This window comes from Pelophylax lessonae, assembly GCF_965119305.1.
Source record: "Pelophylax lessonae genome assembly, chromosome: 9".
NCBI lineage: Eukaryota > Metazoa > Chordata > Amphibia > Anura > Ranidae > Pelophylax > Pelophylax lessonae.
The window spans coordinates 103133179-103205267 of NC_138776.1; the positions used below are offsets into that span (position 1 = coordinate 103133179).

A 72089-nucleotide genomic window follows, 5' to 3' on the forward strand; every position below is an offset into this window, starting at 1 on the left:
GCGAGGTTCCCGTGGTTAATGGCCGCCCTCTGCTCTGTGTACCCTGCGCAGACTCTGCCCTAACCAGTGCTGGAAATAAGAGAGGTGGTCCCCTTAAGAATACCATAGAAATAGGTCCCCTACAGGCTCAGGACAGTAATGCAGGGAGAGGTATGGGGAAACCTGGAAATTTAAAGTGTGGAGGCAGAAGGTTCGAAGTAACGGCCAGGGGTACCCCATTAAAATTTCAAAAGGAGAAATGCTTATGGAAGTGCACACGGAAGAAGAGTTGGGAAGGTCTCATTAAAACCCGTAGCAGAGTGACAGTTGGGCATAGAGGGAGAAACCAGAGGAGGCATTGGGTAGAGTTCCCCTTTAGAACAAAAGGCATAGTAAGACAGGGTTTGGTCCTTGTGGGTGAGAGCTGGCACAGAGGTGCCAAGTGGAAGGTAGGCTGGTGTGTTACGTCCACTCTGGGGTCGAAACAAGGGGGGGGGATATGTGGCAGTTCAACAGGTATTTCTCCCAGGATTATCAACAAGGCAGGTTGAGAGGCTCCAGGAGGACTGTTTTACTGGGAGAGGACTGGGTTTTCAGTTTCCCCTATGGTGGATAAAGTCCAGTTGGGGACCTGGAGTCTGGAGATTTCCAAGCGATCTGGGTGGGGGGAAATCTCCAATCCTGGGACCAGGTCTTACGAACAGCCAGCACACTGATTGTGCAGGTGGATCTGGGCCTTTTAAGACAGACAGGACCAGGATTCTGGGCTCCACCCTCCCGAGGAGTCCTGGTGTGCAAGGGAGAAGTGTGCATGTCTGCACGGTACGAGTAGATGGTGAGCCTTTGGGCTGGAACAGCAAGGAAGCTGGAGAAAGTGTGCTGAGGTACAGTGTTTGTACAGGAACTCTGTTAGATGGCCAAGAGGGTCGAGGCTTAAAGCCTGAGCAGCGGTGCTTCTAGAGAGCCAGGTGGTTTTGGATTTTTATTTACATTATTGCTGTGGAAAGCTGAAACCCCTGCATGGGCAACTGTTATTGGACTTGTGTTTCTTTATATTTTCATTTAATAAAAGTGGGCCAACAAGCCCTTAAATGGCACAACTGCGTGGACTAAGCTCACTGGTAGGCTCTGCACTCAGTCTAAACACCCCCAAATATCGCAGTATATACACACACACACACACACGTAGGTGTGTGTGTATTTCTAAGGGGATCTACTATTGTATAACTATGTTATAACTTTTTGACTGACAAATAAAATCATTACCTACAGTCTTTTAGTTGTTTTTTTAGTTGATGAACATTTTTAGGGCTCTGCCCATTTGCTGGCAAATGTGGGAGGTGTCCCATGATTTGGGACTATTCAAAAGGCCCTTCACTGTTAGCTTGGTTTAGAGCTGAAGAAATGGGCATGACCCCCGAAACACATCAGCCAACCAACCATTTGGTCCTAGGATGAGTTTTACTGTGTTCAAGCTGGAGTAGATCAGTCTTGTGACTTATATCAGTGTCCAGCCCAGCACTGGTTAAAGCTTGTAGGAGGAGTTTTCAGACTGCCCTATGAGACTGCAAGACCCCCTGACCCTCTGTCTGGACAGTGCTATTTGGCCCTGTGCTGATCACATGTACCCTCCTGAGAAAAACCTATCTGGCAATACACACCAAACTCAGCATGTGCAGCCTGACTCCAAAGACTCTGTGTTATCAGAAAATTATCAGGGGGGCAGTGGAAGAAGGGAAGGATCAGAGAAGACAGGATCAAACAGCCTTTTTACACAATGCAGAGGATTAACCCCTTAGGTTCCACAGTGAGTATAACAAGCATGCTTTACTGTATATACAGACTGATTTTACTTTTGTGAGTTTATTAACACTTTAACAGCCTGACACATTTGCAAAACTGCAGATATTTAAGTTCAAACAGCTATTAGAGATATAAGCTAAAGAAGACCATTGTTGAAAACATACTCACTTAATATCAATGCAAAATTCACAATTTTCCCAAACCCACTTCTCTGTGTTCATTTCAAAATGATGGCCGATCCAGTAATTCTTTGTTTTATCTGTTTGATTTTGTATAAATATCTGTCAATTCAAATTATAATAAAATGCATTACAGAAATATCTTTAAAGTTGACCTATACCATAAAAGTAAAGATTTGTTATCTTATAGGGAATATAAAGATATAATAAAGTGGTATTAAACCCAAAACCTAAAAAAAGGAAAATTTATATCAATACTTACCGTAATTTTCCTTTCCTGATGGACTCTATGGCTCCGCCTCCTCTCCTACCCTATAGGACCCCACTCCCATAAATCTTTGCTCCATACCAGGAGCCGTGTTCCATAACTAGAACTACTCCAGCAGATGGGAGGGGACTCCTGCTGCCATGGAGTCCATCAGGAAAGGAAAATTACGGTAAGTATTGATATAAATTTTCCGTTTTCCTGACAGACTCCATGGCAGCACACATATGGGAAATAACTAGCCATACACACCCGGGCGGGTAACTGCTGGTTTAACAGAAAAAGGTTTAATTTGCACCGTCAACAGACAAGACTTTTAAACCAAAGTTGACCGAAGATAAAGAAGCCGGTTCAACACAGTAATGTGACATAAAGGTATGAATTGATGACCAAGTAGCCGCTCTGCAAATCACGTCAGGAGCTACATGAAGAGAAGCTGCCCACGACGTAGAGATCCCTCTAGTGGAATGAGCTGTCACCACCTCTAGAGGAGCCAGTCCCTTGGCTTTATATGCCCACTGGAGGGTCTGAACTATCCAACTTGCTATAGATCTTGAGGCAGTGTTAATTTCGTCGACTAAAACCGACTAAAACGTTTTCGTCGACTAACACAATTCAGATGACTAAAATACGACTAAAACTAAAATGGCATTTTAGTCTTAAGACTAAAATACGACTAAAACTAAAATGGCATTTTAGTCAAAAGACTATAACTAAAACTAAATCGAAATTTGCTGCCAAAAATTAACACTGGTGCATGTTCAAAGCCTAAATAATAACATATTAGATTTTTCACTCCAGGACCAGCAGTAGTATATAATGAGTTTGGAAATTGTAGAGAAATGCTTAAATAATGCATTACAAATTACAATTGAACTACACCCATTTGATTATAGATGACTAAAATGAGTTTTAGTCTACTAAAATGTAGGGCGTTTTAGTCGACTAAAATATACTGGAGTTTTAGTCGACTAAATACGACTAAAACTAAAACACTTGCAGAAGACTAAAATAGGACTAAAACTAAAATGCCATTTTAGTCCTAAGACTAAGACTAAAACTGAATTGAAATTTGCTGCCAAAATTAACACTGTCTTGAGGAAGCTTGTTTGCCCTTGATTTTTCCACAGATGAGGACAAAAAGATGGTCTGACTGGCGGAAAGGAGTTGTAGTCTCCAGATATAGCCGAAGAATTTCCCCCACGTCCAAAGGATGGATAGAATTTTCATCTTGAGATTTGAACGTGGGTAGGACAATTTCCTGGTTGACATGGAATACCGACATTACTTTCGGATTGGAGCCAAGCATCGGAACCAATACTACCCGATCAGGGAAACGTAAGGAATGGTTCCTTGTAACCCAAGGCATTGAGTTCAGAAACCCGTTTGGCCGAAGTAATAGCCACCAGAAAGGCTGTTTTCATGGAGATGTTTTTAAGGAAGAATGGATCCTTCTGATTCAAGACCGTAGGAAGATCCCACTTAGGGAACCTGGGCTTTCTAGGAGGTCTTAACCTAGTAGCGCCTCTGAAGAACTGGCAAACCAGGGAGTGTTTCGCACATGCAGTCCCAGTGAAGGCCGAAATGGCTGAAATTTGGACCCGAAGGGAGCTTACTGCCAATGACAGGTCCAGACCGGACTGGAGGAAGCCCAAAATATCCTGGATTCCTGGGTCAGAGACAGAGCTAGATCTGCTATCCACATAATCCTTGAACTTGGACCAGATTTTTTCGTAGACCTTGTTCGTGCCGGGTCTTCTGGCACTCATCATTGTAGCGATTGCCTCGTTTGGACAACCGAGCACTTTCAATCTTTCCCTCTCAACAGCCATGCCATGAGATGAAGCTGTGCTGGGCAGGGGTGAAGAATAGGCCCTTGGGACAGAAGGTCCAGCCTGACTGGCAGAGGTATCGGGTCCCGACACCTCAGCTGGAGCAACAGAGGAAACCACGGTCTCTTTGGCCAGAAGGGAAGAATCGCTATGATCTGCACTCTCTCTGTCCTGAGTCTGTGAAGAAACTTGAAGATGACTGGCACTGGAGGAAACGTATAAGCCGTTTGAAAATTCCAATGATCCGTCAGGGCATCTACCCCTTAGGCCTGGGGATAACGCCACCTCGTGTAGAATCTCTCCAGTTTGGCATTGCTTGGAGATGCGAACAGATCTACCTCTGGACGGTAACCTAGAGACATGACCCATATGAAGGTCTCTGGATGGAGTGACCACTCGTTGTTGTCCAGAGCAGACCTCGAGAGGAAGTCTGCCTGGACGTTCTGGGCACCTGGAAGATAGGCGGCTGACAAGTTGGACAGATGTCTTTGAGCCCAATCCATAATTGGTTTCACTTCTTTCAGAAGAGAAGGACTGCAGGTGCCCCCTTGTCTCTTGATGTAGGCGACGGCTGTCGTATTGTCCTGTCTTAGGAGGACCGAGGCATCGGTCGCCAGATGCTGAAAGGCCTGGAGAGCACAGAACGCTGCCCGAAGCTCCAGCACATTCGAGACCACCCCGCATGTAGGGAAGTCCCATCTGCCCTGGGCCACCTCCGACAGGCAGTGCACTCCCCATCCCGTCCTGCTGGCATCCGAGGTCACGACCAACCAGGACGCTGGAATGATTGAATGGCAGTTTAAAAGATTCTTTCGCTGAAGCCACCAGGTTAAGCTGTCCCTCATGGATGTAGTTATCCGAATGAGGACTTCTGGATTCTCGAAATTCCATTGTTGGAGGAATCCCATCTGAAAGGGCCTCATCTTCCACTGTGCCCACTTCACCATGGGAGCCGTGGAAACCATGGTCCCAATTATCTTCATGCACTGGGATGCCCGGAGATGAGAGGCTGATAATGCCGGACGAATCCTGTTGTGAATTGTCGGAATCTTCTCTAATGGAAGGGAGATAGTGCCTCTGGAAGTGTTGAAGAGGGCCCCTAGGAAGACCAATGACTTTGTGGGTTCCAGATGGCTTTTTTCCAAATTCAGGAGCCACCCGAACTCTTGAAGGGTGGAAATTACTTGAGATCTGTGAAGCAGAATTTGATCCTGATGTTTTGACAGGAGCAAGTCGTCCAAGTAATGGTAAAGACGAATCCCTTTTGTTCTGATCAGGGCTACTACAGCCAGTAAGATCTTGGAAAAGATTTGAGGTGATGTGGTAAGCCCGAAAGGGAGACAGGTAAATTGAAGATGCACCTGACCCACTGCGAATCTGAGAAATTTTTACATTTCTGCTGCGACTGGGACGTGAAAGTAGGCATCTTTCAAGTCTATGGATATCATCCAATCCTCTGGCTGTACCATTTGCCGAATTGTAAAAATCTATAACCGGCCTCCAAGAGCCGCTTTTCTTCAAGACCATGAAGAGCGGAGAGTAGATGCCTTGGAACCGTTCCTCGGTTGGGATAGGCACTGCCGCACCCTGGGCAACCAGGGATTCTACATATGTAAGAAGAGTTGACTTCTTCTCTTCTGAACGGGGTAAGGCCGTAGGAATGAAGCGAAGAATGGGGCTTCTGTCAAAAATCCACACATGTCCGTGTGATACGGTTCTGACGGCCCATTGATCTTCGATCGAGGCTGCCCAGACGTGCGCAAATTGAAGCAAGCGTGCGCCTACCTGCACCGTCTGGACAGGCTCGATATCAAAAAGACTTCGTCGCCTCTCGGCTTGCTGAAGATTTTCCTTTGGAGAACTTCTGCCCTGTAGACTGAGGGCGCTTCCAGTTCTTCCTGAACTCACGACCGGGCCTGTAAAAACGGGCCTCTCTGGCACGATCAGGATTTTGTCTGTTTTGAGGTCTTCTCTGATCTGTCAACCGGCGATCCTGGGGAAGGAAACCCGATTTACCACCAGTGGCACGGGTAATAGCACTGTCCAGTTTATTACCAAAGAGGGAGGAACCCTCAAAGGGAATTTTGCACCAGGCCTGCTTAGAGGCAGGGTCGGCCAACCAGGGGCGCAACCACAAGGCGCGTTTGGCCGTGACAGAGGACAGCATGACCCGTGCCACCAAGCGGATTATATCAATGGATGCCTCACCCAAGAAAGCCGTTGCCAGTCTCAACTCCTGAATGGCTGAACTCCTGGCCACCTCTTCGGAGACACTCTGAAGTGTAGCCTCCACGCTGTCTACCCAGGCTTCCATTGCCTTGGATGTGGCTGCCAAAGCCAGAGGCGGCTTACACTCCATACCTGCGATAAATCTTCTTAAGATCTGTGTCAATCCGCCTGTCAAGAGCGTCTTTGAATGAGACTGAGTCTTCCAATGGCAAGGTCACGTGTTTCACCAACCTCATCAAGGCCACATCCACCGTGGGAGCGGAATCTAGATGTTTCACCTTATCATCCTTAAAGGGATACATTCTGGAGACCTTAGATGACAAAGAGTTTCTCTTTTTAACTCCCTGCCACTCGTCTGTAATAATTTCTCCCAATTCCCCTAGGAGGGGAAAATGGGAACGCTCTTTTTTGAGATGTTTGAAGTATTTCTTCTGTTTGGCTGGGGACTGAGCTGGATCTTCCCATTTTAATGCCTCCTTAACCGCCTTAACTAGTGGTGGGACCATAGCAAGTTCAAAACCTACATTCTGGTTTTCCAAATCATCTTCACTGTCTGCAGAATCTTCTGACAGACGACTTGGTTGTGAAGTACCTGGCTCCACTTCATCCCCTGGAGAGGAGGGGAGAGGAAGGCTGAGAGAGAGAAAAAGGGTAGTGAGGTGGGTGATGAGATGTTACATTGTCCCAGATGTGCAGGCCAGGTCTGTGTATGATGATGGATGGTACCTTCCATGCCATGATGCCAGTCTGGCTGTTTGATCTTCTTTGATCCATCCAGTTCCACTGGCTCCCGCAGCAGCCTGCGCCTCCTGCCTGTCCTCTGTTACAGCTCTGTGCCCCCAATCAGCCTGTCCTCCGGGTCTAGGCCTCAGGTTAGAACGAAGAGGAAGTTGGAGCTGTCCATGCTCTGGAAGCAAGGGGTACGCTGCGCCCGCTGCTTCTCGCCTATTTAGGCGGCGGGTCAGGGGGGCAAGGTCAGGGAGGAAGCGGCTGCCGTGGAGCTGTTCTCCCAAGTCCTGGGCTCAGACCTATCTGCCCTTAGCTGGCCCCTCGCTAATCACCACTGATTAGCGATGAATGCCCAGCCACCTACACCCCAAGAGTGCTGCTGATTGCTGCCGCACCGCCACAGACAGGGCCAATCATAGACAGCCAGGTAGAGGAAGAGACACACTGATAAGCTCCAGGTGCCCTCTCCTCCCAGTGGAGAGTAGGTAAGTCAGCGGCGGTGGTTGCACCCTAGACGGCAGTGCATCCTAGGTGGCTGCCTAGTTTGCCTAGCGGTAGCGGTAACGCCGACCCTGTTTCCACACTGTATTTGGTGGATATTCCCCTCCATCCTTTTTGCATTTTATTTTCTTTAAAATATTCCTCTATTTTCATCTTATGTGCTACTTTTGCTTCTCTTTCCCTTATATACCTCTATATAACGTTATCTGCTACCATGTCCCAATTCCTAAAGGCATTATTGCTCATCTCTAGGAAGAATTTGCACTTCTTTAGTCATTCGGGGCTTCTGATTTGAGTAGACATATATTGTATTGTATTGTATTGTCTACATAAAACTTTATATAACTCAGTACAGAGTCTGTATACAAATATAAATCATGATGCTCAAACACAACCCAGTCTGTTTTTTCAAAGTTGTCTTGCAATCGTGAAAGAGTACCATCTGGACAAGTTCTAATTTCCTTATATTGTAGACTAGTGTTGGGCGAACAGATTACACTGTGGCTTCCTGTTTCCCCATTCCATACCACACACTGAGTGAGGGATCCCAGAGACCCTTTATCTGTGAGGAGTGAGGAGGAGGAGAGCATATATCCCAGGGATCTGGAGTGGATAACATACGGTTTAGGTCCGTGTGACCTGCCCTTTTCTGGCGAGCATATTAGTTTGTCACGGCTTTCATCACTTTGATGGGAACACACATTTTCGGATACCCTGCATGGACTTATATTATCTGGAACCACTTTATTGCACATATGTGTGGCATTTTTGATTATATATTCACTTTATAGTATATACATTTTTGCATTATTGATTTAATATTACCACTTATTATTATCACTTCATTTACTTCCTGAGGGGGACCACTTGTACACTATTTATGTGCAATTTGCTTTATCTGTGCACTTCACTTTCATATGGTATATAGCACCGTATTTAGCATGCAAACTCACACATTTTAATATTTTTTTATATATTTAATTTTGAATTTTTGGATTATTTTATAACACCTGTACCAGCGCCTTTTTTTTATCTTTGTTTATTTAAGAATTTTTTTGGTGTAGGTTTTATGGGTACGCTTAACATCTAAAGACAAATATTTCAACACTTGTTTGATGCATATCATTTCATTTTTTGACAGCAAGGCCAACTTTTGCTTTTATCAAGAGTACCTCTATAGGGTTACAGTGTGAAGGCACCACCAAAACCCAAAGCCCAATTTTTCTGCACCTGTTACTTCTATCCAAAGTCTGTGAAAGAGGCACCAGAATATTTCCAAAAAATCTCTAATTCTGTTCCGAGTGCACTAAAATGTGACCTCATCATACAGACTGCCTCCCAAAGCAGTTGTTTACAAAACAAAGAAAGCTTGCAGGGAAAATGTCATTTTTTTGGCTTTATAAATGTCATTATTGCTGCAGCAGGTTCTATACACAGTACAGATGTGCCACTTTACAGGCAGACTAAGGGACCCCCCAGGCACTACAGTATCTCACAAAAGTGAGTACACCCCTCACATTTTTGTAAATATTTTATTATATCTTTTCATGTGACAGCACTGAAGAAGTAGAGAGTATACAGCTTGTATAACAGTGTAAGTTTGCTGCCCCCTCAAAATAACTCAACACACAGCCATTATTTGTCTAAACCGCTGGCAACAAAGGTGATTACACCCCTAAGTGAAAATGTCAAACTTGGGCCCAATTAGCCATTTTCCCTCCATGGTGTCATGTGACTCGTTAGTGTTACAAGGTCTCAGGTGTAAGGTGTGTTAAATTTGGTGTTATCGCTCTCACTCTCTCATACTGGTCACTGGAAGTTCAACATGGCACCTCATGGCATGGCAAGAACTCTCTGAGGATCTGAAAAAATAATTGTTGCTCTACATAAAGATGAGGTTTAAGAAGATCGCCAAGACCCTGAAACTGAGCTGCAGCACGGTGGCCAAGATCATACAGCGGTTTACCAGGACAGGCTCCACTCAGAACAGGTCTTGCCATGGTCGACCAAAGAATTTGAGTGCACGTGCTCAGCGTCATATCCAGAGGTTGTCTTTGGGAAATAGATGTATCAGTGCTGAAGGGATGGGGGGTCACTGGCATGCTGCATCAAATTGATCTGCATGGCTTTCATCCCAGAAGGAAGCCTCTTCTAAAGGGGATGCACAAAAAAGCCCACAAACAGTTTGCTGAAGACAAGCAGACTAAGGACATGGATTACTAGAACCAAGTCTTGGGGTCTGATGAGACCAAGATGAACTTATTTGGTTCAGATAGTGTCAAGCATGTGTGGGAGCAACCAGGTGAGGAGTACAAAGACAAGTGTGTCTTGCCTACAGTCAAGCATGGTGGTGGGAATGTCATGGACTGGGGCGGCATGACTCCTGCCAGCACTGGGGAGCTACAGTTCATTGAGGCATCCATGAATATCAACATATACTGTGACATACTGAAGCAGAGCCTGATCCCCTCCCATCAGAGACTGGGCCCCAGGGCAGTATTCCAACATAACAACCCCAAACATACCTCCAAGAGGACCACTGTCTTGCTAAAGAAGCTGAGGGTAAAGGTGATTGACTGGCGAAGCATGTCTCCAGACCTAAACCCTAAATATTGAGCGTCTGTGGGGCATCCTCAAATAGAAGGTGGAGGAACGAAAGGTCTCTAACATCCACCAGCTCCATGATGTCGTCATGGAGGAGTGGAAGAGGACTCCAGTGGCAACCTGTAAAGCTTTCGTGAACTCCATGCTCAAGAGGGCTAAGGCAGTGCTGACATATAATGGTGGCCACACAAAATATTGACACTTTGGGCCAAATTTGGACATTGTCACTTAGGAGTGTACTCACTTTTGTTGCCAGCAGTTTAGACATTAACGGCTGTGTGTTGAGGTATTTTGAGGGAACGGCAAATTTACAGTTCTACAAGCTGTACGCTAACTGCTTTACATTGTAGCAAAGTGTCATTTCTTCAGTGTTGTTGAAAAGATATAAAAAAATATTTACAAAAATATGAGGGGTGTACTAACTTTTGTGAGATACTGTATATTTAAATTAATTTTTTCGTTTTTATTGTTATTTCTCATTTTGATGCTTTCGCTTTCAGCATCAGTATATCACTGCTCATTTAAAAATAATTTTTTTAACCAACTTTTTTTTCATTGATACATGTCCCCAGGCAGTACCTGGAGCCCAATAACCATTGTACGCCCAATTACTTGCATATAAGCCTTCAAAATGGGCACTAATGATTTTTTCAGTTCAGTTCCCATAGACTTCCATTTGTTTGTTATTCGGTTCCGAACTTTTCTGATGTTCAAATGTTCTGCCGCAAGCCGAACCGGGGGTTGTTCAGCCAATCACCCATTGTCTATTCTGGACTTATTCTCTGTATAACAGGAGCATAAACTAGTGTTAGGAGTAAAGAGAGGAGACATGAATGGGACAATGGAATTGCTCTATAGCAGGGGTCTTCAAATTATGGCCCTCCAGTTGTCCAGGAACTACAATTCCCATCATGCATGGTCATGTCTGTGAATGTCAGAGTTTTACAATGCTTCATGGGATGTGTAGTTCCACAATAGCTGGAGGGCTGTAGTTTGAGGATCCCTGCTCTATAGGCTTGTTTAAAGTGGTAGTAAACTCTGCATTTTGATTTTTATCTACAGGTAAGCTTATAATAAAGCTTACCTGTAGGTTAAATTAATATCTCCCAAACATGCACTATTTTGTTGATATTTGCTTGTTTGACAGCTGGTGACATCACCGACGCATGTGCTCTAAAGGAATGGTATACCTACCCGTGTCATTCCTTTAGAGCTCTATGCCATGGCGGGGACTACCATAGGCATCCATGGGAGTGATGTCATTGAGGCTCTGCCATTCAAGTCGCCACAGCCCTCAAACCTGGAAGGAAGATCGAGTGAAGAGGGAAGCCTGTAGCGGTGACAGCATAATGTGCTAGTATGCAATGCAATGCATACTAGCACATTATGCGTTTACCTTGCTGGGAAAAAGTTTTTTTATGTTTCAAAGTTTACTGCCGCTTTAATAATAGAAAAAACCTTATTTAACGTATTATCCACTATAGTAGCACACTTCACAGACCGTTTGCGTCCTAGGAGAATGGACTTCAAATTTACTTGATTGAAGTCTCCTGCTACAACAAGGATCCCATCAGGATAACCAGGCTCGTATTTTCCAATCCCCTTTATGAGTTTATCCAGGGCTACTACTAATATTTACATCAGGTGGAATATACACTGCAATAATAATAACCACCACTAATCTCAATAACTGTTGGAATGATGATAAAAAACAACATACACTGTATAACCAAAAGTATTGGGACACCTGCTTTTACACACACATGATCTTTAATGGTATCCCAGTCTGTAGGGATTTTTATTTAGTTGGCCCACCCTTTGCAGCTATAACAGCTTTCACTCTTCTGGGAAGGTTGTCCACAAGGTTTAGGAGTGTGTCAATGGGAATGTTTGACCCTTCTTTCAAAAGCACATTTGTGAGGTCAGGCACTGATGTGGACGAGAAGGCCTGGCTTGCAGCCTCTGCTATAATTAATTCCAAAGGTGTTCTGTCGGGTTGAGGACAGGACTCTGTGCAGGCCAGTCAAGTTTCTCCAGACCAAACTCGCTCACCCTAGTCTTTATAGACCTTGTTTGTGCACTGGTGCGCAGTCATGTTGGAACAGGAAGGGGCCATCCCTAAACTGTTCCCACAAAGTTGGGAGCACGAAATTGTCCAAAATGTCTTGGTATGCTGATGCCTTAAGAGTTCCCCTCACTTAAACTAAGAGCCAAACCTGAAAAAAAACTTTACACCATAATCCCCCCTCCACCAAATGATTCGCACCAGTGCACAATGCAAGGTCCATAAAGACGTGGATGAGGGAGTTTGGGGTGGAGAAACTTGACTGGCCTGCACAGAGTCCTGACCTCAACCAGATAGAACACCTTTGGGATAAATTAGAGCTGTGACTGCAAGCCAGGCCTTCTCGTCCAACATCAGTGCCTGACCTCATAAATGCGCTTCTGGAAGAATGGTCAAACTTTCCCATAGACACACTCCTAAACCTTGTGGACAGCCTTCCCAGAAGAGCTGAAGCAATTATAGCTGCAAAGGGTGGACCAACTCAATATTGAACACTACAGACTAAGACTGGGATGCCATTAAAGTTCATTAGCGTGTAACGGCAGGCATCCCAATACTTTTGTTAATAAAGTGTATACTGACTAAATAATTAAAAAAAAAAATTCTGGTGGCACAGTAAGAGTTCTATAATTTATTGGGGATTTAGTTACTCTTTTCTGGACTGCTAATGCAGTGATTTGAGGGATTTGGTATGAGCCCAGATAACAAGTAATTATGCTGCAAGTTTGAAAATGACTTGCTAAGCTATTTCTAGACTTGCTAAGCGTCACAAGTTTATTGCAGCAAGTCTGCATTGCATGACTCCAGATCCTCTTTCTTTGCAAACATTCTACAAGTCTGCTGCATGTTCTGGTTCAGTTATGTTGTACTATAGTCATCCCACCACAGGGGGCACTGTGATGGAATTTTCATGCTGTAGACTTGCAGAGCTCTTGCTGTAGACTCATCACCACAATTTTTCTCTTGCTAGAGACGTGCCATGCATATTTGCTACAAATTGGAAAAGTGTTAACTAGAACTTGGGCTTCAAGTGCTCTGCAAGTGTACAACTTCCCAGTGATAATGTGCAACAATTTACAGATTTACAATTCAACACTGCCACAAATTTGTGGAAAGTTATTCTTGCTATCTGGGAGGACATTTCAGTGTGATTATATATTACAGATAGGCTAATACCTTAAATTAGTCTTTAAATTAAACTATGAAAATAGTTGTGTGCCATAAATATGCATACCCTCTGCTCTTCATATTCAAAGGTCAGAAGATGAGAATTCCTCTCAATGCAACTCTTGCGACTATTATTCCATGTTTTAACGTTTTGAGAAGAAGAAATTAAGTAGCAGGTATCTTGAAACAAATGCCAACCAACAGGACATAATCTACATTCTGAAATGAGAGATTTAACAATACTAAAATCAACTTATTTTTTGGGTTTTTATTGGTTAGAATAGTTAAATACTTACACAGTTTAGTTTGAAAGGATTCATTTGTGAAAGTAAGAATACCCATCAAGACAGAATTATGGCCTAGTGATAACATTATCTGACCTCATTCAGCGTGTCTTCCTATTCTTACCTTCTAATTTTTAAAGTATATGTAAGCCCTAAAAACGAACTTCTCTTATTTGCTCCCTTTTGTTCTTCTAAGTATACTATTATAAGTATTTTTCTTATTTATTTTATTATTGGCACATCAACAGTTATTTTTCTGCACTTATAGATTGTTTAAAAGGATAAAACATGTACGTTTATATGCATTCCAGATATGTACCATTTTTTTTTTTTTTTTTAAATTTTGCTCTAACATGCTTTAAGTGCAGTAGTAACATATGGCAACCAAATTCCACACATGAACAGTAATGTGATTAGTAATATAAACAGTAGGCCCATAAATTACTATAACTTGCAGTATACATAAATAAGGTCAGTTGATGTTATGACTTTTTTGGCATGATAGTGTTTCTTTTTAAAGATTCAGTACTGCAGTAAAGTGGAGCTGAACTTTGCTGAATTTGCTATGCTGTAGAGAACTTTTAGAAATGTTAATTGTTTCTAAGCAGTAACCCCAAAAATGACCTTTAATTTTCCAATTTCTCTTCCTAGTATCCTAGTATCCTTTCTAGCAGTCTTCAAATGCACTTCCTAGTATGTGGGTATGCCTAGGCACTCCATACCTACAATCTCATATCTGTATATCTGCATTTTGAGATCTAAGGCGCTACTGCCTCTAACTGCTAATCTCACAAGATTTGGTATGTCATTATTGTGCTATCCACTGTTCCCCTTGCTGGAGACACTGACATGAAGTAGCAAACCCCTGCCTCTACCAAGATGGCTGCACCCACACAGAGGCACAGAGCAGACCATGGCATGGTAAGAACTCGTGTCAACGGGCATTGTTTTCCTTTGTCATACGTTCGGAAACCCACACAGAACATAGGTCTGCAAAATCCCATTGATTTTAATTGAGCAGAACACATGACAGTTCAGAAGCTGCATTGCATTGTGCTGTGTTTCTTTGGATGCAACATGTCCTAGAATTGCGCGTTTGAACTGCAGGCAAAACACAGTCTGAATGACTATGAATCTGCCACAGAGACACCAACTGCCGATATTGGAATACTTGTGACTTTGTCCTTGGCCTGCCCTTTCTTGGGCACAGTTTCTGAAGTTCAGTTACTCCTAAAGTGCAGAATACTCTATGTGCATTTCAATATTATTACTAAGAACAGGTAGCACACAACAAAGGTAAAACATTGTAGGTCAGGAGACCTATGCTCTTAAAAAGTACCAGGGTGTCAATTTAGCTTGTCCACAGCTGCATCCCCACAAATACAGAACAATTGTAATCTGATTAATGCACCATTAAACCTGAACTACAGGCAGACTAAATACACAGTTGAAACATATGGGCGTGGCTTGGCGCGCGGGAGAGATGGCCGCTTGAGAAGGAAGCTCTCCTCACAACCCGATCTCCATAGCCCACACAGGCATCCTGCTCTCAAAATATGGGCAGAATTCAGAAGCCAGGACAAAGCACTAGAACCCCAAGATCCGGAACCGGCAGCAGCACCAAAAATATCCCGGATTTCTTTGGATTATCTTGATCCACAAGGAAGGGAACCTCCGGATCCAAGATGGCGCGGGCTGCTCAGCATGAGGAGGACAGAGACCATGAGACCGATTCCTTAGCAGACACAGAGGACACGGTAGGCGATTCTGAACCCCTCGATCATCCTCTCACCTATAAATCCATGACAGCCATAGCTGCTGATATTAAGAATTCTTTCACCGCCGCTATTATAGACCTCAAAGCAGACATTAACAGGTTGTCTGATCAAATGGCTGCCACAGAAAAGGCAGGGAGACACAGAGACAAAGTGATAAAAAAGCTGGAGGACGTTACAATGTCACACTCAGCACATTTAATCACTATGAACAGACAACTTGAGGATCTGGATAACAGGGGGAGAAGAAATAATGTCAGAGTTAGGGGGATCCCTGAATCTGTTGAGAGGGAACAAATTAAGTCAGCACTTCAATCGGTCTTTAATAGTCTCCTTGAGCGCCCAGAAAAATCCCCTATTGAGTTTTAAAGAACTCACAGAGCCCTGCGCCCCAGACCACCGGATGAAGCACCCCCTAGAGATATCATCTGCTGCCTCACAAGCCACCCTTTAAAGGAGGAAATCCTGTTCAAAGCAAGGCAAAACGAACGTATTCTCTTTAATGAGAGCACAATTCAATTATACCAGGATCTCTCGCCTATAACACTCAAGAACAGGCGAGATCTTAAACCTTTGCTTGACGCTCTCAGAGCCAAAAACATTCAATATAGGTGGAAGTTCCCCTTCGCATTACAAGCCTCCTTTGCAGGGAAGCAGTTCTTACTGCGCATACCCGCTGAACTCCCGGATTTCTGCGCCAATCTACATTTAGATGAAATTGAGTTGCCAGATTAGTATGCTGAATTTTTGTTCCCCATAACACATGGTTCCACTACTGAAGAACCTGAAGCATCCACCTCTCGCTCCCCCCATTACAAAAAGGGGAAACAACAAAGAAAACGGGAACTAAATCCTTTCTTCGGAGCTTCCCCTAGGACCCCCAAAACTCCTAGGTCCAGGGTTTCCTCTTGAGGTATTACTCCTCTGGCTATATAAACTACCTACAACCTGCTTAACACGTGGGGGTTTCCCACACAGCACTTCATTCTGCCCTATTGAAGTAACCTGATCTGAGACACTAATTCTTCACCTGCAGTTCTGAATGTCGACGATAGATGGAGCCATTGCACAGGATTTGATGAACCATACACCCTTTCTCATATCCTTGTACCTGTTTGGATTTCTGCATCCTGTACCACCAAGTTCTTGATTTTGGATCCTCACCTTCTCTGGTACACACTGTCCTACCCCCTAGTACTCTTACTCCTTGAAAAGTTTTATAGTTTAAGCCCAGGGGTTACATCATACGTACTGCAATATCTTGTCGGTTTTGGTTGTCGATTGCCTTTACTTCTCCTTTTTGCAGACTTTCCTTACAGATTGTACCATTGGCCTAGTATTCTGGAAGAACTTTCCATACGTCGTCTGAGGACCCCTAAGGACCTTCTGAAGATCTTGAACATTGTATCTGAACCTGGAAGGTACCCTTAGCATGACATACTAATATGCAGATACTATCTCTTTTCCTATACAGGCTCCATTTTCTCAAGTCCTCATTCACTCACAAGGGACACCAGGATAGAGCTCCTCTTTTATCCCTACATCGAGATATGTTCAGCAACTCCTAATTTGGGCTGTTCTTCTGTTGCCCACTAGTCTAATGCACTGCTAGCTACAACACCTCAGACAGGTTCCATGTTAAAGCATTGCTATTTGATGCCTGTTTCATAATGTTACTATTAACATTTTGTTCTTCTTATTTGCCTATGATGGAGATCGGGATTGCTGGAGGCTCACTGCAGTACTTGACCACTAGATTCACTTGAACAGAGGTCAATCTTCTGCTCAACCTTCCACATTCCCACAAGGATAACTAACTATTGTATTATTTTTTTTTTTCATAAGTGTGATTTTGTCCTACAGTCTAGCGAACACAGCCTAAATCCAACAGGAGTTGGGCAGTCTTCGCGCTACTTAGTGTCTTTCTTCTCTTTTTTCTCTTTATTCTTCTCTACTCCCTTTCCCTACCTTTCCCCACCCTTCCTTCCCTATACCTTCCCATTCCTGCTTCCACGTATACCATCCCCCCCTCTGTTCCTCAGGTATTTGAAGAACCTACAGGAGCGACCCTCACTGAGGGACTACACACACGTACAAGATGGTGTACTCGCAACTGGGTGGGAATCCTTTTTTGGTATCACATAAAGTTAATGGATTAAATATTCCGGAAAAAAGAAAAAAACTAATGTACGAACTTAAGAAATGTAAACCCCAAGTAATCTTCCTACAGGAAACTCATTTTAAAGGGCCCCTCCACCCAGATTTATCAAATACATTTTTCCCTAAAGCCTACTACGCTTGCAACGACTTAGCCAAAACTAAAGGCGTGGCCATACTAATACATAAAGATACCCCTTTTACTTTTGAAAAACAACTTTCTGACCCCAATGGTAGATACCTCTTTATTTTAGGCACCCTAGACAATAAATCAATAACCCTTGCAAACGCATACTTCCCTAACAAAGCCCACGTTACCTTTTGCAATCACTTGATATCGGAGCTCAAAAGCTTTGCGACAGGTTGTATTGTTTTGGGAGGAGACTTCAACGTCCCTCTTAACCCTCTCCAAGACACCTCAACAGGCAAGTCCTGCCTAGCTTTTTCAGCACTCAAGAAAATCAAACAAGCCCTACATTCACTTACACTAGTGGACGTATGGAGAACGCTCCACCCCTCCACTAAAGATTACTCTTTCTATTCCGCACCACACAAGCGATACACCCGGATTGACAGCCTGTTTATATCCCATAGGGATCTGACTGATGTTAAAAAAGCTGAAATAGGCTCAATTACCATCTCTGATCATGCCCCGGTATCATTTCACTTAGTGGCCTCACCTGCGCATAAGGGGGATCGATCCTGCATTAAGAGACTTAATGCATCTCTCCTATTGGACCAACCCACTCAAACTAGTATCCAATTTAATTATTTCACTGAGAACTGTACTGAAGAGATCTCGCCTCTTATGGTCTGGGGGGCACACAAAACAGTAGTCCGAGGTGAATTGATTCGCTCTGGTGCGCAGAGGAAGCGGGAGAGGGAACAACTAAAGAACAACCTATTAACTAAAATTAGTACTCTTGAAATGAAACACAAACAAACACTGGCTAAAAAAGTGGAAGAGGAACTACTCCAATTGAGAAATTAGTTACGATGCCTCTTAGACTCTAATACAAGACGTATACTTTTCTTAAAAAAATCTATTTATTACGAACAAGGGACAAATCAGGCAAAATGCTGGCAAGAGCGCTCAGAGAAGCTCAATTGGCCAACAAGATCTTAAACATCAAAAATAGTAAAGGACACCTCATTCATGACCCCAGGGACATAGCCAACACTTTTAAAGACTTTTATGCTAAACTGTACAACATCCCCCCATATAACACTTCGGCTGGCGTTGAAACTACGAGAGCCCAGACGATCACTGATTACCTGACTCAAAGTGGCATGCCTACTTTGGACGCGGAGAGTCTTGCGTCTCTGGAACTGGACATCACCAAAGAGGAGGTTGAAGCAACAATTAAAGCTCTGAAACCGGGCAAGAGCCCGGGGCCAGACGGCTTCACCTCACAATATTTTAAGACTTTTAATGACACCTTAACTCCCCACCTCACTGCTGCACTCAATGTTATCAAGAAAGGTCACAAACCCTCTAAAGATTTTTTAATGGCACATATAGCTGTAATACCCAAACCTGACAAAGATGCATCGGTATGCTTAAGCTACCGACCAATTTCCTTGCTCAACACTGACCTAAAAATACTAACGAAAATCTTGGCGGATAGGATCAGACCACATCTTGAGAGGATCATTGGGCCGGACCAGGTCGGGTTTATGCCTGGTAGAGAAGCCAGAGACAATGTGATCAGGTCTTTGAACCTGATCCACGGAACCAAATCGGTCGGTTTTAAAGGTCTTCTGCTTTCTACAGATGCAGAAAAGGCTTTCGACCGAGTGGCATGGAAATTCCTTTTTGCCACCTGTGAACACATTGGTTTCGGCCCCAACCTTATGTCCTGGATCCGTGCTCTCTACTCCGACCCACAAGCAAAAGTGAGAGTCAATGGGGTTTTCTCCGATCCGCTGACCCTATATAACGGCACCAGACAGGGCTGTCCCCTTTCTGCACTTCTATTCATCCTTGCTCTAGAACCCCTAATTAGGACCATTAATTTAGACCCCTCCATTCAGGACATTCACATTAATGGTAAGGAACACAAGGTCTCAGCCGACGCTGATGATCTTCTTTTTTACATTGCCCAAACCCACATATCAATCCCCAACCTCAACAAACAGTTTAATCACTATAAACTTCTTTCCAATTTCAAAATAAATAACTCTAAATCAGAGGCCTTAAACCTGACCTTACCCTCCGACATGATAAACCTGACTTGAGCCAACTGTCCTTACAGATGGGAATCCACATCCTTAAAATACCTGGGCATCAGACTAACACCAAACCTTGTTTCTCTATATGAGGCAAATTATGCTCCCTTGTTGGTGTCCCTATCTAAGGACCTACGGAGGTGGGACAGGGGGAGATTTTCGTGGTTCGGCAGGGCCGCCATTTTAAAGATGGCGATACTGCCGAGACTCCTGTACCTGTTCCATGATCTCCCCATACACATCCCACCCTTATTCTTCCGGCGCCTTACCTCTCTACAAAGATCTTTTATCTGGGCCGATAAACACCCCAGAATCAAAATGCAATATCTCTATCGAAGTAAAGAAGATGGAGGCATGGGCATCCCAAACTTCCTTCACTACTACTATGCCACACATTTAACTAGGATGATTGACTGGCACTGCCACAGCTCGTCCAAAGCGTGGGTAAACATAGAGAAACACTGGTCCAAGTGGGACTCCCAGGTGCTTCCCTGGACCAATCCCTCTTCAATCCCAAGGGAAATTAAGTCACACCCTTTGATTAATACAACTCTGGATATCTTCCGCAAAATTATGACCAAATTCAACCTCTCTACCTGCCCGAGCCCATTATCAATCCTGATTTTCCTTCAGGTCAGGATAACAAATCTTTCTGCAAATCGAATAAGGGGACGCACGTTCCTGTACTTGCACTTAACTGCTTCTCTAAATCTAAATTCCTCAGTTTCAATGAATTAAAAAATGTATGCTCACCATCTCATGTCCTGACACCTTGGAATTATTTACAAGAACACGACTTCCTCCACAACAGCAAAAATAGATCCCTATTCACTAGGAATTTATCAAACTTTGAAAAATGCTGCCTGAAGAGTACACCGATGAGAAAAGTCACCTCGATGGCTTATAAATGGCTATGTACTCCTTCCCAAACTCAGCCAGATCCATATAAACTGATATGGGAAAAAGACTTGAGATTGCAAATCACAGAGGCTCAATGGAGGAAGTTGTGTATTTTCTCTCATAAATGCTCTTTGAGCACTAAAATGCAGGAAACAGCATTTAAAATCCGAACGCAATGGTACAGAACACCAGTCAAATTACACAGATGGTACACCGGGCTTGGCGACTCATGCTGGAGATGTGGCCAAGCACGGGGTACATTCCTACACGTTTGGTGGTCCTGCCCTAGACTTACCATCTACTGGTCCTCTATAGCCAAGTGGATCAAACATATTACCGGAGCTGACTTACAATTCGACGCACCTACATTTCTGCTACACATAAACTCCCTATCCTACAAAAATTACAAATACTCCCTTGTACGCCATCTACTGAACTCAGCCAAAAGTCTAATCCCTCTTAAATGGAATTCAATTGAACCACCACTGATTAAAGATTGGATCAAGAGAACTGACCAAATTTACGAAATGGAAAGGACTATTGCACTAAAATCGGAACGGCATGAACCTTTCCGCAAACTCTGGGCCAATTGGTCTCTGTTCTCTGTCTCCAAGGAATATGACCTTTTAAAATCTGAGTGCTAAGCATTTGTGGGTAACCTTACCCACTTTTACTGAGATATCGATTCTGGACACCTTCCCATCATTCCTGTTCCCATGAAGAGGATTTAAAAGTAGTCGCTTGCCATTTGACACCCCTTGTACTTGTCTACCAACAGATGCCCCAACACCAATTCGCTCCCATTCCCACCCCCCCCCCCCTCCACCCCATTTTTCCCCTCATCATCTACCCTCCTTTCCCTCTCTCTCCTTTCTTTTCTCTATCCAAGTCTCTCTACTTCTTCCTCCTTTTTCTTTACCTTTGTCACCATTCAATCTTCTATCTATTGGTGACTTACCCTTTTAAGATCTACACTCCTAAATCTATGCTAATGATAGAGTGCTCTTGTTACTGCGCATTCACACAGTATAGTTCCGCTAAATTCCATCCCATCCCTTGTTATTAACCTAATATGATTTCTTAACGCCTTATCACATGGGCTTAATGCTGCACTATTGAGACTATACTATTTGACCTAATGTGTGATGTACTGGTATGCCTAAGTTATATACTTTTACAACTGTTCACTATATTGTTAATGTTTTTTTTTCATTACCTCAATAAAGCACCTTTTTGTGAAAAAAAAAAAAAGAAACATATATATGGGTTTAATTTTATCTAGCAGAGGATTATACACACACTATAAGAAAATCGGGCGAGAATTGTTGTCCAAAGAACTTTCGTGCGATTTTCTTATAGTGTGTACACAATTTTCGACAGCCGATTCCAACTTTTTGTACAAAAATTTCCAAAGGGACAAACTCCAAAATGTTTCTCATATAGTAACAGAACAAACAATTTTTGTTTAGTCCCTGTTCACACATATGCAATGTCAGAGATCGAATGTGATTTGCACCACACTGCTCTGCAAATCACATGCAATGTCTGTGCATTGCAAATTCAGCCGTACAGATTGTATGGCTGAATTTGCATTGCATTCGGACCAAAGTCACACAGGACCCTTTTTTTGGTCAGCACCAGAATTGGATCTCATGGGTGTTCACACCTATGTGATCCAATTCATTTTTTAAGTGACAGTTCGCACTGCGAAATGCAAACTGATCTGGGGGTGGTGTTAACTTTGGACTGACACCCCCAGCGTTTCACGCATGGCAGTGTGAACTGCCTGCGAGTTGAGTGCGATGCAGGAACCCGCAGTGGATTCGCAGGGTTCCCGCATCACATATGTGTGAACCGGCCCTTAATTTGTCAGGTTTTTGTACAATTTTAGTACAAGAAAAATCAGAAAAGAAATACTGCGCAAGATCAGAAACAATAAACAACAAAAAAAAAGCCTTTGTCGTTCGAGAAAATATTTGTACAAATTTTCGTTCATCGGTTTCGATTTGCTGTGAATTAACAAGGAAAATCGGATGATCATTCGCCCAATTTTCTTATAGTTTGTATCCCACTTTACTGTCCACTAATCTTAAAATGAAAACAGCCTTGTCAGACAGCAGAGACAAGGTAGTGATATTTATCTGAGATATCTGAGTTGCCTTGAGCTGATAATACTCTGGACATTGTAATTGCCAACCTTTGTCTTAAATAAAGAACTAAAAAAAAGAGAATTGGAGATAGGATATTACTGGTCTCAACACATTTCACAATAGTTTTCTTATTCGGGAGTTCTTAACCATTTGACCTCTGGAACATTTACTCCCTTCATGACCAGGCCATTTTTTGCGATACAGCACTGCATTACTTCAACTGACAATTGCGCGAACATACAACACTGTACCCAAATAAAATGTATGTGATTTTTTCCCCACAAATAGAGCTTTCTTTTGGTGGTATTTTATCACCACTGCATTTTGTTTTTCTTGCACTATAAACAAAAAAAAGACAGACAAAAAAAAAATAAAAATAAATATATATATATATATATATATATATATATATATATATATATATATATATATATACAGTGGGTACGGAAAGTATTCAGACCCCCTTAAATTTTTCACCCTTTGTTATATTGCAGCCATTTGCTAAAATCATTTAGGTTCATTCTTCTTCCTCATGAATGTACACATAACACCCCATACTGACAGAAAAACACAGAATTGTTGACATTGTTGCAGATTTATTAAAAATATTAAAAAAGAAAAACTGAAATATCACATGGTCCTAAGTATTCAGCTCCTTTGCTGTGACACTCATATATTTAACTCAGGTGCTTTCCATTTCTTCTGATCATCCTTGAGATGGTTCTACACCTTCATTTGAGTCCAGCTGTGTTTCATTATACTGATTGGACTTGATTAGGAAAGCCACACACCTGTCTATATAAGACCTTCCAGATCACAATGCATGTCAGAGCAAATGAGAATCATGAGGTCAAAGGAACTGCCTGAAGAGCTCAGAGACAGAATTGTGGCAAGGCACAGATCTGGCCAAGGTTACAAAAAGATTTCTGCTGCACTTAAGGTTCCTAAGAGCACAGTGGCCTCCATAATCCTCAAATGGAAGACGTTTGGGACGACCAGAACCCTTCCTAGAGCTGGCCGTCCGGCCAAACTGAGCTATCGGGGGAGAAGAGCCTTGGTGAGAGAGGTAAAGAAGAACCCAAAGATCACTGTGGCTGAGCTCCAGAGATGCAGTCAGGAGATGGGAGAAAGTTGTAGAAAGTCAACCATCACTGCAGCCCTCCACCAGCCGGGGCTTTATGGCAGAGTGGCCCGACGGAAGCCTCTCCTCAGTGTAAGACACATGAAAGCCGCATGGAGTTTGCTAAAAAACACCTGAAGGACTCCAAGATGGTGAGAAATAAGATTCTCTGGTCTGATGAGACCAAAATAGAACTTTTTGGCCTTAATTCTAAGCGGTATGTGTGGAGAAAACCAGGCACTGCTCATCACCTGTCCAATACAGTCCCAACAGTGAAGCATGGTGGTGGCAGCATCATGCTGTGGGGGTGTTTTTCAGCTGCAGGGACAGGACGACTGGTTGCAATCGAGGGAAAGATGAATGCGGCCAAGTACAGGGATATCCTGGACAAAAACCTTCTCCAGAGTGCTCTGGACCTCAGACTGGGCCGAAGGTTTACCTTCCAACAAGACAATGACCCTAAGCACACAGCTAATATAACAAAGGAGTGGCTTCACAACAACTCTGTGACTGTTCTTGAATGGCCCAGCCAGAGCCCTGACTTAAACCCAATTGAGCATCTCTGGAGAGACCTAAAAATTGCTGTCCACCAACGTTTACCATCCAACCTGACAGAACTGGAGAGGATCTGCAAGGAGGAATGGCAGAGGATCCCCAAATCCAGGTGTGAAAGACTTGTTGCATCTTTCCCAAAAAGACTCCTGGCTGTATTAGATCAAAAGGGGGCTTCTACTAAATACTGAGCAAAGGGTCTGAATACTTAGGACCATGTGATATTTCAGTTTTTCTTTTTTAATAAATCTGCAACAATGTCAACAATTCTGTGTTTTTCTGTCAGTATGGGGTGCTATGTGTACATTCATGAGGAAGAAGAATGAACCTAAATGATTTTAGCAAATGGCTGCAATATAACAAAGAGTGAAAAATTTAAGGGGGTCTGAATACTTTCCGTACCCACTGTATATATATATATATATATATATATATATATATTACTTTCTGCTATAAAACATTTCCAATAAAAATTTTCTTCATAAATGTAGGCCAATATGTATTCTGCTACATATGTACAGTATATATAGTTATAGCGTCTACAAATTATGGGATATATACTGGAATTTTATTTATTTTTTCATACTAGTAATGGCGGTAATCATCAACTTATAGCAGGATTGCGATATTGCAGTAGACAATCTGACACTGACACTTTGTGAGAACCAGTGACACTAATACAGCGATCAGTGCTAAAAATATGCACTGTACTAATGACACTGGATGGAAAGGGGTTAAACATTGAGGGCAATCAAAGGGTTAAATGTGTGCCTAGACAATGTTTTTGTGTACTTTGTGTGATGCTTATACTAAGGGATGTAATGGATTTCTTTCCCTGCTTCGCAAGGAAAGAAAATCCATCACATTCCCTCTGTCAGGACGGAGCTCTGCCTTGTTAACATACTGTAGGCAGAGCTCCAGCCAGCATTTCTCCTTGGCAGTCAGTGGGTGCCAGTGGACATCCATTGGCCAGCACCCTCTGATTGGCTTCTGCTGTGAATCATCACAGAAGAAGCGGCGCGCTGGCGGCGCGCACACTCGCTCACCACCTGGGAGTGCAGAATCATGTACAGTGGGTAAACTAAGTATTGAATACATCACTATTCTTCTAGGTAAATATATTTCTAAAGGTGCTATTGACATTACATTTTTACCACATGTCAGTAACAATCCATGTAATCCATACATTGAAAAAAAACGAAAACAAATACGTTGAGAAATTAAGTTATGTGTAATAAAATGGAGTGACACAGGGAAAAAGTATTGAACACATAAAGAAAGGGAGGTGTTAAAAGGCATGGAAAGCCAAGCTACTAGCTGAAATCTATCAGTAATTAGAAAGCAATCCTGCCACCTTGTCAGTGCAAATTAATATCATCTGGTTCAGTCTAAATCGATAGCCTATAAAATTTAACAAGGTGTGACACAAGAAACAACTCATGTTGGGTAAAAGCAAGATGCTTTCTCAAGACCATTGCAACCTTATTGTTGCAAAACAAACTGATGGCATTAGTTACAGAAGGATTTCTAAACTTCTGAATGTTCTAGTGAGCACTGCTGGGGCCATAATATGGATATAGAAAGATCATCCTTTTACCATAAACCCGCCACGACCAGGTGCTCCTCACAAGATTTCTGACAGAGGAGTGAAAAGAATTTCCAGAAGAGTTGTCCAAGAGCCAAGGACCATTTGTGGAGAGCTTTAGAAAGATCTGAAATTAGCAAGTACAATTGTTTCATAGAAAACAATAGGTAATGCACACCATGGCCTGTATGCACGCTCACCACACACAACTTCTCATCCACTGGCTGTATCCACTTCAGACCCCCTTTCTCTTTTTTCCCCCCACTCCTTTTCTCTTCCTCTTTTACATCATCCTCAGGCTTGACTTTCTTTCCAGTGAGTCTTCCTCAATAGTACTGATTTGTTGGTCTGTTTTGTATTGACTTGACGTTAGCCGCACTCTGTATACTAGTTGTGCCCTGTCTTGAACCACTTGTGCTACTGTGTAAATGTCCACATTGCATTGACCATTACTGTTTGCCAGTGTTCCTTCTATAGTTACTGTATGTTGTGTTAAAATGGGCTGCTTCTCTGTTACTGCACTATGAAACTGGTTTGGTCACCTATTCTTAAGGGACTTGGTAATAATATATTATATATATAATAATAATACAATTTTTGAACCGGAAAATGTACCAAGACATTCTTGATAAAAAATCTGCTGCCATCTACTAGGATCATGAAGATGAAATGACAGTGGACATTTCAGCAAGACAATGATCCCAAACACAAAGCCAAGGAAAATCTCAATTGGTTTCAAAGAAAGAAATCAAAGCTGTTAGAATGGCCCAGCCAATCACTTGACTTGAATCCAATAGAAAATCTATGAAACAAACTAAAGACCAGAGTTCAACGAAGAGGCCCACTGAACTTTCAAGATTTGAAAATTGTTTGAGTAGAAGAATGGGCCAAAATCACACCTGAGCAATGCATGCGACTAGTTTCTCCATACAGGAGGTGTGTTGAAGCTGTCATTACCAACAAAGGATTTCGTACGAAATATTAAATACATTTCAGTTAGCGTGTTCAATACTTTGCCATTTTAATACACATAACTTAATTTCTGAACGTATTTATTTTGGTTTCTTTGCATGTATAGATTGCATGAATTTAATGTCAATCGCACCTTTAGAAATATATTTACGTAGAAAAATGGTGGTGGTTTAATACTTATCTAAGCTGCTGTATACTGTATATACGTGATTCTGCACAGAACGGCCACCCTGTAGCACTAATCTGCTATGGTGTGATCGGCAAGTGCTTAAGGGAGAATAAAGACATAGCAGAAGTTGTGTTAAACATTATGCTGCATTTTTGTCTAGGCCAAGGGTGGATGCTCTAGAAACTATGGCTCAAAAGTCAAGAAAAGTGAGATGGGCAGCAAAGTAGTCCAAAGAGAGGAACCATCAAGTTCTAAAAAAGTGCCTAATTAGTGGTTAATAATGAGAGGACACCCCAAACAATTCCTTGCCTCCTTCCACAGATATACTTTTCAATCTGAGCCCAAGAATAATCACCCTCTCAGTCATACATGTTTATGGATATATTAAATACAAAAAATTGTATTTCATAAGTTCAATATATGAAGATAATTTAGTTGTATTTTAGGGGTACCTGTCCGTTGGCTTTTGAGACTCAATTTAGAGGATTAGCACATGGACATGTAATGTTTTTATTTCTTTTGATGTTTTGTACTGTAAAATGTAGCAATATTTAATAGTACACATGTAAAAAATCCTATTTGACTGCCTGAACAGGTTTAAGAACAGCCTTAACTGGCTTTTGTTTGGTTCAGTACCACTATAAAGGTAGATCTGAATGCAAAAGCAGCTGAAGTGGATTAAATGCAGGTCAACTGTAACTGCAAAGTATTCGGAATGATCTCAGAAGAGCGGCAAGCTGATATAAGAAGCACACTACAATTGACCATCAAAGTCAGTTTACAAAGGCCCTTACAAATCCTTTGGCAGGTAAGATAGCTTACATATGTGTACTTCATGTGCATTCTAAGCAGTTTGTTATCATACCAAGTGCCCCTAGGACAAACAGAAAGCAGAAGAAAAGCACACAGTGCTGTAAATGCAGAGTCCTCCACAGGCAGCACTTACAGTATATATGGATGGGGTGATCCACAGGTTCAGGGTGCATTTAATCTTGCTGCTTCACAAAAATGGAGGGTATCCAACAAAAGAGAACAGACAAGGGCAAATGAATCACATGTATGTATGCAAGATATGTATATTAAATTAAAGCAAAGTGGCAACTTACAATTTCCCAACTCATCACACTAAGCAGGCCAGAGGGAGACAGTCTGATGCAGCCCACATGACGTGGCAAGTATTGGGGATGAAATAGCCCATAGTTCATCACATGAGACCCACTTCTGTGAAAGTAGTGGAGGAAGCTGTCTATCACTTGTACCTCCAAGGGTAAAGGGTGCAGAAAGTGACAACAAGGAGGGAGACCAGGCAATACATTTCAAGGGATTTCCATCTTTATTGAGCTTGATTTTATTGCACAAGATCCATGCCCTCTTGTCTGCTTGTTAGTTCTAAGTGCTGGTATTGTAGTATTGTTACCGGTGTTACGGAATATGTATGCCCACGCAGGGAGAACTATACTACTGTTCTTAAATTAAAACAAGGTAATTTATTGTGAAAAAACACCAACATAAGTCACACAAAACATATTCAAGATGAATCTCATGTAAAATCTGGTGAAAACAAGCGGACAAGGTAAAACTAACTAAACTAACTATATACAAAATAACAGATACAAAGAAAAGATAAATGGGCAACAGAGCAGGGTCAGGTAAAAGGCAGGGTAACAGGGGGTTTACAAGTAGTAGAGAGAGGATACAGAAATTCAGGAAAAGGATGATACCAAGTAGATGCAGGCACACAGGCAGAATGCTAATGCAAATAAAATGAAGTGCCTTGGAGCTAAATAGCCTTCCAGCAATCAGCATCATGGGATGACCAGCAAGTAGACACTCTTGGCTCTTGGGAAACACCTAGTGGTAGACACTGACATTACACCATTCCAGTCCAGGAACCAGCAGGTGTTTTTGCTGTCTTGCATGTTCTTGAATTCAGTTTTAAGAATTCCCCAGCAGCAACAAATTTCATTTAGATTTGAAATGCAAATTTATAGGACAGGTGCATTTCAATAATATGCCATAATTACAGTGCATTGAAAGAGGCATTCATAATTTAGCCTGCAGTTTTCCTGCCTGTGAAAGTCGTATTTCCTTGCTGCAGTGTTCTCCTAGTCTTCTGATACCTTTCAAATGTGTTGTTGGCTTCTGCACTTATCTATGGGCGTTGAAAGCAATTCTCTTAGTTTTTATTTCTTTTCCCCTCCATCACTTCCTGGTCCGACTCCCAGTTATCTTCCCCATGTTCCCAGTCCAGCCCACTTTGCCTGAGCAACTTAACAGTTCTCTGTGCTTACTACTTTGTGTATCCTGTCTGACTACCCGTGTACTGATCCTGGCTTTGTCTTCTGTATGTGCTTGCCTTCCGCCTGTCCTGACCTTGGCTCTTTAACTTTTTTTCCCTTCAGTCCCCTGCTGTTGTACTCTGCACATGCTAAATGGTCTCTGCATTTTCAGCTGGGTGTACCTGGGGGCTGCGACCTGGTTCTAGCTTTGTAGGGCCTCATCCGCTGCTGTAGCACTTCTTCAGCTTTATCAAGAAAGCATGACTGTTGGTCATCAATACACAGTTCAGTTTCTCACCTTGACCACGGAACTAACATAGAAAAATGAGGCCCTTACTGCAACTTTTTGGCAGGGTTTAGCAGATTGTATTAAGGATAAACTAGCTGGCAAAACCATACCCTCCACCCTGGATGACCTCATTTTAACTTCAATGTCTGATTCCAGGAGCGAGATCTGGAAATGGCTGGTCCACGTCGCCCCCCAGTGGGTCCTTTAGCTCATGAATAACTCACCTCTGCAACTACGCCACCACCTTAAGAATCTATGTAATTAGGGTGGACAAGCCTCAAGCCACAAGAGCCATTGCGTCACCTGAAACACGGCCTATGGCTTTACTGCATGGCTGTCATATTAAAATCTTGGCCTCACCATCTGGGAAACTCACTGGTCTAGGTGATCTAGACCAGAACCTGAATTCTGTCACTTTCCCCCGATTTATCATACCGGTCTCCATTCATTGGGCTCTGAACTCCTATAAAGTATCCACTCTGGTGGCCCCAATCACTTTTTTGACCAAGAAGGGTGCTGTTGCCAGAACCTGGCCTCCTGAGGCAGTCGAGGCTTTCCACAAACCTAAAACGACCTTTCTCTCAGCATCTATTCTTATACATTCTGACATTTTCCAGCCCTTCTTTCTGGAGGTAGATGCTCCAAAGAAGAATATGTCTAGGCTTGCTCTGTTTGTATGTGTCAGGTCACCTGTGACCAGGTGACAACTGCACCCTGTTGGAGGCAGGGGAGCAGCGCAAGGTAGTGAACCCGATAGCAGACTGCTGCGGATGGACCGGAACGTGAGCCCAAGATTCCCCAGGGTGCGGAGTCTAAGACCCAGCAGGTGTTCACCAGAGCCTCTAGTGGTGAGGATGGACTTGGCTGCAGCTGGGCCCAGGTCTTGGCCCCTGGAGTCCCCCAGGTCACGCTCCGTAGGGAGAGAAGGGAAGCAGCCACTCAGGACACATGGAATGGTGATGGGTAAGCCGAGGTCGGGGTAACAGGCAGACAAGGGTAACCAAGGGACAGGCCAAAGGTCAGGGTAACAAGCAAACAGGAATAGTCAGAGACAAGCCAAAGTCGGTACACAGAAAAGTAGATCAAGCACAAGGCAAACAGGAAACAGGAACAAACACTGTTGAACAGCAAAGCAGACCTGCAGTGCACTGGTTAATATAGACTTCCTGTTATAACCTGTGGGGGGCAGGAACATGAAGTAGAGGTGATAAAAAGGAACCAGAAGTGCAGTCTGACCTCTAATACAGACATGAAGGGACAGGTAAGCTTGCCAAACCCTATTGCAAGTCCATGACAGTATGCAGGCTAAATCCTCGTACACATGATCAGATTATAGGATGATCTTTCGTCCATTTTTGTTGCATGCTAGTCTCATATGGAAAGTGAAGAGGTTACTTTCATATGAAAATTCTCGTACGACAGAATTCAACTCCAGAAGTGATGTCATGTGTTTAATTGTTTTGTATGTGTTCTTTAGTTTCTGAGCATGCCTAGCCTTGCTCTTATGATTTTTTTCATACGAAAACTGTACTGATTGAATGAAAATCGGATGTTGTGTTCACATACGATAAATATGTTATAGCCTGCACATCCAGTTTTTGTTATCCGAAAATTCAGTAGATTGTTCGTCGGACTAAATTTTACTACCGATTTTCGTATAGTGTGTACGGGCCTTAAGTCTTCCACATCTGCTCCAGCAGGTCTCCTTTTACCCTCAATAAAATTAATTCCTCATTGAAATAATTCCTTTTCTATCCTCTGCCAGGTTTATCTTGTCACTTTCATGCTCCGTCTACCTTCACATTTAAGGATCCCTATTGCCTTCCATGTTTTTCTCTTAAGATCCTATATCAATAGGTTTTCCCATCCTTTCCCCCAGCATCCAATACCACAGATCAATTTAAAAATCAAGCATATCTTGGATTCCAAATACTCCAGAGGGAAGCTTTTATATCTAATTGACTGATGAGGGATATGGTCATGAGGAGAGGATTCCCTCTACTGATATGCCTGCTCCCGATTGCTTGCAACTTTTTCATCAGAAATTTCCTCTCAAGCCTGGCCCTAAACAAGTGGGGAGAGGGCCTTGTAAGAGGGGAGGTACTATCACAGTTATAGCCAGCAGTTTTAAGGCCTGTGTAATTCTTACCTCCTTGCTGCAGTGTTCTTCTAGTCCTCTGATTCCTTTCACATGTGTTGTTGGCTTCTGTGCTCACCTATGGGTGTCACCTGCTATTCTCTGGGTTTTTTTTCCCTTTCCCTTCCATCACTTCCCGGTCTTCCTCTGAGTTTGCTTGCCTATATATACAAATGCCCTCAAAATACAAGTGTTTTCTATTACAAACTCATGACAGGCTTTATGTCTGTAGCACACAGATCATGACTCCTGTTCTGTCTTTGTGCAAGCATGTTCAAGCTACTTATTGGCATTTGGCTTAGCGTGCTGACCCCTCCATCAGGAGTCCATCAGACCCTCCATTAGTCACTCACAGTGAGGGAATGCAGTGGGCTGATATTTAGGTATTTATGCCGCATTTAATGTAAAAATACATTTGACTATTTTCTTGCTGAATGCATAACTAAAATAAAGTTGAACTTCAGGTAACCAGCTAGACACGCAAAAGAAATACATCTTTGAGAACTGTTTTATCTGGCAAAGGATTTGTAATTCTCTTTGTCTAGTCCTGAGATTTACACAGCTCTTGCATATGGCACAGTCTCTGCTAGCAAGGAATAAGCCTGTGACTGCACAGTGAAAGGAAAGCGGAACGCTGATGAGCTCATCTCTTTGTCACTGTTCTTTCCCTTCCTATCAGCATAGCCCCTGAGCAGCAGCTGAGCTGATTGGCTCCTTGTATTAAAGTGGGATAATGGCAACCTTATGTACAGCATCCCTGCTGTTCTCCCCCCCCCCCCCTACTCCCCCCACCCCGCAAACATTTTGGGCCTGTGTCCACCTGTATCCCCTTATCAACAGCCCTGGAGGTGAGAGTGGGGGAGCTGATGGGCACAACTGAAATCTGGGCGGGGGGGGGGGGTGCAGCCCACCAAAGCACCCCCTAGATCCGCCCATGCTTTGTGCTGCTTTTCCCTCCCCAGTCTGAATGCTGTTTTACAAGGATTGCCTTAAGCTGATACCAAGTCAAATTCAGGTTCTTATACTGCAGGTAATAAAAAAATACATTTAATGTTCTATTCATGAATACAAAGCTCCATTCATTTTTTGTATCTGGCTGGAGTTTAGCTTTAGGTTATGTTTTTATATTTGCCTGTAGTTCAAAAATAAGACACCTTAAAACATACGACAAAAAATATTTTGTTGTGCTTCCAGTTCATTTGTATATACTGTATTAGATGAAAAAACACAAAATTTGACAGCAAACAATAATTGTTATTCCATGAAATAATCATATAAATCTTCAGTGTTATAGTATGTTGTATTATATTTTACCTGTTTGGTTATATTTTGAGCCATTTATATTACTTCTCAGAAAATCGGTACACAATTCATTTCTAATACGAAGTGGTATACATTCCTCTTGCCGTGTTACATTGCCCTGGCTTCGTGCTTCATTTATACCATCCAATAAATGCTTTATTTTCATGACTGGAGAAGACAATAATGACCAAAGAATCATAAGATACTGACCGTAATAATAAACTATTTTTGTGCAAAACAGAAACCCAAATGTAACAATGTATTGACTTTTAAACTTGAAGCAACGTGTATGTAAACTGATATTTCAGTTTATGATGGATGCCAAAGGGTTATCTTCCACCAGTGTTTTTTTATGCATCTCTGCTCACCTGTGCCAATACAAATAGTTCCAATTCTTGCCAGTAGATTTTCCAATTACTGTGAACTACAGAAAGTGTCACAGAAAGAGGAAAACAACCAGGATCTGCATTGCAATAGGTGTAGTGGTGGGGTACAGCTAAATGGTATTGAATAGGCAGATGTTTTTTTTTTTCCATTAAAGATTTTTATTAAATATTAAGGCAATACAAAACATAATAACATACAGCATAAGAAAAGTTCAGAATAGCATGAACATGGACATCAAGTTGCATTGTTATACAAGGAGGTACATTCAAGAACCCGAGGTGCTGCAAGTGGGAAGTGAATCATTTGACATAACAATAGTCTTCAGGAAGAGGGGCAAAGAAAAGGAGGAGGAGGACGAAGGACGGGGGGGAGGGGAGGGGGGGAATAGGCAGATGTTTTCATTGGTGTCAATATAAATACAGTTCAGGCTTTACAAACACAATTTAACACAGGAAATGTACAGTTCTAAAAAAAAAAAAAGGAAACATAAATTAGTTATCATTTTTTTTTTTCTACTTACATTTTAACATTAATGTTGCATTGCCTTAGTAAAGTATACATGTATACCCCAAAATGATGTAGCCAGCATTTGTATGTTTGTTTAGTTTTTTTCTCTAGTGCTGCCGAGCCCTGAAACCTGAGGCTGCAAATAACATAGAGTGCATCCGGAAAGTATTAACAGTGCTTCACTTTTTCCACATTTTGTTATGTTACAGCCTTATTCCAAAATGGATTAAATTCAATTATTTTCCTCAAAATTCTGCAAAAAATTCCCACTAATGACAACGTGAAAGAAGTTTGTTTGAAATCTTTGAAAATGTATAAAAAATAAAACAAAAAGGAAAAAATCACATGTACATAAGTATTCACCGCCTTTGCCATGACACTCAAAATTGAGCTCAGGTGCATCCTGTTTCCACTGATCATCCTTGAGATGTTTCTACAACCTGCTTGGAGTCCATCTGTGGTAAAATCAGTTGATTGAACATGATTTGGAAAGGCGCACACCTGTCTATATAGGGTCTCACAGTTAACAGTGCATGTCAGAGCACAAACCAAGCCATGAATTCCAAGGAATTGCCTGTAGACCTCTGAGCCAGGATTGTATCGAGGCACAGATCTGGGCAAGGGTAAAGAAACATTTCTGCAGCATTGAAGTTCCCAATGAGCACAGTGGCCTCCATCATCTGTAAATAGAAGATGTTTGGAACCACCAGGACTCTTCCTAGAGCGAGCCACCCGGCCAAACTGAGCGATCGGGTGAGAAGGGCCTAGGTTAGGGAGTTGACCAAGAAACAGATGGTTGCTCTGACCTTTCTCTGTGGAGAGAGGAGAACCTTTCAAAGAACAACCATCTCTGCAACACTCCACTAATCAGGCCTGTATGGTGGAGTGGCCAGACGGAAGCACATGACGGTCCACCTGGAGTTTGCCAAAAGGCACCTGAAGGACTCTCAGACCATGAGAAACAAAATTATCTTGTCCGAAGAAACAAAGATTGAACTATTTGGCCTGAATGGCAAGCTTCATGTCTGGAGGAAACCAGACACTGCTTATCACCTGGCCGATACCATCCCTACAGTGAAGCATGGTGGTAGCAGCATCATGCTGTAGGGATTTTTTTCAGAGGCAGGAACTGGGAGACTAGTCAGGATCAAGGGACAGATGAATGCAGCAATGTACAGAGACATCCTTGATGAAAAACTGCTCCAGAGCGCTCTAGACCTCAGACTGGGGTTAAGGTTGATCTTCCAACAGGACAATGACCCTAAGCACATAGCCAAGATAACAAAGGATTGGCTACAGGACAACTCTGTGAATGTCCTAAAGTGGCCCAGCCAGAGCCCAGTCTTGAACCCGATTGAACATCTCTAAAAAGATCTTAAAAAATGGCTGTGCACCGACGCTGCCCATCCAACCTGATGGAGCTTGGGAAGTCCTGCAAAGAAGAATGGGAGAAACTGCCCAAAAATAAGTGTGCCAAGCTTTCAGCATCATACTCAAAAAAGATTTGAGGCTTTAATTGGTGCCAAAGGTGCTTCAACAAAGTATTGAGCAAAGGCTGTGAATACTTATGGACATGGGATTGTTTTTATTTATTTTTTATTTTCAATACATTTGCAAAGATTTCAAACAAACTTTTTTCACATTGTCGTTATGGGGTATTGTTTGTCGAATGTTGGGGAAAAAAAATATTTAATCCGTTTTGGAATAAGGCTGCAACATAACAAAATGTGGAAAAAGTGAAGCGCTGTGAATACTTTCTGGATACACTGTATATTGTTGAGAGCCTGGCATCACTCTGTTTCTGCCTTGAACATATCACTATTGGCTATGAAAGGCAGCATCACTAGCCAGTGGTGGGATCCAGGTAAAAGAAAAAGGGAAGGGACATGGGGAGCACAGTTTGCTTTTCGCATACCCAATAGATTTGCAAGTCAGAGTCCATTTAGACAATCTCAAGACCTGAGCAGGGTTTTATCAACACATATATCCAAAGAGACAATCCAGAACCACTTGATAGAAACCACACACTGCTTCAGGTGGAAATGCCTTCAAACATCCTCACAGTACCAGCACAGGTGCAATGTGCAGGCTCAATGTGCAAGCCATATAAAACAAAAAGTGTGTTTGGACAGCTGCACTCCAAAGCAAATAGTTATTGAAAAGAGGATAAAATACCACAGCATACAGAAGTACGGATCAAAGGCAGATGACGCGTTTCACACTACTAACAGCGCTTAATCATAACTATCATAGCTATGATTAAGCACTGTTAGTAGCGTGAAATGCGTCAGAGGTATTTGATCCATACCTATGTATGCTGTGGTATTTTATCCTCTTTTCATTAACTATTTGCATTGGAGTGCAGCTGTCCAGACACACTTTTTGTTCTATATACCCAAAGAGAGATGTAAGTAAATTAAAATAATAATCATAATTGTCTACTATAACATTTATATATTTTACACTAGGTTTCCCCAGTTAATGTCATTACATCAGTATGTGAAATGTCACATTTTTTCTTACCCAAAACACATATTGTGAGCATCAGAAGTATGTTGATAATTGTAAGGAAGATGATGGACTTGTGCAGACAAGACTGACCCTGCTTTTTCCTTGAATGCGGCAGTGTTGAATCTAAGAGAAATGTTAAAAATCATACATGCCCTTTATTAAAACAAGTCTGTAAATCAGCAAGAAGTGTTATTAAATAGCATCATATGTGTTTTTATACATTATTTAATCCCCCTAGATTAAAGTAGACTTCCAATTTTTTATTTATGCAAAACATACTTGCCATGTGTGTATCTTGTTAGCTTTTCTTTAGAATTAAACAAATACAATTTCAGCAATGAAAGTGAGATCATCTCATAATGGTCAAAGCAGGTGTCCAAACCCAGGAACTCAAGGGCAGAAATCTCTCAAAAGAGATAATAGAAGTTAATCTGTGTCAGGTTGTTTAAGGCTTGGTTCACACTTCTGTGTGTGGTTGCTAGCACGGGAATCGCATCTGTTCCCACACCCACAACCAAAGTGCGTGCTCTTAGGAGATGCTCGGGACTGCCATTCATTCTGAATGGAACCCCAACGCATCTCAGCCAGCAGTGCATTCGCAGGTGAGGGAGCTGCAGGGAAATTGTATGGTCAAAAAGACCATTTCCCTGCAGACACATTTTTGAACTTTTTTTTTCGGAAACGCAGGCATGGCAGTCCATTCATTAATTTTTCGCAAACACGGGCCACAAAAAACGCTAAGGTATGAACCTAGCGTACGACTCCAGTATCCACCAAAGTTATCAGTTTTGGAGGACTGACCCAATACAGTAACATCCAGAATTCATATTATGATCTACATTCAACATAAAAATATTACAGTTAAAAAGTGCTTGGCAGCCTTAAGACAACTTCTTTACACATTTAATTTTTTTTGTTAGGGCCCATTCTCATATGTGCAGTAAGGTAACATGCAGGAAAATGCAGCATGTCCACATGTTCCCATGAAGCACAGCAATTATTTTGCACTATGTGTGGTATGGTACATTGCAGTTCCACTCATTGTGACCGACACCCCAATGTACTGTACAGTAGAGTGCAACACATGTTGTGCATTGTGGTGTTCTCCATTTCTAAAAAAGGTCATATATTTTTAATTCATTCTGGTTTGTTGGTAACCCATTCATAATAAATGGTCTTCCTTAACACAAAGCACATTAAATGAGAAGTACAGCCAAAGCTGGCTTGGCTGTACTTCAGCTGTGGATCACAGGAGTGCAGTTTTATATTTAGTTTTATTTATATTTAGTCAGTGCCAGTTAGTATCAATGTGTTTAAGTAGGATAAAAAAGCTAAAGGTACAGTTTTGTTTCTGGGCCCTACAATATGTACTGTACAAAAGAAAATGGCACACATATGTGGTATTGCCATACATAGCAAGATTAGGGTGGTGGAAGCTAAAATTAATTTGATTTCCTGAAAAAAATAATTTACCTAGGTACTCTGAGTAGCTGCAAAGATATGTACAGTTTTATTAGCACATGCCAAAGTTACAAAATCGAGTTTAAATTTAATTTGTGCTTTATCATTAAGGTGTTGATACTAATTTGTTATTAGTAACTCCACTTTTGTTGAGAAAAAAAAAAACCCCTCTTGGTGATCTATTTTCATTACAAGGATTTTAACAAAGTTGTAGATTCCTACCTTTTGTTATTCTGAAGGAATAGCTATTTGTTTGTCTGTGTCCATGTGCACAGCACATCTAATGGGAATGGTTTTACATTCAGTCAGTCATAATATAGTCAGCTGCTGCACCTGCAGGCCACTAATGTGTAACGCTCCTGCGTTTTTGTAGTAGGCTGGATTTGCAGCTGCAGAATCTCCACTCAGTAGTCATGTAGGGATGTGTTGAATAACCAGATCCAACTCTCCAGACTCCTCACTGTGGGCCTGTCAGCTTCAGCATACAGATATACACACTCAATAAGATGTTCCTGGAGTGATAGTGATAGGATGTATATGATAGTATGAAGATGATGTGCTGAAGGGACAGGTGTGAACAGTGACAGAGATAGTAAGCACTTGATAGAAATGTTCAGGAGAGTATTAGATGGTATTAGGTAGAATGCAGATAGGTTAGTAATCGAGTATGGTAACAGGTGGTAAGGACAGCAGATGACAAATACAGGATAGACTAACCCAGTGCAAGGATAGATGGTAGTAGACTCAAGAGCTAGCAATCTATGTAACAGTGCAGAAGATAGAATTAGTATGCATAGATAGTAACAGTCCTTAATGTGCAGAGGTAGATAGTGTAAGTAAGGTTATGGAGGATTCCCCTGTGGGGTATTTATCACTAGTAAGGTTAGTAGTAGAAGGGTCCAGTAGTGAGGGAGTGATCCAGTAGCGAGATACAGGGATCAGTAGCAAGGTTCCGGTCTGTTCCAAGTAAAAGAGAATAGCTGGAGGTTCCGGCAGTAAGACAAGCTTGTAAGCATGTGGACACACAGGCAGGTTGAACGAACAACGTGAGAGAGAACGCCGGCGGTTGAAATAGCCGCTCTGCGGTGCTCGGCGATGACGTCGTCCGTCTTAAAGGTGTATGCGTACCACCTAATTAGAAAGGCGGGACGCATATTTGAAAGAAAATGGAAAAATAAGGGTACCAGAGGTACCAGAATCTTACAGTACCCCCCCCCCCCCCATAAGGCCGGCTCCGGAAAGCCTATAGCACTGGTTTCTCCGGGTATTTCGAGTGAAACCTTCGTATAAGCCTAGGTGCGTGAACATCAGTGGTATCCAACCAGGTGTCGTCTTGGGGTCCATAGTTCTTCCATCTTATGAGAGTCTTCCTCTGTGGATACGAGAATCCAAAATCTCCTTAATCTCATATTCTTCTCCGCTTTCAACTTGTACTGGAGGTGGAGGCAAGATGGTAGGCCTTATTCCTTGATTAGGAACATGGGGTTTCAGTAGCGACACATGGAAGATGGGATGGATCTTGAGATCTGCTGGTAAGGTGAGCTGTACTGCAGCTTTTCCAATAAGTTTCTTAATTGGGAAGGGTCCCAGAAATAAAGGTCCAAGCTTTTTGCTAGGGATCTTTAATCTTAGATTTCTTGTCGATAGCCAAACGAGGTCCCCAATAGCATACTGAGGAGAAGGTCTTCTACGTAGGTCGTAGTACCTTTTTTGTTGGCTATGGGCGTGTGAGATAGTGGTATTAAGTAAACCCAGAGAGTCCTTTATTTGGGTAAGATAGTCTGAGGCTACTGGGTTACTTGATGGTAGGATGCGTGGTGGAAGAAGTGTGGGATGAAACCCATAGTTCAAGTAGAACGGACTTTGCTTAGTAGTACTGTGGGTTGCGTTGTTATAAGCAAATTCCGCCAGAGGGAGAAGGTCCACCCAATCATCCTGTAGGTATGATGTGTAGCAACGCAGATATTGTTCTATACACTGGTTGACTCTTTCAGTCTGTCCGTTGGTCTGAGGGTGGTAGGGAGAAGTGAGCTTTCGCTCAATCCGTAATATTTGACAAAGAGCTTGCCAAAATTTGGAGATGAACTGTGAACCACGGTCGGATAAAAGAGTCTTTGGAATTCCGTGTAACTTGAACACATGTTTCATCAGTAGTTCCGCTGTTTGTTTAGATGAAGGTAGTCTACGGATAGCGATGAAATGTGCCATCTTTGTCAGGTGGTCCACTGACACTAGAATGGTATTAAATCCTTTAGAAGGTGGTAGTTCTACTATAAAGTCTAAGGACACAACTTCCCATGGAACCTGGGGTATTGGTAGACTGCAGAGTAGACCAGATGGTTTTGTAGTGTCAATTTTGGACCTTGCACAGATGTCACATGAAGATACAAATTTTTGTACAGACGTCTTCATATCAGGCCACCAAAACTGCCTAGTAAGCAAATTAAGGGTTTTTGTCATACCCATATGTCCTGCCATGGGCACATCATGTGATAACTCCAAGATCTTGGTGCGCATAGTAGGGGGTATGTAGAGTTTTTCGTTGTAATAGAGGAAGCCTTCTGCATCAGTACTTAGTTGTGGTGGGGGTGAATCCAATCCTATACTGTGCAAAATCTCTTCCTTCAGGGAACGAACAACCCCAATAATACGTTCATAGGGTATTATAGGAATAGAAGGGATTTCAGCGCAGTTATCTTCGGTTAATCGTGATAGCGCATCCGCTTTTTCATTTTTGTCTGCAGGCGTGTAGGTCACTAAGAAGTTGAATCTTAGGAAGAACAATGACCATCGTACCTGCCGGTGGGAGAGAGTTTTGTTAGTCTGGAGGTATTGAAGGTTTTTATGATCTGCATATATGAGTATTGGTAATCGGGTACCCTCAAGTAGATGTCGCCAATTCTCCAGTGCCAGTTTTATGGCAAGCAACTCCTTTTCACCTACTGGGTAATTCACCTCTGGGCTGCTTAATGATTTTGAAAAGAAAGCAACTGGGTGGAGTGGTGAAGTATTTGTTGGTTGTTGGGAGAGAACTGCTCCTACTGCCATATTTGACGCATCTACCTCCAGAATATATTGGAGGGATGGGTCTGGATGGCGTAGTATGGGAGCAGAAGTAAAGCTTGATTTTAACAAGCAGAAAGCTCGATTTGCTTCTTCTGACCATTTGAATGGTTTCTTTATACTTGTCAGTTGTGTGAGAGGTCTCACAATGGCAGAAAAGTTCTTGATGAACTTCCTATAGAAGTTTGAAAATCCAAGGAATCGCTGTAATGCCTTACGAGTTGTTGGTATAGGCCAGTCCAGAATACAGGATATCTTGCTCATATCCATCTTAATTCCGGTTTTGGATATGATGTATCCTAGGAATAATATTTCTTCTTTATGAAATAGGCATTTTTTTAATTTCACGTATAGATTGTGTGCGAGTAATCTGGATAACACAAGTCTTACATGTTTTATATGTTCAGAGAGAGATCGAGAATAGATAAGTATATCGTCCAGATATACTACAACACAGACATCAAGTAAGTCTCTAAAGATGTCGTTTATGAACCTTTGGAAAGCTGCGGGAGCATTACACAACCCGAATGGCATCACAAGATATTCGAATAATCCGTATCTGGTTCTGAATGCTGTTTTCCACTCATCTCCGTCACGGATTCGGATTAGGTTGTATGCCCCTTTCAGGTCTAATTTAGAGAAGTAAGTAGCCCCACGCACTTGTTCAATGAGTTCAGGGATGAGCGGTAAAGGATAGCGATCCTTTATTGTAATCGTATTTAATTGCCTATAATCGATAATAGGCCTAAGACTTGAATCCTTATTGCGGACAAAGAAAAGTCCTGCAGCTGTGGAAGAAGTAGAGGGTCTGATGAACCCTTTTGTCAAATTCTCATCCAAGTATTCCTTGAGATGAGAAAGTTCATCCTGTGAAAGAGGATAAACATGACCGAAAGGCAATTTGCTGTTAGGGAGTAGATCGATAGTGCAATCATAATCCCTATGGGAAGGCAACACTTGAGCATTTTTTTCAAGGAATACTTCGGACAGGTCCTGATAGCATAGTGGTGCAATCTCATCTGACACCACAGACAGGATCTTTCCATAAGATGGGAGGTTACACGTAATCTCGCAATAGTGAGAAGGGAAAGACAAAGTCCGTCTTTTCCAATCTATGATTGGTTGATGTGTGTGTAACCAGGGGAGTCCCAAAATAATAGAAAAATGGGGTGAAGATAGTATATCAAAAGTGGTGGTCTCCATATGAGACTCGTTAGCAGTGATAAGGAGTGCTTGTGCCTGGTTGGTGATTGGACCAGAAGATAGTGGAATACCGTTAATGAAACTAACAGAAACAGGTTTAGGTTTTGAAATAATAGGTATTTTATTTAAGGTAACAAAACATGTATCAATATAGTTTCCACAAGATCCGGTGTCGATCATAGCCTTGGTGGTAATCCTAGTCTGGTCCCACTGCAATGTCAAATGAACAAAGAGATAGGGGTTAGAAAAGGAAGTCGTTAATCCTCCTAGCAAGACATGTGAACACTCACCCTCTTTTTTGCGGACAAGGGGACAGACGCTTATCAAATGATCCGGGGATGCGCAGTACATGCAGAGGTTTCTGGATCTTCTTCTGGCTCGTTCAGAAGTTGATAAAGGTGGGCGTATGGTTCCTACCTCCATGGGAGTAGGGTCAACGGCCGAAATCCGAGAAGGACTAGACAATGGCATTCCCATTTTCTCAGCCTTTCTTTCACGCAGTCGCCTGTCGATGTTGATACTGAGTTGTATTAAGGCATCCAAGGTGCCAGGTAAATCCGCTCGGGCGAGCTCGTCTTTAACAGCTTCTGACAACCCGAGTCTGAATTGAGTTCGCAGAGATGTATCATTCCACCCTGAATCAAGGGTCCATCTTTTGAACTCAGCTACAAAGTCTTCTACAGGTCTCCTTCCTTGTTTTAAAGCCCTCAATTGAATATCAGCAGTACTCTGCCTGTTGGGGTCATCATATAAACTAGCGAGTTCCGCTAGGAATAAAGAATAGGAGTTGAGAAGCTGATCATTTTTCTCAAAGAGAGAGTCTGCCCAGGCCCGTGGATCACCCGTTAAGTATGAGATAACGGTACAGACTTTAATTTGATCAGTAGGGTATGTACGAGGTTTTAACAAAAAAAGCAATTGACATGCGTTTTTGAATTCACAAACTTTTCCGATCACCTGTAAACACTAGAGGAGGGTTTATTTTAGGTTCAGGGGGTTGAGCAGCAGTAAGCCGTGAAAGACGGGTTACCTGCTGTGTCAGAGTCTGATTTTCTTCTTTTACTTCAGTAAGAACAAGTATTAATGCATTTACTTGTTGTGTTAATTGTGTCACTTGAGTGGGTAATTCTGCTGAATCAATTTTTTAGGGTTCGTTCAATCTGTAACGCTCCTGCGTTTTGTAGTAGGCTGGACTTGCAGCTGCAGAATCTCCACTCAGTAGTCATGTAGAGATGTGTTGAATAACCAGATCCAACTCTCCAGACTCATCACTGTGGGCCTTTCAGCTTCAGCATACAGATATACACACTCAATAAGATGTTCCTGGAGTGATAGGATGTATATGATAGTATGAAGATGATGTGCTGAAGGGACAGGTGTGAACAGTGACAGAGATGGTAAGCACTTGATAGAAATGTTCAGGAGAGTATTAGATGGTATTAGGTAGAATGCAGATAGGTTAGTAATCGAGTATGGTAACAGGTGGCAAGGACAGCAGATGACAAATACAGGATAGACTAACCCAGTGCAAGGATAGATGGTAGTAGACTCAAGAGCTAGCAATCTATGTAACAGTGCAGATGATAGAATTAGTATGCATAGATAGTAACAGTCCTTAATGTGCAGAGGTAGATAGTGTAAGTAAGGTTATGGAGGATTCCCCTGTGGGGTACTTATCACTAGTAAGGTTAGTAGTAGAAGGGTCCAGTAGTGAGGGAGTGATCCAGTAGCGAGATACAGGGATCAGTAGCGAGGTTCCGGTCTGTTCCAAGTAAAAGAGAATAGCTGGAGGTTCCGGCAGTAAGACAAGCTTGTAAGCATGTGGACACACAGGCAGGTTGAACGAACAACGTGAGAGAGAACGCCGGCGGTTGAAATAGCCGCTCTGCGGCGCTCGGCGATGACGTCGTTCGTCTTAAAGGTGTATGCGTACCACCTAATTAGAAAGGTGGGACGCATATTTGAAAGAAAATGGAAAAATAAGGGTACCAGAGGTACCAGAATCTTACATAATGACACAAGCTGCAGGGTCAGCATCTCTTTAAACGTGATTGCCCTTTGAGCGTATCTCACCAAAAATGACATTTTTGTTGCAGGGGATGCTCAAAACCTGATTTGTATCTTAGTGCAGACTTCTGGGAAAGTCAGTGGGCCAATCATAGAAGTAGGAAATTATATATCTACATATCTGGGGGGGGGAGGGGTGTTCTGTACACATTCTCATTATAGAACTCTTCCAGGTAGCCATATTGCATTGCACTTTACAGAAAATTACATTGCTGCAGTTCGAAAAAAAAGAAAGATATTTTTTAAAAACATTAAATTACAATATGACCTGTGTTGCAATTGTATACGCAATATACATTTTTTTATTTGCTATTTTTTTTCCTAAGAAAGTGGAGTTACCCTTACCCATTGGCACCGTAACGATTTGGCCTGCGCTGCCACAAATATGCACTGTGCTGATGCTAAAGGGTTAGTTTTAGTTTAAAAAATGTATACTCCGGGGGGCGGGGCCTGGACGGCAATGGTGTAGGACACACATGAGCTGAGCTCTGCTCCTGCTATATGCTGTTCTATTATCCTGGGTGCCTCAAACTGCCTATACATCGGCATTAATTGTTGGGGAGACCGCCACCACTCCGAGGGATATGTCCCCGCAGAAAAAGACCGCGGCGGCTGTACAACAGCTCGATAAATTTGCCGTCTGGATCGGGATACAGAGGCCCAAGATGGAGCCGTTCCGTCGGAGACTCCTGCTGCAGACACCGCCCGTGTCCTGGAGGCCATAGCTACCTGTCAAACCATACTCACAACTAAGATTGAGGAGGTAAAAACAGATATATTACTTATCCGACAAGACATGGCTAAATTGAGAGACAGGGTGACTGAGATGGAGACCAGAATTAGCAGAGCTGAGGATGTTTTACACCCTCCTCAACAAACTGTAGACTCCATGCAGCGTCAGCTCCAGCAATTAGCACAGAAGCAGGACGACGTGGAAAATAGGGCATTCCGCAGTAATCTGCATTTTATCGGGTTGCCTGAAGGTGCGTAGGGCTCGGATGCTGCCACATTTTTGGAGAACTTATTGATAAAGCACATTAGCAGGGAAGCCTTTTCTGTCATGTTTGCAGTGGAGAGAGCTCATCGCACTCTTAACGCTAAACTTCTTAATTTTCGTGACCGCGATGCTGTATTACGGTTAACCCGAGAACGGGGCAATATTCCTTTTCAAAATGGCCGCATCGCAGCGTTCTCGGACTTCTCTGAGGAAGTACAAAAGCTTTGTTCTCGCTTTACAGATATTAAACGGCGCCTACGTGTGCAACATTTGAAGTATGCTATGCTGTTTCCAGCTCGGCTGCGGGTAATCTGTGATGATAAAGCTATCTTTTTGTAGATCTTTCTTTGGCCTCTGAGTGGTTGGATCAGCGGGAAGCTGACCGCAATCATCCTGCCTGATTACCAGAGATGTAATAATGTTTTTCATTGCTGAAGTATTCTAGATTTATTGCTAATCTCTCTGCATGTCAAAATTGTACTTGACTTTATTATAAGGCAAATCCTCTCTTTTTTTTCCTTTTTTTTGTTGTGCGTTTTTGTTTTTTTTGTTCTTGTGCATTTTTTTTTTTTTTTTCTTTTTTTGGTCAGTGAACCAATGTGAAATATTGCTCATGGAGAATGGAATCCCACTTTATACTTTAGTGGACACCACGTTTTCAAATTAATTTTGTTAAAGGGTTCCTGCTCCTGATGGTATCCTTCTTTAAGTTTTGATCTATTATGCACAGGAATAGGACCCTTATTGCAGGAGTGACGCTTTTATGGCTCTATTACCATCGATATCATGTGTAATTTTATGTGTTCTACAACCAATCCGGTGCAATCCAGTGTATGGTCGCCCCCTAATGCCAAATGATAGTCGTGAGGAGCTGGTATTTTTTTTTCACTGTTTAGTCAAGGGTTTTTTGCTCAGGCAATAGCCCCATTTGTGTTTTGTTTTATATGCCTGCTCTTCATGGGGTTGGGGTATTATGCTCCCACCCAGTTGATGCTGTGGAGAGCGGGGTGGGGTCAGTTGTTTTTATGTTTTCTCACAGTTTAATTCACTTATTATGCACTTGATGTGGTTGCTTAATGCAGTGGTCCTCAACTCCGGTTCTCAGGGCCCACTAACAGGCCAGATTTTATATATTACCTTGGGGAGATGCAGACTAGAATACTGCAATCACTGAGAAGCAAATTATATCACCTGGGATGGATTTCAGTTATCTTGCAAACCTGGCCTATTAGTGGGCCCTGAGGACCAGGGATGAGGACCACTGGCTTAATGGATACAATGATCGTTTTTTACTACATGCTTTTTCTAAATATAATGAGATGTGTACACCTGCCTTGGGAGTTCCCCGCACATATATGCTGTTTTTCTTTTTTATATTTATGCTGTGATGGCTAATGTGAAGTTTCTTATGTGGAACGTGAGAGGCCTCCGGGACAAAGTGAAACGTTCGCCATCTTTAGTTGCCTTAAAACATATAGAGCGGATATTGTAGTTTTGGTGGAGACGCATATTACTGGACAACTCCAGCTTGCGCTTAAGCGTCCATGGATTGGATGGACGTATCATGCCACCTACACTTCTGCTTCCCGAGGGGTCTCGGTTTTGATTTCCAAGCATGTGCATTTTTCCCTTATTTCTGTTCGGTTGGACTCCCAGGGCAGGTTTGTTTTTCTGCATGTGGTTTTATACAACAAGCAGTATCTGCTTCTGGCTTGTTATGTCCCCCCTCCTTACAGCCTAGAGGTGGTTCAGGAGGGCTTGTCCTTTGTGGCTCAGCACCCTCATGTCACGGCTGTTTGGATGGGGGACTTTAACATGGTATTGGCTCTGGCCCTTGACCGTCAATGTGTTGTGACGGCTCAGGGGTCTCAGCCCCTCACCCAGCCGGGACGTCTGTTCAGGGATTTTGCCCTGACGGATACCTGGCGTTATCGGCACCCCCATTTACACCTGTACTCGTGCTTCTCAGCCACAAACTCCACAATGTCACATATAGATTTTATTATAGTTTCAAACTCCTTACTTCCTACGCTCCGGGATTCGGGATTTGAGCCCCGCTCCCTGTCTGATCATGCACCCCGTTGGTCCTCTTTTTGTATAGCCCCCCAGGCGATCCCTCGCCCTTGGCGTCTCCATCCTTTTTGGCTTACTTCTATAGAGGACCAGGAGGGTCTGGCTCAGGAGTGGTCTTATTTTTTTTCCATTAACGTTGGCTCAGCGGCCGCAGGGATGGTGTGGGAAGCTTTTAAACTTCATGCTCGGGATACTCTGGCCCAATCGATTCAAGCGGTCCTTAGGTATTGCTCTGACTGCTGCACAAGCACATTTGACTTCCCTGACTAATAGTTGTTCAGTTGACCCGTCACCTGGTAATGTTTCTGCATTGAAATCTCAGACAAGATTAATAGACCAGATGTTATATGAGAAAGCTAAACAGAAGTTGTTTTTTAGTAAACAAAGGGTTTTTGAACAGGGAGAGCGGGCAAAAAAAAAAATAATGTATACTCCGGAAAAAAAGTAATCTAATCAAAAGCTGAGGGGTGAGTGCCAATAACATTGCCTTATCCTGAGGTGCTGGCCATTAGTGCTATTAAACACTAACACAATGTTAGCTAAATGGTTTGTGTATGTTTTATCGCTTAGGCAAGCATACACTTGGATTGAAGGAAGTGGATGATCAAGGAAAACTGTTTGGGCTTTTACCTACACAAGTGGTGTTTTTGTTAGTATGTACGTAGCTCCCTTGTTCTAAACAGGGTTGCTAATAAATTTAGCTGTGCTAGGTGATAGCTAGCCTGGCTGATTTGTAGTGTTTGTGATCATTGGATTTCCTCCTGATCCTGGTTTAGCTGTGGTTTCTCCCTTTTGTCCATAGGTGGCACTGTTACCTTTGGCATTAGTGTGATGAATTACAGTGAGTCAGGTTATGAATATGTATGCTTGTCTCAGCCAATCATACTGGCTGCTGAGCATGCTGGGAGAGGGTATTTATTCGGAGGAAGGTGATCTTGGTCCTTTTCCACCCAGACAATGGTGGGTATATGAGAAGCAGCTGCTCATGGGTAGGCCCAAAGCCTGAGGCCTAACCATGTGCTCAGGGCTCTGCAAGGGAAAGCCCCCACTGCCTGGAAGCATGAAGGAAAGGATGGAGACCTGAGAAGAAGTACCAGAGGTGACTCTGCCATGGAGAGCCTGGGAAAGCATCCAGATGGAATCATCCAGAGAGTTCCTGCACCCTCTGTGAGTTGAATATTGTTGCTATAGGAGACAAAGTACAGATTGCCGGTTTCAGCTTAAAGGCTTTTTTCCTATCCCTCTCTCCCATATTGTTCCTGTTGTGAGAAATAAACGTCTCTTTGTTCAAGCATAAAAGTGACGGGCGCCCATCTTTCTATCTTGTACACCACCCACTATGCCTAGTAACCTGCACCCTGAAGAGGAATGTCGGCTCTCCCTGTCTCTGATGGTCTCCACCAGGCCTCTGGACTTTGGGGGGGGGGGGGGTATACATGTATTACAAAATTTGTTGATCACATTAATGTGTTTGATTGTTCATAAGAATTTTGTAGCAATATACTGTAAGTAATTTAGGCTTCCTTCACATGGGCCATTATTTCCATACAGCAGATTTTTGTGACTGCAAATATATGTGTATTTGAGCAGCAGTATAGGCTGAGAAGAGCAATCACTGTTCACATGTACCCACACACCCACTGTTTACATGTACCCACACACCCGGTGGTTACCTGCGGTTAGGGATGGATGAGGCTGGAATGCATATAATTGCCCATGTGAAGGGGGCTTACAGGTTAGCTTTAGGTTTTATTGTTTTTGGCACTGCAGTATTTGTTTTATTGGAAAGGTACATAGTCAGACATTTGTTTCATCAGAGGCAAAAGTATTACATAGAATGGGTTGGAAGTAGTATTTACCTACTGGTCTTCTTTCACTGGGCAGATCCAATGGCAAGTGGTTTGAGCCCAAAGGAAGACTTAAAAGTGAATATTCAGCATACGTCCCCATAGTCCTAAAATATATAATAATTTTATCTATTTTATTTATCAAGAGTTCTTGAAATGTAAAATAAAGCACACAATATGAAGATATCAGTTGTGCAGAACATACATTTTATTGATTAAAACAATGCTTTGTTCATAAGAACAAGCAAACCGGCGTTATGCCCCGGCAACAGTTTGGCACAAACCAAGTACAAAATGTCCCCAAAGTTCACATGGCCAACAATATATACATACCTCCAAACCTGTTATCCCACGGGTATGCCTCTCCACAGTGCCCAGCAAAGTAGCTAATTATTAGTACTTACCCATAATATAATACTTTTATCCCTTGAAAAAGTCACGTGTGGTGATGCAATGCGTCGGGAGGAGCTGGGTAACGTCACTTCCGGTTTACGGCCGTAACCGGAAGTATCGGATAATACCGTATCGGCGGTCTGCTCGTTTGTTTATACGGAACTGTAAGTGTTTTTATTTCTTAATAAATGTTTTTTTGGCATAATGGACCATGGGATCCTTTCTATGATTGTCCCCTTACTTGAGCGAGGAGCAGCAAATAGACTTCCATATCCTGTGGCATATTAGTGATCTGCTATCCCCATACTGCCATTGTGTGTGAGCTGTCTTCCACTGAGGAGAGAGGGAAAGAGGGATTTGTGTCTTTCTGATTTATTTCATCCAACCATTTATCCCTGGGGAGATAGGCCTGTGTCAGCTCCTGGTGATTACTATCACAACACGCTCTTATGAGTGTGCATGGAGGTGAGCGGCCATTGCACTTATTGTCCAATATAGCTCACTGGAGTGACACGCCATCTCTACAGGCAACACTGTAAAGAATCACAGAAGTCACTTGTTACTTGTGGAATCAACACCCAAAGTCACTATTTATTGCAACCACCACTTTTGCACTGTTCACCATATGAACGTCTTATTTTTATATTTTGATTTGTTTCTTTTTATAGTCACACTCTGCACCTTTTGAACACTCAACATTTGTCATTTGAATTTTATTATTAGCAGTCACCTGCTAATTCACACTTTACTGTTAGCTAATGACCATTCAGCTTCTAGGATTTAGCCCTCGTTCACACGAACGTGGCTTTGAAATCGTGCAACTTCATCTGAACTCCCACGATTTCAAAGCCGCATTTTAGTCCACCTTCTGGGGTGACTTGAAAGACATCTGTGCAGGTTCATGCACAGATGTCTATTGAAGTTGCCCCCTTTTAAAAATCTGTGCGGCACTGCACCGATTGGGACGCTCCCCTTGCCGGCAATAGGCCTGTCAAATCGCATGTCAAATCATGCCAATGTGATCGGGGTCTTATTGTCAAAGCTTAATTGAAATAGCTGAAGTTAGAAGACGATTGGCTACTATGCACAGCTGCACCAGATTCTGTGTGAACCTGTTTTGGAAAATCTCCCCAATTGTAACAGTTTGCTTGTCCAAGCACACTTAAAGTGCTGATATAAGTGCAAAAGCGGTAGTAATAGTAGGTAGTAAGCAGTAAGGATGATCGAACTTTTGAAAAGTTCGGTTCGACCAGAAAACCCGAATTTTCCAAAAGTTCGGTTCGGATTTCAGAACCCCATTGAAATCAATGGGACCCGAACTTCGGTAATCAAAAAACACCATTTTTAAGCCCTAAAACCAAATAAATGCCCCTAAAAAGTGCCTAGGGTTCTGGGTCATGCCCCATTAACTATTAATCACACAAAAAAAAGTTCTTAAAAATTGTAATTTTTGATAAAAAAGCCAATTATTGAAAAAATTTAAAAAAAAAGAGAGATTTTTGCTTTGGATTTAGTATCTGGGGGGTCTAAAAGGTGTGCGTGTGAAGTTTCAGCTCTGTAGCATGTCCAGAACCATGAAAAAAAAAAAGATAATTTTTCAGTAGAACAGGGATGTGGGTCGGGACCCTCCTTTAACTTTAACACCTATATGATCTTTTTTTCTGGTTCTGGACATGCTACAGAGCTGAAACTTCACAGGTACACCTTTTAGACCCCCCAGACACAAAATCACACAAAAAAGTTTTTAAAAATTGTCATTTTTGATAAAAAAATCCAATTATTGAAAAATTAAAAAAAAAAAAAAAAAAAAAAAGAGCTTTTTTGATTTTTACTTTGGATTTCAGATCTGGGGGGTCTAAAAAGTGTACATGTGAAGTTTCAGCTCTGTAGCATGTCCAGAACCATAAAAAAAAGATTGTTTGTATTAGAAAATTTTCTGACAGGGGATTTGCTTCGCTGCTGTAACACCTTGCCGGTTTAATAGAAGGCATTTTTTTGAGTTCTTTGCAGTCAGGAAAAACATCTGAACTTGTGTATAGTGGTACTGTGCACAAGTTCTGATGTTTTGCCTGCCTCCAAAAACCCCCAAAAAATGCCAGCAAAAACACACCTGGGCATTTTTTTTTTTGACGCTAGCGTTTTTTTTGGCATTTTTTGGGGTTCTTTTGAGGCAGGCAAAACATCTGAACTTGTGTATAGTGGTATATATACACACATACATATATTTATATACACACCTAGACATATATAGGTGTGATAGTAGCAGAAATATATGCTTGCGCTAATGAAATCATTTACAGTAATATATTTCTGCTACTATCACACCTATATATGTCTAGGTGTGTATATAAATATATGTATGTGTGTATATATACCTCTATACACAAGTTCAGATGTTTTGCCTGCCTCAAAAGAACCCAAAAAAATGCCAAAAAAACGCTAGCGTCAAAAAAAAAAAATGCCCAGGTGTGTTTTTGCTGGCATTTTTTGGGGGGTTTTGGAGGCAGGCAAAACATCTGAACTTGTGCACAGTACCACTATACACAAATTCAGATGTTTTTCCTGACTGCAAAGAACCCCAAAAAATGCCTGTTTTGAAACCGGCAAGGTGTGGAGAGAAGCTAACCCCCTGTCTGAAAGTTTTCTAATACATACAATCCTTTTTGTTTTCTGGTTCTGGACATGCTACAGAGCTGAAACTTCACAGGTACACCTTTTAGACCCCCCAGACACAAAATCACACAAAAAAAAGTTCTTAAAAATTGTCATTTTTGATAAAAAAGCCAATTATTGAAAAAATAAAAAAAATAAAAAGAGATTTTTTGATTTTTACTTTGGATTTCCGATCTGGGGGGTCTAAAAGGTGTACATGTGAAGTTTCAGCTCTGTAGCATGTCCAGAACCATAAAAAAAAGATTGTTTGTATTAGAAAACTTTCTGACAGGGGGTTTGCTTCGCTGCTGTAACACCTTGCCGGTTTAATAGAAGGCATTTTTTTTTAGTTCTTTGCAGTCAGGAAAAACATCTGAACTTGTGTATAGTGGTACTGTGCACAAGTTCTGATGTTTTGCCTGCCTCCAAAAACCCCCAAAAAATGCCAGCAAAAATACACCTGGGCATTTTTTTTGACGCTAGCGTTTTTTTTGGCATTTTTTGGGGTTCTTTTGAGGCAGGCAAAACATCTGAACTTGTGTATAGTGGTATATATACACACATACATATATTTATATACACACCTAGACATATATAGGTGTGATAGTAGCAGAAATATACATAAGGGGGTGTGTGGCGCGCTTTAGAAGTGGAGAAAATAAAATAAAATAAATGTGAAAGAATAAGAAAAATTGAGAATAAATTATGTGTGGTGAAAAAGATGTGCTGTTTCTTATTCCCGTGATTATATTAGACTTCAATCAAATCAACATATAAATCATTCAATACTCTCTACAATATTAGTCTAAGTGTTTCAAACTATAAAAGTGCTGGGTGCTTACAATCTTCAATAAATATATATCTCTTATCAACAAGTGTCTATAAAACTTATTAAATAAATAAAGTGCAGTCTTCAGTGAATGTCCATTTTTCCTTTCCACCATAAACAGTTTATACTAATAAATCCAACTGTGTATCTTCCACATATAATACAAAAGTGCTTCCGTGCAAAAGTAAGGTGCTGTAACTTGTTCCTCCACCAGGTGTCACCTCTAGGTGTTCTAGACTCTCACCTTAATGAGTAATATAAATCGCCTGAATGTATACATTTAGCCCCCGGTTGGGTGATTATTGGCCTGGATTTCCTGTCTGCAGACTCCTAATCGTGGTCTCGGGTTCCTTCTCAGGGTTCTTATCAGGGTGCTTTTGGTCCTTAGGGGTCCTACTCTCCTAGCGCGACCTCGGGCTCGTTAAACATAGAGAGCCATCATGGTGCAGTATGTTTAAAAATACTTTTATTCATAAAAAAACATTGCACTTACAGTTAATCACTTTGTTACAGGCGTAGTAGAACTCTCAGTAGCGTTGGGAGAAACTTAGCTCCGGTCCGTAACGTCACTTCCGGTTATGTTGGCGGCTCCTCCTACGCGTTACGTCACGTCACGTGACTTCCTCAGGGAGTGGCCTAATAGCGGATGTGACGTTTATTTATATTCGTCGGGCCGGAAGTGTCGTCTCGGCCATCTCTCCTGTATGTATCTCGAGAATTAATCACTTATTTAACAGTCAGCTAGAGTAATAAGATTGCAGATTTTATTTTTTATGTATTTTGATGTATATAATACACAGGGGTTGTTGTAGAAAAATGAGCCCATAACCTCACTTCCGGGGTACACAAAAGAAAAAATTAGTATAAGCAAGTCCGGAAATACGGAGCAATATGGAGGATTGTTTACATCCGCCGGAATTGCGTGTACAAGTCCCCAAAAAAATGGCCGAGACGACACTTCCGGCCCGACTAATATAAATAAACGTCACATCCGCTATTAGGCCACTCCCTGAGGAAGTCACGTGACGTGACGTAACGCGTAGGAGGAGCCGCCAACATAACCGGAAGTGACGTTACGGACCGGAGCTAAGTTTCTCCCAACGCTACTGAGAGTTCTACTACGCCTGTAACAAAGTGATTAACTGTAAGTGCAATGTTTTTTTATGAATAAAAGTATTTTTAAACATACTGCACCATGATGGCTCTCTATGTTTAACGAGCCCGAGGTCGCGCTAGGAGAGAAGGACCCCTAAGGACCAAAAGCACCCTGATAAGAACCCTGAGAAGGAACCCGAGACCACGAGTAGGAGTCTGCAGACAGGAAATCCAGGCCAATAATCACCCAACCGGGGGCTAAATGTATACATTCAGGCGATTTATATTACTCATTAAGGTGAGAGTCTAGAACACCTAGAGGTGACACCTGGCGGAGGAACAAGTCACAGCACCTTACTTTTGCACGGAAGCACTTTTGTATTATATGTGGAAGATACACAGTTGGATTTATTAGTATAAACTGTTTATGGTGGAAAGGAAAAATGGACATTCACTGAAGACTGCACTTTATTTATTTAATAAGTTTTATAGACACTTGTTGATAAGAGATATATATTTATTGAAGATTGTAAGCACCCAGCACTTTTATAGTTTGAAACACTTGGACTAATATTGTAGAGAGTATTGAATGATTTATATGTTGATTTGATTGAAGTCTAATATAATCACGGGAACAAGAAACAGCACATCTTTTTCACCACACATAATTTATTCTCAATTTTTCTTATTCTTTCACATTTATTTTATTTTATTTTCTCCACTTCTAAAGCGCGCCACACACCCCCTTATGTATATTTCTACTAACTGGCGTCTGGTACCAGTCTAGTGGCGCAGCAGTAGGAAGGGACCTTAATAACCTCTGATAGCGAAGGAACCACTTACATACATATAATTGTCTATACCAAACTAGATACCGATTCCTGCAGCAATTATGGAGGTCTTCGACTTTATGGAAGGTAGGGAAATAGATATTGAAGATATATTTAACATAGATAATCATCGTAAAGAAAATGATTTGGAAAGCCTTATAAGAAAACTGAGACACAATTTAGAGAAAAAAGTGAGTCTGTGGTGGGACATAAATACTTTTGACAAGTACATCAAAGATAAAATTGTGCCCAGAAGACTAAGATGGGAAGTACCTATAAATGATGGACTACTCGATAAAGAAGCTGTAGATGAATGGTATAGTTTCTTTAATGATAAAGGATTGGAACTAATCGATTTCTTGCTAAAAAGAAAACAAAAAAAAATAAGACATATTGAATCATTGATAGCAGAACAGAAAAAACTCTTGGAACCATTTAAAGATACACAAGAATTTCTTAGATTAACAGCACAAGTAAATAATGATTTGAAAATTAAGGATAAAGAAACGCAACAAAGAAAGACAAAGAAATATGTAAGAGACATGAATGATTATAAAGCAGATCAGGTATTTAAATGGCAAAACCAAATTGGCATCAATGATCCCATCTCTACATTCTCAACACCTGAAAAAATAGTCCGAATGGAAGAGGCCCTTAATGAATTAGAAAAACTTGAAACCAATGAACAGGTGAATCATTTTTCTCCAACCACACCAGAGAATAGAAATAGAGAAGGAGCCTATTACAACACCCCTAGGTCGGGAAACAGAGAAGTGAGGCGTGATCCACACAAAGAAGAAACCTATTACCCACAACAACAAGAAAGAACACACTACAACACCCCAAGAAACTCTAGATATGAAGAGAGAAATAGAGATTATCGTGACTATGATCACAACAGACAAATATATCAGAATAATTATACCCACCCATCAAGAAACTGGGAACCCCAAAGAGAGTATAATTACTATCAGTACCCACCAAAACCCCAAAGACTAAGAACACCAGTAAGACAAAGATCTCCATATAATACAGGATATCACCATCATCCTGCAAGAAGACCGGAACACAGAACACCAAATGGATATAGAACTCCACAAAATTCAAGCAGGAGACCCCAGGACTGGAATTATAATAGACCAAACCACTATAATGGGCAAAGAGAAAGAAGAGAGCAACCATATGAAACGCATTACAATGGACAAAGGGACAGAAGAAATCACCCACATGAAACATACAGGAGAGATAGAAGTCCCATACCTACCCATAATTATTATGCTCCCTTAAGAGATTTGAGAGCTGAAGAGAGAAGAGATGATAGACATCATCAATCTGAAAAAGGAAGAAAAGAAAACGACCATGAGAAATCTTTTTTAGAGAAGGGCAAGAGAAATCACTCTCCAAAAAAGAAAGAAGACCAAAAACCTCAAAGAAGAAGCACAGAAAGAAGAGAGGATGCCGAGGAGGAGAGGGGAAACAAAAGAAAAAGAGAAAGATAGAAGGAATTTTTAAATTTTTAACCTCAGCAAAAAGACCCTCACACAAGAAGAGTTGATAGTGCTGGTTAAGGGACTGAAATATGCCCAAAAAAAATGCCTAGACAAATTTGAGACATATGTGGGAATCCAAAAATATATTAGGAAATTAAATATTAAAAAATATGTTTTAAGTAATCCAGTAAAAGCCACCTATAAAAAAGAAGAGCCCAACGTTATCCAGCACAGTAATCTGAAAAACAAATCTATTTTTAATCCCCAGATCAATGACAATAAGTGTATTAACGTTTTTAAAGAATTGGTTTTAAATGATTTGAAAAATATTAAAATAAAGAAATATGATGAGTCCAAAGCCATCCAAACAGGCCTTAAAAAACTAGCAGATAGACAAGATGTAGTATTAAGACCAGCAGACAAAGGGGGGGGAATAGTAATTCAGGACAAAGAGAAATACCAAGAGACTATGGTAAATATGTTAAATGATGGAGAAACATATACCAAATTACTAAGTAACCCTATCCATAAACATAAAAAAGAATTGGAACAATTAATTCACCTAGGTCTAAAAAAAGATATACTTAACAAGAAAGAAGCAAGGTTCTTGGTACCAGAAGCCTGTAGAACACCTATAATCTACTCAATACCAAAAATGCATAAAGATGGAGTGAATCCCCCACCGAGACCCATAGTCAATTGTATAGATTCACTCACCATGCGACTGGGACAATATATTGATACATTTCTTCAGCCTATAATCCCACAAACAAAGGCCTTCACTAAAGACACGAAGCATATCTTGCAAATATTTGAAGAAACCCAGCAACAGGAAAAAGTACAAATGGCCACTATAGATGTGGCTTCGCTATACACAGTAATCAAGCACCATGAAGCATGCAAAGCCACAAAATGGGCCTTAAGAAAATATACTGGATTGATTTGCAAGCAGAGAAAGTTTCTTATTAAATGTTTGGATTTTTGTTTGGGTTCTTTGCAGTCAGGAAAAACATCTGAACTTGTGTATAGTGGTACTGTGCACAAGTTCAGATGTTTTGCCTGCCTCCAAAACCCCCCAAAAAATGCCAGCAAAAACACACCTGGGCATTTTTTTTTTTTTGACGCTAGCGTTTTTTTTGGCATTTTTTGGGGTTCTTTTGAGGCAGGCAAAACATCTGAACTTGTGTATAGTGGTACTGTGCACAAGTTCAGATGTTTTGCCTGCCTCCAAAACCCCCCAAAAAATGCCAGCAAAAACACACCTGGGCATTTTTTTTTTTGACGCTAGCGTTTTTTTGGCATTTTTTGGGGTTCTTTTGAGGCAGGCAAAACATCTGAACTTGTGTATAGTGGTACTGTGCACAAGTTCAGATGTTTTGCCTGCCTCCAAAACCCCCCAAAAAATGCCAGCAAAAACACACCTGGGCATTTTTTTTTTTTTGACGCTAGCGTTTTTTTGGCATTTTTTTGGGTTCTTTTGAGGCAGGCAAAACATCTGAACATGTGTATAGGGGGTATATATACACATATATGTCTGAATATATACCCCTAGACATATATAGGTGTGATAGTAGCAGAAATATATTACTGTAAATGATTTCATTAGCGCAAGCATTTATTTCTGCTACTTTCACACCTATATATGTCTAGGGGTATATATTCAGACATATATGTCTATATATACCCCCTATACACATGTTCAGATGTCATGTCTGACATCAAACATGTCCTCAAAAAAGCACTGGCAGTGGCAGCCCCTGCAGCATAAAAAATGCTTGGCTGGTGAGAAGCCATATGGGTGTGCCGAAGCTATTCAGAGAAAAGATCATTTCTCTATAGCGGTCACCCTGCTATGGAAGGGTTTTGTCACCCTGCCATAGCAGTCACTGCCAGTTAACCCTACACTACACTACGGTCCCCTTACACTTAACACTTTCCCTACAGAAACTCAATTTTTGAAGCTAACTTAGGAGCACTCTAACTACACTAGATACCCCTTTCCTCACACTAAAAATAGCTAAATGACACTTTTAAAGTAAAATTAACAGAACAGCATTCCACTCTCTTCCATGTCCAGTATAACAATGCTAGGAATATGGCGGGGGCGATCTTATATACTGGGGGGCGTATTCACTAATGATTGGTCTAGGGACCCCCTAGTCACTCCAATCACATTCCTAGCATTCTCCTGCCCCCTCAATTGGCTTTTGCTAATGGTTCTGGTCCAATCACTGGCTTTTAAAGCACATTTCCTGAAGCATTGCATTTTGGGCGGTTCTGGTTGCCGAATTCCGAACTTTTTGGGCAAAAAGTTCTAAATTCGGCCGAACCTCGAACACCCAATGTTTCGGGCCGAACCGATGGTCGACTCGAACCGTTCGATCATCCCTAGTAAGCAGGCAATTGTATTTCATGCAACTGTTGCAATAGCATTTGTGCATATTCTTTTAGACCCCTTTCACACATACGGTCCGTTTGTCCGTATTTCATCCATCCGTTGACAGATGAAAAACGGACATAAATGCATCTCTATGTAAAAACGGATGACAATGGATGATCATCCGTTAACATCCGTTTTCATCCGCTTCCGTCAATGTCCGTTTTTTGGAACGGATGAATGTCCTATTTTTCATCTGTCAAAAAAACTGATTGGACGAAAAACAGATGTAAACGGATGAAAAAACGGATGAAAAATGGATGAAAAACGGATGAAAAACTGATACATTTTGACGTGATTGAACTGATGAACTGACCGGACCGTATGTGTGAAAGGGGCCTTAAGAATCAGCTGCTATGCTTTGCATCTGTTAGTTTTCAGTAAACAAAGGTTAAAAATGAAATTCTAAAAATAAAACCTACAAATGAGGAAAATATAAAGTTTTAGGTAAAATACCAGTTATCAAAATTCTAACAATAAAAAGCACTATTACCTCAATCGTTCAGAACCTAAAGTCCACCAATCTGCCAAATGCATTAACCAGTTGCCGACCACCCGCCACAGTTTAACTGTACGTTGGCTGTGCTCAGGGCTAGGGGGCGCGTGCTTGCCATTCCCGCGATGTTCTGATTCGGCTCAGAACTGATCAGTCATCCGATGATTTTTGGCCTGGACCTGGTGATCGGTTCTGACTAACTGCAGAACATCCTGTACCTGTGTAATGTAAACACAGGCACAGGAAATGATGCAATCTTTTCTCCTGGAGCCCTTTTCAGTTCCAGCATGAGAGAAGAGAACATCAACTGAGAGTACACAACAGGTGGAAACAGACAATTTTACTCCCTTTGGTTTTTATGAGCTGTTTTTCACGGAAGATCTATACAGATCTATTATGGACCAAAGCAATTTATATAGTGTACCAAAAAACAGCGCTTGCAAGAAATATAGTGACTTTCAAAATAAATATCGGTCACCGATATGGTGGTGATCCTGAAGGGCAATGGTGCTAATTACAAAAGGATTTGGTGCAATGAATAATCACAAATACATAATGCAATAGTGCTGACTACAGTAATAATTGGTGCAATAAATGCAAGGTGCAAAAAATGTTAGCTATAATGATGCTTAGTGCAATAAGTAATCCCAAATGCAAAAAAAGTGCTGGTATAATAGTCCAATATAACTTCTCAAATATAGTCCAATAATGGGTGCAAACGTGCTCAAAGTGCTGCTGGCATAAAGTGCAATGAGTGCTTCAAACGGTGCAAGGTGTCACGAAACCCTTAGGGAATCCACTCACCAGAACAGATGGACCTTCAATGAAGGTCAAATGAGCCTTGTGATAAATCCAAATGGACAGGACTCCTCAAGAGAAAAAAACAGTAGATCCCCTTCTCCTGTGTCACTCAAAAGAAAGGATGGACCAACATTGTGAAGCCTGAATGTATAGGTTTATTAATTTATAAGTAATATATTCACAAATGTATAATAGCGGTCCGCATATAAAACACAAGAGTAATCTAGCAATACTTTCCAGTAACGCAGCCGGCATGCGTTCCACGGATCCAGGAAGTGACGTCGTTTGTTGCCGCTACCGGAAATACATTGACGTGTTTCGTCCGCCTACAAGGGTGTTTTCAAAGACTTTTTTAACACTTTTCTTGCCAGAGATTTCTTCATCCACATCGATCGATGTGAATGCAGGAACCTGCTATGTTCTTTTTTATTCCTTCAGCCCATCATTAGAAGTGGGTGGATGCTGGGAGGTCTAATTGTGGGCATACCACACACTTTCTGGCAGAGATTTCTTCATCCACATCGATCAATGTGAATGAAGGAATCTGTTATGTTCTATTTTTTCGTTCAGCCCACAGGCTGCATGAAAAAAAAAGAACTTTACAATACATGCTCAACAAGGACAAGCAACCTACTGGTACATCGCTGGACTTTGAGTGCTCATACCAGGATGATGCCTTCAGATTTAGGCATTATCTTGGTATCTTTTTTTTACAGCCCGAGGTCAGCTTTCACATAAAAGTAAACCTAGTGGATAATTAGCCGCTAGACTGCTTTTGCAAGCAGTGGGAAGGGACTCCTCCCGCCGCCTTCCACGGTTTTCTCTGGCTCTCCTGTCCCACTGGGTACCCCAAGACTGCAGCTGGTGGTTCCGTTATCTGACCATAGAGCTGAGTGGAGACCAGATTGGCTCCAATCCTCTCTATGGTCTAAGATACCGGAAGCTAAGAGCATTTTATGACTTCGGTTTCGCCAGATATAAACAGAGCCATTGGGAAAATGGGAAAGCATCTTATCACACCAATCTTGGTGTGGTCAGATGCTTTAAGGGCAGAGGAGAGATCTAGAGTCTAATAGACCCCAATTTTTTTTAAAAAGAGTACCTGCCACTACTTATTGCTATCATAGGGATATTTAAATTCCCTGTGATAACAATAAAAATGATAAAAAAAATGAAAGGCAAGGTGTCAAAGTAAAATAAAAAGCAGTAGACCTCCTCTGTAAATCTAAAGTGGTAACCTGTAAAGGCTTTTGAAGGCTTTTAAAAATGTACGTAATTGTTTCCCATTGCACAGGCGCAATTTTAAAGCATATCATGTTTGGTATCTATGTACTCGGCATTAGATCATCTTTTATATTTTACCAAACAATTGGGCAATATATAGTGTATCTGTGCATTAAATGAAAAAGAAGTGTTTTTTTTCTCAAAAAATTGCTTTTGGAAAATCTCTGCACAAACACCTTGTGACAAGAAAAAATTGCAACATCCATCATTTTGATCTGTAGGGCCACTGCTTTTAAAAAAATATATAAAATGTTTTTCTAATTTAAAAAAAAATGTTTTCATGTAAACAAAAAGTATCAGAAAAGGCTTGGTCTTCAAGTGGTGAGAAGAGTGGTTGATGTGTGGCATAAGCTTCTAATATTGGGCATAAAATGCCAGGACAGTTCAAACACCCCCAAATGACCCAAAGTTTTCAAAGCTTTGTGACAAAAAGCAAGATCTGCAAAATATTCACAAGTCTCACACATGTGGTATCTCTGTACTCAGGAGAAGCAGCAAAATGTATTTTGGGATGTCATTCCACATATACCCATGGCATGGCATGAGCAGTACGTTATTTAAATTACAACTTTGTGTAAAAAAAAAAAAAAAAAATTGTCATTTTCCCAAAACTTGTGACAAATTATAAAATACTCCATGGACTCAACATACCTCTCACCAAATATCTTAGGGTGTCTACTTTCCGAAAAGGGGTAATTAGGGGGGGGTTGTGCTATTGTGGCATTTCATGGCCTCCAAAACTGTGATAGGTAGTGAGGAGTGAAATCAACAATTTACGCCCTTAGAAAGCCTGAAGGCAGTGATTGGTTTTCAGGGTCTTGTACGTCTCACACATGGGGTATCCCCATACTCAAGAGAAGCAGCAGATCATATTTTGGGGTGTTTTCCACATAAACCCATGGCATGCGTGAGCAATATATCATTTCAATGACAACTTTTTTTTTTTTTTTTTCATTTTTCAAACACCTGTGACAAAAAAATGAAATATTCAATGGGCTCAACATGCCCATTTCCTTGGGGTGTCTGCTTTCCAAAATGGGGTAATAGGGGGATGGTTGTACTGCCCTGCCATTTTAGCACTTCAAGAATTGAGATAGGCAGTGAGAAAGTAAAAGCTGCGTAAATCCATAGCTTGTAGACGCTATAACTTTTCCGCAAACCAATAAATATACACCTATTGAGATTTTTTTATCAAAGACATGTAGCTAAATAGATTTTCGCCTAAATGTAGGACAAAAATTTAGTTTGTTGGATTTTTCTTTAAGAAAAAGTAGAAAATTTAATTTTTTCCCAACCTTTTTTTTTTTTTTAGATCGCAAAAAATATAAACCACAGAGGTGATAAAATACCACGAAAAGAAAGCTCTATTTGTGGGAAAAAAGGGACATACATTTCTTTTGGGTATAGCATTACATGACTGCGCAATTACCAATTAAATTCACGCAGTGCCAAATTGCAAAAAATGGCCTGGTCATTAAGGGGGTAAAACCTTCCGGTCCAGAAGTAGTTAAAACAGTTTGTATTGCACAGCTAGAATTGAAGAGACCAACAGACTAGAAGTGAGTTTTTGACCTTATGTCCTCTGTGATATTTACAAAAAATACCCCACTTATATCCAACATTCAGTAAGAAATAATTAATAAAATACCATGGTATTATTAATTCAATATAATAAATCCAACATACTTGCAGGTTGTTCAGGCGTTGTCTTGGTTGTCCTAAACCTGATACTTGTTTTGTGCTTTCATCTGCCAGTTATGTAAAAGAGTAAACAGGAAAAACCCAAGATGAGTATCAACAGTTTCTAGAGCTCTTTAAATTCCACTAGGTTTTAATTACAGCATCGTCTTTTATGTTACATTACAAATGACAACTTCAAAAACCAAAAGGAAACCTATTTCTCAAATGTGTTACAGATACAGACGTCTATAGTGGGTAGGAAACTAAGATTTTGTTTATTTTCTTCAACTTTCTAAATGTTATCAAGATCTGTTAAGTCTATTTAACTCTCAGTGCAGTTGGAGGCTATTTTAATTGAGATATATTGACCACTAATAACTAATAATCTGTTAACCATTGCAGCGTGTAATTCAATATTGCATTTAATGCAACTACTGTAAACCACTGCAACAAAAATCATTAGTTATCCTGCTCACACTAAAGGAATTTTAGCAATTCTGCTTACACAAATGTATCTCCGTGTGTCTCATCAAATTATTCTGTCTTCTACAAACATTAATGCATCTGATCTTTGTGATTTGCTTGTTCTCACATCCCTCAAAACATGACCATGTGATTATCAATCTGTGTATTTACGTCTTAGTTTAACCTCACTCTCTGCTTCTGTGGGGACACGTACCACTACTTTGAACTTCTGTGTGGAGACGTACTAGTATATAGCTAAATAAGAGTGGGTAGTCATGGAAGTTGTTAATAGATGGCAAAACAGTAACATTTGAAGCCGAACAACGCTACTCTGCAAAAGTAAACAAAAGTTTGTCATTACTATAGTAAAAAATATCACAAAACATAGATGCAATAAACACAGAGGCTTGTCACTGGAAAAAAAAAATATCTAGGTTGTTGTGGGTAATATATGTGACAACAATGAAGGTGTAAAAATTGTATGACCCGCAAAATCATGGTAAACCTTAACAAGCATTAAGAGACAGACTTCAACTTTTACATTTACACTCTAATTTATCTCAATATAAAAAGAAACAGCAATAACTGGAGACGTAGCCAACCAATAAAAGCCGTTGGTATGAATAAAATGAGTTCTGTCCTACAAACACTTGTGTACTGCATTTCTCTGGAAAAAAGGCTGTTAAGAATCAGTTACGCTGAACTCACCACACCTAAATCCAAAGGAAGGATAGGTCTCCAAGACATCCAATACTACTATTGGGCATGTAATTTAGCTTGCATAGTAGATTGGAATGTCCCCCACAAAACCAAGGACTGGATTAACCTAGAAGGCTCTTTCTCTACTACACCAATCAACACTATTCCCTGGCTACGCCACTAACATATCCCAACAGACTTATAAGAACACCCACCAAAAGAGTCAACTCTACAATGTTTCAAAAAAACATGCTCCAAACTCAGAATCTCTAAAACACCTGGCCCTATGACACCTGTTCTGAAAAGCCCAGACTTTCAACCGGGAATGACCAACTGCTTGTTCTTGGGAGAAAAACCAGATTCAGGACTAAGACTCCACCACCTCTTCAGAGCAGAGTCTCTCCTTGAATTTGACCACATTAAATCACTACGACACGTAATTCCCACATTAGACCCCCTTACTACCTTTGACAGACTATGTTTTGCAACCAGCCCTGTACAACATATTATCTTTAGCGTCCATAATGCATTATGGGCAGACAAACATGCTGATGGGGGGAAGGCGGGCATAGCGTGGACTCAAGACTTACAATTAGAGCAAACTGAAGAAAACTGGGAGCCTTATCAATCACCATATTCACAAAGGCTCTACTAACATATCCATTCAAGAAAACAATTATTAAATCCTACCTCGTTGGTACAGGACTCCCTCCCTCCTCCATAAATTTGACCCGAATACCTCGGATAGATGTTGGAGGTGCCAGCAAGCAAAAGGTATTCTCCTACATATCTGGCTGGACTGCCCACTCATCCAATCTTTCTGGATAAATGTACATGAACAAACAACCCAAGTGACTACCCACCCCCTTTATTATGCCCTGACACAATATCTTTTCCATTAATCTCCATATTCCTCTATTTCCTACTCAAAATCTCTGGCCATTATGATGGTAAATGCAGCCACAATGTGCATACCAGTACTTTGGGGTTCTTCTAAAACCCCCTCCATATCTGACTGGTACAAATGTATAATTAAGATAGCAGATATGGAAGAACTAATATCTATGTCAAAGGACTCTCTTTCTAAATTCATCTCTACATGGGCATGTTGGCTAGATTTCCAAATGTCAGAAGAATATTCCCAAGTAATGGTAATCCCTCATGAGACTCAACTCAATCTTGCACACTGGATATTATATATCACCTCTTATGCCCGCAGAAAATCACAAACATTTTCTAAACCATCAAGAGACATAAGCAGAACATTTACCTTTTATACATACACCTACCAGCAACTCACCTTTCACCCCCCTGTCTTTCCCCCTTGACACTCCCTACCCTCTTCATATGCAACACTGATAGAATTCCTATTTTATATAAAAGTTACTTAATATAACCAATCCAACATATCCAACCCATAAACAAAGTCTTGCACAAAACTAAGCTCTACAATCGAACACACAGATCTATGTGTGTGTGTGTGTGTGTGTGTGTGTGTATGTGTATAAAATACACTGCTACCATATGAACAATTGTTTCATTATTTTCTATGACTTGTATTTTCTATACTATACTATAATTAATTGCTATAAAATATGATAAACAATACAGATAAGACATTGTATGCCTTCTGGATTTTGTATACACCGCCCTCGACTATATACTATTCCCTCTACTTTTATTTAATAAACTTTGGTTTGGAGAAAAAAAAAAGTGAACAAAATGAGTTCTGTAGAAATGTTATGTATTTGTGACCACACATCCTCTGTGCGTCTTGTCAAGCCCTCTTGGTTTGCCAAAGCTAAGCAGCTCTTAATCAAGTTTATCAGCTGGTGGGTGGACATACACATTTTGGTTTCCTGAGTTTGCATGTTTGTGCGTATGGAGGAGGAAAGGCAGACCCAGAAACACATCCCTGGTGCCAGCATATCTTGAGATGAATGTGGAACTTTTTAGGTTAAAAAAAATCCAGCATTTACAGGTATATACTGTATTAAAGTAAGAGGAAAATAAAGGGGGTAGTATGGAAAGAATTCAGAGGAACCCTGTTAAGAAAGAGTGAAGGGGGTGATTTGGGGTTGTGGTTAAAAGAAGGAGTCACGTCAGTGGGAATATGAGCATAGCATTACCTGCATAGAGTTTCTGTTCTCCCTGTGTCTGGGTGGGTTTCCTCCAGTTACTCCAGTTTCCTCTCACACTCCAAAGACATGCTAGTAGGTTAATTGACTCCTGTCTAAATTGGCCCTAGTATGTATGAATGCAAGTTAGGGACCTTTGATTGTAAGCTCCTTGAGGGCAGGGACTGGTGTGAATGTATAACCTTTATGTAGACAATAGAAAAAGATTTGCTCTCAATGGCAACCCTGATAATGGTGCCACATCCCGCATTAGACTACAGAAAATAAGTTTGTTCCCCTGGTGGTGGGACTTTTCAGGCACTCAATGAGTTTACAAAGTATAATGTACAAAAATATATTTTATTAGAAACTAATGCATGGATTAAAAGGAGGCAAACAGTATATGTTACATTACACATGGTGCAGATGATAATTGTACTATAGCAGGAGAAAACCCATGTGTTTTGAAGTAGACACTTCTTTTTCAGTGATAAATCTGACTTTATAGTAATTTATCTATAGCAAACAACAATAATTTCATTATTTGTATATATTTAAGCATCCAACAGATTGTTGTATACAAGTAAGGGCAAATATATCCTATTTATTGATTTTCACTGTTATACACTTACATCAACTGCGTTCATATGACGTTCACAATGTTTGCAAATAGGTTAAAAACAACCGGACTGTGAGAGCCTGTATGGTGGGTCAAGGTGAAAGCGTACATCCATATAGGATTAGTATTCAAGTAAATCAACCGAGGTGCGTGTTCCTCAGCAGAGGCCTGTTGAACAACTGAAGTCCAATGGGTAGGGAGCCCTAATAAAGAGAAAATTGAATCCAGGAGGTCATATAAGAAACTAAGAAGAAACCAAAAAGGAAGAGTGTAAAGAATCCAATACACTACAGTAGATCACACTTTTAATGTATAGGGATTGTAGGTTATTGTAGAAAATATAAATAAAATAAAAAAATATATACAGTGGGTACGGAAAGTATTCAGACCCCCTTACATTTTTCACTCTTTGTTATATTGCAGCCATTTGCTAAAATCATTTAAGTTCATTCTTCTTCCTCATGAATGTACACATAGCACCCCATACTGACAGAAAAACACAGAATTGTTGACATTGCTGCAGATTTATTAAAAAAGAAAAACTGAAATATCTTATGGTCCTAAGTATTCAGACCCTTTGCTCAGTATTTAGTAGAAGCCCCCTTTTGATCTAATACAGCCAGGAGTCTTTTTGGGAAAGATGCAACAAGTCTTTCACACCTGGATTTGGGGATCCTCTGCCATTCCTCCTTGCAGATCCTCTCCAGTTCTGTCAGGTTGGATGATAAACATTGGTGGACAGCCATTTTTAGGTCTCTCCAGAGATGCTCAATTGGGTTTAAGTCAGGGCTCTGGCTGGGCCATTCAAGAACAGTCACGGAGTTGTTGTGAAGCCACTCCTTCGTTATTTTAGCTGTGTGCTTAGGGTCATTGTCTTGTTGGAAGGTAAACCTTCGGCCCAGTCTGAGGTCCAGAGCACTCTGGAGAAGGTTTTTGTCCAGGATATCCCTGTACTTGGCCGCATTCATCTTTCCCTCGATTGCAACCAGTCGTCCTGTCCCTGCAGCTGAAAAACACCCCCACAGCATGATGCTGCCACCACCATGCTTCACTGTTGGGACTGTATTGGACAGGTGATGAGCAGTGCCTGGTTTTCTCCACACATACCGCTTAGAATTAAGGCCAAAAAGTTCTATTTTGGTCTCATCAGACCAGAGAATCTTATTTCTCACCATCTTGGAGTCCTTCGGGTGTTTTTTAGCAAACCCCATGCGGGCTTTCATGTGTCTTACACTGAGGAGAGGCTTCCGTCGGCCACTCTGCCATAAAGCCCCGACTGGTGGAGGGCTGCAGTGATGGTTGACTTTCTACAACTTTCTCCCATCTCCTGACTGCATCTCTGGAGCTCAGCCACAGTGATCTTTGGGTTCTTCTTTACCTCTCTCACCAAGGCTCTTCTCCCCCGATAGCTCAGTTTGGCCGGACGGCCAGCTCTAGGAAGGGTTCTGGTCGTCCCAAACGTCTTCCATTTGAGGATTATTGAGGCCACTGTGCTCTTAGGAACCTTAAGTGTTGCCAAAATATTTTTGTAACCTTGGCCAGATCTGTGCCTTGCCACAATTCTGTCTCTGAGCTCTTCAGGCAGTTCCTTTGACCTCATGATTCTCATTTGCTCTGACATGCATTGTGATCTGGAAGGTCTTATATAGACAGGTGTGTGGCTTTCCTAATCAAGTCCAATCAGTATAATCAAACACAGCTGGACTCAAATGAAGGTGTAGAACCATCTCAAGGATGATCAGAAGAAATGGAAAGCACTTTAAGTTAAATATATGAGTGTCACAGCAAAGGGTCTGAATACTTAGGACCATGTGATATTTCAGTTTTTCTTTTTTAATAAATCTGCAACAAGGTCAACAATTCTGTGTTTTTCTGTCAGTATGGGGAGCTATGTGTACATTCATGAGGAAGAAGAATGAACCTAAATGATTTTAGCAAATGGCTGCAATATAACAAAGAGTGAAAAATTTAAGGGGGTCTGAATACTTTCCGTACCCACTGTATATATATATATATATATACATACATGTATCATAAATAAAAAAAATATATCAAAAAATATAAAAAACAAAATTAAACATGTGGGAAAAGTAAGAGAGCATTAAAGTTGTCTTGGAATAGTGAGAGGAGTAGCCAAGTGCCACACAAGAGTCTTAGTATTGGGCAATTAAGTACATATATCCACAATTCATAAAAGTTAAAAAAGAAAAAGAAACAAATGAAAAAAATATTAAAAAATACACAAAAATAAGGCGAGACCTGCTGTAATGTTAACATTAGTAGAAAACCTTCTCTATTTAAATCCCATCCACAAAACCATGGGTCGGATAATTCCCCTCATCCCCCTAACACACAATTAAGCAATGTTGTAATAAGGAGATACTGGCCCCTCACTCACCTCTTCATCCACAATTGACCTCACTGATCCCACTTTTTTAGAATTACTTCATCTAAATGCACAAAAACTGACCCCAACCTCACAATAACACAACCACTTCCCTCTCCTTCCATTCCTCTGTCTCCAGAAATTCAACTAGAACACACTCAATCAAACCTGTCCATTGTCAACTTGTCAAACTACAGGCTTTCCGAGGAGGAAACTACCGTCCTTTCCAAGGACCTTCGTTTTTGCCCCAGTGAAAAGCTGGACAAGTTTGAATTTCTAAAAGATCTACACTTATTTGCCCGCAAATTGAACTTTAAGATTATGTTTCACAAAGAAGTGGACACTGATAAAGATCCAGCTCTAGATATGTTAATCTCACTCCTCGAAGAAAATGAGGATTTGATTGATCGCATTGATCTACCCGAATTACTTGCAGGAATTGATCAAGACAACACCCCTTCCAAAGGTAAAACATTGCACCTAACTAAAAAATCTGCCAAATTTACAAGTAAAACTTAAATCCAAATATTACAACGTTTGTTAAATTGATAACTAAAGAACTTGAAGATCTTAAAGTATACCCATCACCAGCCCCTAACATCACTACCAAACAAAGGCAAGCCATTAAGAACCTGGCTGATAATCATTCAATTGTTATTAAACCAGCAGACAAGGGTGGGAATGTCGTCCTGATGGACTCCAACGTGTATGTGGGGATGTGCCTCAAAAACCTCAATAATCAATATTGGTACAGACGCATTACTGCAGACATAGTACTCAAATACCATAGAAAATTCTATGAACTTATGGATCTGGCCTAACTTAATGGCACAATTCCCAAGCGTGCATGGGAGTTCATCAGGACAACATTCCCCATTACCCCCACCTTCTACTCGCTTCCCAAAATCCACAAACATCCATCTAATCCACCGAGCAGACCAATCATTTCTGGTCACGGATCCATTACGGAAAATGCCAGTAAATTGGTAGACGAGTATCTAAGCCCTCACCTATTATCGTTACCTTCCTATGTTCGTGATACGATCCACTTCTTACAAATCATTGAGGATATAGTCGTCCCTGCTGAGTCCTTCTTTGTTAAGATTGACGTAGAAGTGCTATATAGTTCTATCCCACATGATGGGGGTATTGCAGCTGTGAAACACACTGTTCCAACAAAGCAAATATGATAAGGCCTACAGTGAATTCATTCTATCCCTCCTGGAATTTATCTTATCACACCATGTGTTTACATTCAATGGTTCTCACTACCTCCAGGTACAGGGGGTAGCGATGGGCGCATGCTGTGCCCCATCCCATACCTTGGGGAGTGGGAACACTATTTCCTCTCTGAGGAATCCTTCTCAATGTATAGGTACCACATCCTAATGTGGCGTTGATACATTGATGATATCTTTGTCTTGTGGGAGGGTCTTTTGACTCTCCTCAACAAGTGTTTGGAGAGGATGAACAAGAATAAATTCAATCTCTCATTTACCATCAGCGCAAATGCAAATCGTGTTTCATTTCTTGACATAGAGGTCTACAAAGGTGAGGATGGTGCCCTCCGCAGCAGCCTGTTCAGAAAACCCACGGCAGGCAACACCATCTGGCATGCCTCCAGTTTTCATCCCAGATCGTTAGTACAATCAATTCCCTACAACCAGTATTTATGTGTCAAACGTAACCGTACTGATGTTGCAACATTTGAGGCAACCGCCGCAGAGCTACCGGACAAGCTGCTGCGGAGAGGCTACTCCAAATCCACCCTCAAACCAGCCTATAGAAAGGCTTGTGACAGGGACAGGCAGCAGCTACTGTTTCCTCCCCCCCGCAAGGATGACAAAACGATGAGAATCATTACCAGATTCTCTGAACAACATCTTAGTATTAAGAAAATCGTCAACAAATATTGGCACCTACTGGCAATGGATCCCATTTTGTGATGCCATGTTCCCAAAACCCCCCATTTCACCTTTAGAAAGGTGCCAGCACTCCAAGATAGATTAGTACGTAGTAAGTTTCGAGGGGACAATGCAGTGGACCCCTGTAAATACAAGGGCACATTTATGTGTGGCAGCTGCAATTATTGCAGATACATGTACACAAACATCCAATACTCCCCAATGGCCAGAAATTTGTGGCTAAACACTTTGCTAACTGTCGCACATCTGGGGTAATCTACCTTCTCCTCTGCGATTTTGGATGTTTTTACATAGGGAAAACTAAATTAGAGTTTTGGAAAGGAGCATACCGCCACATCAAGAGCATGAAAATATGCAACTCTGAACTTCCCTTAGGTTGCCACACCACCCTTGTACACAGAGGCAAGTTTCCTAACATTACATTTCTAATCTTGGATAGAATTCACCCTAATCCGAGAGGGGGAGATTGGAACAAAAAACTCCTACAGATGGAATTAAAGTGGATCCATTTTTGCAAAGCTA

General features: G+C 41.4%; 1 protein-coding gene across 1 annotated transcript; it reads right to left on the reverse strand.

The window, feature by feature from the left end:
- Positions 1–10885: 10885 nt before the first annotated feature.
- Positions 10886–49472, reverse strand: LOC309564245 (C-type lectin domain family 12 member B-like; the record flags this gene model as incomplete). Its single annotated transcript, XM_082268871.1, has 5 exons — positions 10886–10903; positions 13421–13572; positions 33266–33421; positions 36671–36781; positions 49382–49472. 5 exons carry the CDS (start codon positions 49470–49472, stop codon positions 10886–10888), a joined length of 528 nt encoding a protein of 175 aa, XP_082124997.1.
- Between the last annotated feature and the right edge of the window lie 22617 nt (positions 49473–72089).